The following is a 72,089-nucleotide window of genomic DNA, read 5'->3' as shown; positions in this document are numbered from 1 at the left end:
GTTGTTGCGCTGTTGAAGAAGAGGAAACATCCAAGCATTCGTTGGACGATCACCTGCGGTTGGGAGGGACCAGAAAGACACAACTGTTAGTGGAAGCCGACTGCGCCTACTGTCCTGAGCAAGACACTCACTCACTCACTCACTCACTCACTCACTCACTCACTCACTCACTCACTCACTCACTCACTCACTCACTCACTCACTCACTCACTCACTCACTCACTCACTCACTCACTCACTCACTCACTCACTCACTCACTCACTCACTCACTCACTCACTCACTCACTCACTCACTCACTCACTCACTCACTCACTCACTCACTCACTCACTCACTCACTCACTCACTCACTCACTCACTCACTCAACTCACTCACTCACTCACTCACTCACTCACTCACTCACTCACTCACTCACTCACTCACTCACTCACTCACTCACTCACTCACTCACTCACTCACTCACTCACTCACTCACTCACTCACTCACTCACTTCACTCACTCACTCACTCACTCACTCGGTAAGTCAGCTCACTCACTCACTAGCGAACTCACTCATCTCGACTCACGCACTCACTCACTCAGATATTACGAGCTTCCCCACTCATTCCTTTAATTAAATCGCCACCTTTCTCATTAATTCAATTTTCCCGCTTAATTCAGAAGCTCTTTCACTCGGGAACCAACTTACACGCAAAGAAACTTATTAATCCTCTCAGACTTCCGTTCGTTGCCTTATCACCATCATTTACCTATATTTATGTCCACTGCAGAACGAAGGCCTCTCCCTGCGATCTCCAATTACCCCTGTCTTGCGCTAGCCGATTCCAACTTGCACTTGCAAATTTCCTAACTTCATTACCCCAACTAGTTTTCTGCCGTCCTCGACTGCACTTCCCTTCTTTTAGGTATCCATTCTGTAACTGTAATGGTCCACCGATTATTTACCCTGCGCATTACATGGCCTGCCTAGCTCCATTTTTTTCTCTTAATGCCAATTAGAATATCGGCTATCCCAATTTGCTCTCTGATCCACACCGCTATCTTCCTGTCTCTTAACGTTCGGCCTAATATGTTTGGCTCCATCGCTCTTTGCTTGGTCCTTATAACTTGTTCTCGAGCTCTTTTGTTAACCTCCAAGTTTCTGCCTCAAATGTTAGCACCGGTAACATGCAATGATTGTACACAACTATAGTGCCTATCGTTATCGGGTCAGAAATATTGAGTTGACACAGCGTATGGCCCCATGGAAGCAGACTTACGTCTCTGTCCCTTCGGTGCAGTGGAATTCCCTAAGGTGAAAGAAGACAACGCATCCGCGACTCAGACTTTACTAAGGTGAATCACGTGCATGCAACGAGTAAACAGTACTCTCCCTTTGTAGCAAACTAAGTCGAGAGCATAGGTATAAATTCTTCCAAGCTATGCTGTCCCCACCTGAAGAAACGTGAACAATCTCAAAGCGCTTATGCTGCATACTGACCTAAAAAAGGGTAGTTTTTGTGAGAAATAAATTTCACGCTATGTCGCTCATGGCTTGTAAGTTCGACTTTGTCAACGTTTATTTCAGTATCACATGAACACTGTGGTGGACGCAAACAAAACGTCAAAAATCAAGCTCAATTGATACATGGCAAGCAGCACCAGAAACATATTGGGTGTAAAGTAAGCCACGTCATTGAAGTAAACACTGAAGTTTGTTATGACAATATTATAAAGGCAGAAATTTAAACAAAAATGCTAGGAAATTTTAAGAACATCTCAATAAACCGAGCTGTGTTTATGTGCTGCAGAAGAACTATTTTTGTAAGGGACCACGGAAATGCAAGAAAAAAAGCGCACGAGAAAAAAAAAAGGAATTGCGATTGTGGCTAATCAGAACCTGCTTCAGAATAAGAACATTGTTTCTTAGGCTGCAATTCTTTCGCTGTTGTGTGTAGACAACTTGACATCTTTGCTGCATTTGCTCTAACCAAAATTGTTTTCTTTTCATTTAGAACAGGCCTTGAGATTCTGTAGTGTGCGTTCTATTTTCGTGAGTGAACAAATAAATTTTTCTTCTTCTAGTTGCAGCGTTAGGTGCAACTAGAATTTGAAGACACACACACGCACTGTCTGTGTTGCATGAAGAACTATTTTTGTAAGGGACCACGTAAATGCAAGGAAAAAAGCGCACGAAAAAAGAAAAAAAAAAGCGTTGCGATTGAGCCAAATCAGAACCTGCTTCAGAATCAGAACATTGTTTCTTCTGCGGCAATTCTTTCGCTGTTGTGTGTAGACAGCTTTATTACATATTTGCTGCATTTGCTCTAACCAAATTTGTTTTCTTCTTTTTATTTAGAACAGGCCTTGAGCTTCTGTAGTATGTGTTTTATTTATAAATTCTTCTTCTAGTTGCAGCGTTAGGTAGTTTGATCCTTCTCAAATTTGGACACACGCACACTGTGTGTGTTTCATGTGCTGCAGAAGAACTATTTTTGTAAGGGACCACGGAAATGCAAGAAAAAAAGCCCACGAAAAAAAAAAAAAAGAATTGCGATTGTGGCAAATCCTGCTTCAGAATTACTTCTTCTGATGCCATGTCAGCCGAGGCAGCAAAGAAAACAAATGTTCTTAAATGTAAATGTGTTCTGAAATGAAAATTTGGCCATTATGGTCTTACTGTTTTAGTTTTCATTAGTTATTAACATTAGCTTAACTTAACATACCGATCCTTAGTGTTCCGTTAGAGTACTTCTCTGAAGACGTTGGCAGAAGCGTCGAATGAAAGGTAAAATGAATTGACGTACCTTCGTGCGAATGACGCCCGCCATTACGATGTCGCTGAGGAGATTGAGAAACGTCTCGGTACCCAAGAGGATGTCGTAGACAGTTCCCTTGGCTGTTCAGGCGCGCAAGAGACAAAGCAGCGTTTGTAGCTTATTACCACACGACTTCCTTTTCCTCGTGCGCTAAATTGTATTGCTCAACTGGAAGAGTTTATTTGGTTCATATTACGCACTTAAGCGTACAATCGTTCGAGCAATACGAGCGCTTTAAGTTAAGTAAAATGGCGCACTGCCATTCAAAAGGAATCAAAGTCGTGTCAGTTGCGGAGCGTATATAGACCGCAGTTGAACCATCGTGCGGGTATAGTTGTGAAACCTTAATTATCAGCTGTGTTCATTAAATGCGTCTCCTAATAACTGAGATATGACTGCAATGATAAAGGACAGCAGCTGTGCACACAACTAAATACGCAATTGGGCCTGTAATTGTGCATTCTATATGTAATTACGTTATTAAAAACTGCGTACATTAACAATGGTAACTGCCACGCAAGGTTGTATCTTCCCGTTATTTTGTGTTAAGGAAGCATCAGCGTTAGAAACATTTGTGTGTGTAATATACACTAAAATTTGGCACAAGCTGTCATAGTTGCAGATGTTCTAACATGATGGCTTAGGAAGCAGCGCAAAAAGAAAAAAAAAAAGAAAGAGAAACGTTAAACGCGATCAGAAAGACCAGACACGAGTGTTGACTAAAAAAAAAAAGTGTCTTCCTAGTCTCAGGCAAACTGAGTAATGGTAAAAGGACGCGGAGAGTCACCAGAAGGACAACACTCAGCTGTAACTTCTAAGCGATTATTTTGAGAGACGCATATTTGTATGGACCTCATTGCAAATGGAAAGCAGGGCACATCGTCGCTTCAAAGGTGGCACGCGTACATTACCAGGTATATTCAGAAAAGCATTTCCTTTACATACAATGATAGAAAATCAGTGCTCATGCATTTGTCTGCTAAGTTTTGCACATTTGCTGCAACAATTAACTCACGTGTTAGCTGATGTCTGGTTCAGAACGTTGCGCTGTGCTGAGTGTAACATAGATTTATGTTCTAGTCTTAATTGCTGCCACGTGGTCTCGACGCGTTCACGTCAACGCTTACCTGAAACGCGTCTGAAACGTCCCACTATGTATCGCAGCAGGCAGTAGGTGTTGATACACTGTAGTACAAAGGGAAATAAGACGTATTGTGCACGATAAAAATATTGATCAAAATCATATCACGAAGAAAAGGTTCATGAGAGACGAACGTACAATATGATCCACTGTTAAAGTGGATTTTGTCATCAATTATCACTGAGATGTGATATAACCTATAAGGATCCACATAATGATTTTTTATATATGTATATGCACATCCGAGTGATTATATGAGCCATCGTTTAAGATAAAGGTGAAGAAATGTTCCAGTTATGCTGGCTTTATCAGTGGTTAAGTGTTACTTCTTACACCGAACCGACATTCAAGCTTCGAGCTATACAGGTGCACTACAAATGAAAGTGGAATAAGAAACTCAGCTTTGATGACCTTTTTGCGCGAGCAGAGAGGGGCAAGACGGGAGCGTAGACCCCACGGTGTGCTTCGTGGTGTCTACGTATCCCATTTGTCCCTGTGTGCTTGGGCGAAAATGTTATCCAAGTTCACATGCCAACACGCCCAACACACAGCATTGCTACAAGCAAGTGAGTTCAGAACAGTGACCGATTGTTTTCAAAAGAGTTCAGTTGACTTCTGACACAGCTGAAAACTCAAAATACCGCAGAAACGCTCTACACCAACTCCTAAGTGTTGCACACTTGTTCCTAATCACGTACCAAGCAGTTTGGTGCATTTCTTACGCAGACACGTGCAATGTTATCTTACGATAGCAGCTCATACATTGACCAGTTCAACTGCATACAGTGACTTGAATTTATATTTTAAGATCTTTAAAGCAGAATTGGCGCCCACAGCTAATTTATTCATTGCTCAAATTTCGCGCCAAGATCGCATTTTTTGTTCAGAGAGAGAGAGAGAGAGGTTGATTGGCCTATCACCATATCATCCCTAAATTCAGGTTTGCCCAACCCATATCACCCCCAAATTTAGGTTGACCCACTCCCGAATTCAAGTTGGCCCAACCTAACCCGATGTATCAAGGCGAAAGCCTTATATGACCCATGAAGCAAAAAATCCGGCGTCTGTCCTGCGACTATTTGAAGGGCGAACGATGCAACGACGTAAAAGCTAGACTGGTGCTGTTGGAAACGCTCAAATGCGCACGAACGCTTCGTCCGAATGTGTGCGGAGGTAATGGGAAAGAAACCATAATTTCACGAGAATTACAGGCTATCTCTATACCTCGGTTCCGTGAACGCATTGCCATTTGTTCCCGCGTTACCCAAACAACAGCAAAGAGCACTAGCTCCTCTAACCGAACAGGCCACACAACATAGCCATGGAGGTGACGTGCTAGTGAACATACTCCGAGAAGCGAGTCAACAGAACCGAGGTATAGAGATAGCCTGTAACTCTCGTGAAATTCGACTCGCTTCTCGGAGTATGTTCACTAGCACGTCACCTCTATGGCTATGTTGTGGGGCCTGTTCGGTTCGAGGAGCTAGTGCTCTTTGCTGTTGTTTGGGTAACGCGGGAACAAATCGCAATGCGTTCACTTTTAACCCCTACAAATGCGCCATGACACATGCGGCTTTGCTTACCGCGCAAAAACCAAGGATGAGAGACAGGCGTTCCGGCTTCCATGGCATTCTTCTTCTTCATCTTCTCTACACAAGAGCCGCTCGTTCCGGGCACAGATGAATCGGCGTCATCATTGTTAATGAATGAAGTGTATACCGTGTGCTTTAGTCAATCCTAATAACAGAGTTTCTTCTCCAAGATCATTTCCTCCGCGTGTTCTTGGACCTGGCTCGCCTCGTTGCCTCACAGCTGTGCAACTGAAGCATTGTGTTGGTTGCGTCATGGTGGCCGAACGGCTGCACCGACAAGGGTGGGCACTCCGTGCATGCTGTGCTTTCTGTTGTGCATCACAAACACTTGAATTGTCCCTCCTACAGCTCGCAGTGGGCTGCCCTTTACCTACCACTTACATGGCTTACCATGTGCTATGATTGACGACATTATACCTGGCGCTGGTCACGCGTCCAAAATGATCAAGCACACAGGAGCCTACTATCCTTTTTTTTTACGGCTACACATCTTGACTACCGATTTTATGCTAACAGTTTGATATTATTTTTGTGATAATTTATGGACCCTTTGTCGGACGTTGAATGCCGTCCGATGAGTGTGTGACACATCCATGTTTTATTCTCCTGTTGTGATGCCACAGCTACCTTTTTTATTCTCATTCCTTCATCACTCACCGTGGCTCTCCCTCCGAGCGTCTCGCCTGTTGCTAGACTGACTATTATTTTTATATGTACCTTTTCTCTTCTAGAGCCGCCAGGCGTTGTGCCCCTCTTGGTGACAATGGCCAGCTGGTTGTCTTTCTCCACTCTGTAATTGTTATGTATGCAATATTACTACTACTAATAATGATACTAATCATAATACTAAAACTGCAACGAATAATAATGATAAACAAAGAAACCAATTATTTATTGCACCCAGGAACAGCCTTAAGGTCTGAGCTAGTGCTGGCCCACGCATGCAATACAAGCAAAAAACAAAGCAGAACAAAATAAAAACAAAGGTTAGAGGGGAACATAAGTAAAAGAAAAAAACACACACACAGTGAATAAAAATTGCCAATATGAAAAGAAGAGCGTACATACAAGAAAACGCAAGGCAAGTAGAAAAGAAAAAAAAAAGTTGCAGTTTTACTCGAAAGGCGAGCATTGAGTGAGATAGCAAAATATTAGACCGCTATACGAAGCAAGATTAGTCGCTTTATTAGCTACATAAACTGCTGCAAAGCTTCGCTTGATAGCTGAATTAACAAGCGCATTATCACGCATGCACAGACAAACACGCACACATCTCACTCGATGACAGCGGACGCTCGATGTCAGAACGCTGGCGTGCCGATAGGCAGCAGCGGCGAGCGAACTGCCCTTCGCGCTGCCTCTGGCTTCAACGCGAACTTGACGCGCGCGAATACAGCGCACACGAAACCATCAGCTTTCTCAGGTCGGCTAGCCTTCAAGCCCAGCGCAGATTGCCTCCATGATAGGACGCGAAAGGCCACGCTCAGTCCCGGCAGCTGGAGTAGAAGAGGAGATGCGCACTAACCTGGCCCCCTCCTACCCCCTCTTCCTAGCGCGCATGACCCATGTCGGCGTGAAAGGGGGTTCGTTGAAGAGCGACACACCTATGTACACACCCTTGCATACTCAGTGACCCAAGTTGGTCCGATGGCTGGTTTCGAAACCTATTACCTGAGCAGAGCAGCCCGATCGCGCTATCCATTCGACTATGGTCTAACCTTCTTATTTATCGGGTTTTACAACCCAGAACCAGTTCTTATTATGAGGCACGCCGTAGTTGAGGGCTCCGGAATAATTTTGACCACCTGGCGTTCTTTAACAAGCACTACAGAACGCAAGCACATGGCTGTTTTTTCTTTTTTTTTTTTGCATTTCGCCTCCATCGAAATGCGGCTGCCGCGGCCGGGATTCGATCCCGCGATCTCGTGCTCACCAGCGCAACGCCTTAGCCGACTGAGCCACCGCGGCGGGTTATGGGCTCACCAGTGACCCAGGTTGCGGTACACTGTACAGTTGTCGATTTGAAGCGGTTAGTTTTGTAGGCCACCAGTTTCGAAGTATTCGTCTTCCAAAGCCTCTCACATAAAGTACACTGCCGTACCGCCCAGTTTGGTTCGACATTTCGTAAGAAAAAAGAGAGAGGTGGGATAATAAATTTCAATAATGGCTGTAGGTCATTTTGTAGAAGTGGGTAAGGAGAGCCTGGAGCCTTTGCAGAAAACAATAAGAGGTGCGCCTATGCATTTCACTGTTAGTGTTTGCCGACGGTTGTCTTCAAATTACTGGTAGTGGTTTTGCGATTGCTGATAAAGGAATATGTATTTATTATACAAAGCGTCGTGTATTTGACAGCTGTGGCAGCGTGCCCTGTAGAAAAATAAGTAGGAAATTGATGAGCAAGCTTTAGTCATTCAATAAATTATTGATTGTCGCCATATTTCTATTTTCGCATGTAAATACAAATTATCGTACTCGGTGAAACATCTGGTAAGATCTGAATTGAAGGCGCGAAAACGACGACGGACGAAGATAGAACATACACACAGGGCGCCACTTCCAACAATGTTTAATCAGAAAAAAAAACGCCACTATTTCATGCAGGGAGCGCTATCACAGTTTCTCAGTGCACATTCGCGTTCAGGTAAAGCAGTTCTTTGCGCAATAGGGATATTTATGAAACACTAACGCACTTATCACCTGCCTGAATGATCCTTTTGGCCTCAATTATAAATCTAACCCATTTGTCACGGCTTCTGGCAATCACAGCGCATGCGTAGAAGTCTTGCTTACATTTGCAATCTCTACAATGAATTCCCAGGTGGCCCTCTCTTCCAACGTTAACTTTGTTATAATGTTGCCTCAACCTGTCATTCAGGCATTGCTCAGTTTGACGCACGTACTTTCTACCACAATCTAAAGGAGTCTCATAAACGACTCCTGCCTGACAGTCTACGTATTTGTGGCGCCCTGTGTGTGTGTTCTCTGTCCGTCCGTCGTCGTTTTCGCGCCTTTACTTCAGATCATGCTTAACCAACAAGTCCAACTATCCATTCTAACATCTGGTAAGGTCCGGGACGCCAAAGTTGCTTGAAAATTCCGGAAACTTCCGCGACGATCAATCAGTCTCACAGTAAATTACGTAGTTGGAGCAACAAGGATAAACAGTGCTGACACTGCACGCATTAAAATTTTGCGCAAGTCTCCGGCGGTGTTCGCAAATTTGCAAGAACTTTTAGTAATAAGATACGCTGATCTTTCTAGAAACTCTGGTAGAACGCCTATGACGATATCAAAAATACGCCGCCGCTGCAATTGATCCAGACCAACATGTGCAGCTTGGCGGAAGTCTTTATTATACAAACGCTAATTATGTCATCGTTCCTTCATTCAATGAACTTCGGCCTATCATCATCATCATCATCATCATCAGCCTATATTTATGTCCACTGCAGGACGAAGGCCTCTCCCTGTGATCTCCAATTACCCCTGTCTTGCGCTAGCGTATTCCAACTTGCGCCTGCAAATTTCCTAACTTCATCATCCCATCTGGTTTTCTGCCGACCTCGACTGCGCTTCCCTTCTCTTGGTATCCATTCTGTAACCCTAATGGTCCACCGGTTATCCATCCTACGCATTACATGGCCTGCCCAGCTCCATTTCTTCCGCTTAATGTCAACTAGAATATCGTCTACCCCCGTTTGTTCTCTGATCCACACCACTCTCTTCCTGTCTCTTAACGTTACTCCTAAGATTTTTCGTTCCATTGCTCTTTGTGCGGTCCTTAACTTGTTCTCGAGCTTCTTTGTTAACCTCCAAGTTTCTGCCCCGTATGTATGCTTCGGCCTATAGGCCAAGCCAAACAATAAATGTCGCTTGGAATCAAATCACGTGACAATCTGTACACTGAGGCCTTCTGAACCCTTTAAAGCAGGATGTTGGTTGAGATGTTTTCTTTTATATGTGTCTTACCTGCTCACTTATACCGGACTTTCTCCCGCAGGGGCGTCTGCGTCAGCAGGCGTTTGGTGTGTTGCGACACCACGGACCCGAGCACATGAGGGTCGGACCCTCCCGCGTGTAACCGTGCGTGGCTTAGCCGTGTCCGGGGAAAAGGGGATCCTGGGGGTTGAGCCGAAGCCGGGTGTTTGGACCTTTAAGGCCCCTCGGCAGAGGCAACACACCCCTTTGGCCTCGGCTTCACGTAGACGGCACCCCCGGACTGACCCACCCGGGGGAAATCGGTAGTTGCCTTTTCCTGTCCTCCTCTTCAATCCTTCGTCTTTTTCTCTCACTTTGAATCTTTCCTGTCTCCTTCTCACTTCTGAACTTCTGATTTTCCAGGCAGCTAGGGTTAACCTTGTGTGAGATAGCCAACCTTGGTTATATCATATTTGGTTATAGTGGTTGTGTACAGCTGGCGTTGGCAGGTCTTGTTCATAACAACCCTGTCGCGTCCCCTTGTTGGGCTCCACGGTGGGCGGCTGGCACCGCTGCCGAAATCATTTTAATCTGTATGGCATCCTCATACCCCAAACTCCCTGATCGCCCTCTTTTTAAAAGAGGGCGCACCGATGAATCCCTGAACTTCTTCGCAAAGACCACTGAAACTTTCCCACGTTACCACGTGATTCATTGTGAAAACACTGACAAAAAAGCGATAAACATCTCACCCTTCTTAGTGTCAAAATGTCTCACTGAGGTCATTGGAAGTGGCTACAAAGCCACCAAGATGGCTAGTGGTGACCTTCTGATTGAAGTAAAAAGCAAAATGCAGTACGAGAAACTCACAAACCTGGTGGCATTTGGCGATAAAACCATATCTGTCAGCGCACACCGAACAATGAACACCGTCAAGGGTGTGGTTTCAGACAACGACCTCATGGATTTGACTGACGAAGAACTCCTGAATGGATGGAAAGAAGAAAAGGTTATAAATGTACAACGCATAAAAATCAGGCGCGACAACAAAGAATTACCAACCAAACACATAGTACTTACATTTGGCTCTAGCACACTCCCGGATGCAATAGAAACAGGCTACCTCAAATTGCGTGTAAGACCTTACATTCCAAATCCACGACGCTGCTACAAATGTCAGAGGTTTGGCCATGCCTCTCAAAGCTGCCGAGGACAACTAACTTGTGCGAAATGCGCTACAAAAGATCACTCTGCTGATGAATGTACTGCTGAGGCCCATTGCGCGAACTGCGATGGCAGCCACCCTGCATATTCCAGATCTTGCGCAGCCTGGAAGAAAGAAAAAGAGATAATTACGATCAAAGTCAAAGAGAATATCACTTTCCGGGAAGCACGACAGCGTCTTTCGCCTTCATTTTTCATGAAAACTTCTTTTGCCGAAGTGGTGCAACAGGGGGCAGCATCACGACGGACCCCGACGGTCGCCCAAGGCACGCGCAGCGTACTGAGGGGACTGCCACCCGCCCCCATGGTGGGAGCAGCTAAGGCTGCCCTGCCCCTCTCGAAATCGGTCACACCCGAGGCCTCCACTAGCGCTGGCAGCAGCCATCGCAGCTCAGAGGCTAAGGAGGACCCATCGGCCTCCGGGCTGGTGAGGCCACAGCCTTCGTCCCTCGAGGCGAAGGCTACACGACGTACACATCGCTCGTTAGAGCGAGTGTCCAGCGCTTCGCAAGAGGCTATGGACACTACTCCAAGCAAAGTGGTGCAGCCAGCACCTAAAGAGCGGCCAAATTCTTTGGACCGCTCTAGAAAAGACAAAACCAAAATTACAGGGCCGCAAACGGCTCTGTAGGCTAAAACACGTTTCGTTTCGTACACACAGCACCAATTTAACTTCATTATGGACACGAAAATTATGCAGTGGAACGTAAGAGGCCTTCTTAGGAACCTCGACGATATCCAAGAACTTCTTTACCAACACAATCCGAAAGTGCTGTGTGTACAGGAAACGCACTTAAAATCAAAACATACGAAATTTCTCCGACAGTATGTTACGTTTCGTAAAGATCGCGATGATGCTCTCGCATCATCAGGAGGCGTTGCCATTGTGATTCACAAAAACATAGCATGTCAACGTTTGCAGCTACAAACGCCCCTTGAAGCAGTGGCAGTTCGACTTGTTCTTCTAAACAAACTCATAACCATTTGCTCGCTTTACATACCCCCACATTACCACTTACACAAACATGAATTTCAGTCCTTTATAGACGAATTGCCAGAACCTTATCTTGTTCTTGGCGATCTCAATGCGCACAGTAGTCTGTGGGGCGACTCTCGTATCGATGCGCGAGGTCGTCTTGTTGAACAATTTCTTTTCTCCTCTGGCGCGTGTCTCCTGAATAAGAATGAACCTACATTTTACTGTATTGCAAACGGAACCTTTTCTTCTATTGACCTTAGCATAGCTTCCCCGTCTCTATTTTCTGAACTTAAATGGGAAGTTATCAAAAATCCTTACGGGAGCGATCATTTCACAATACTACTTACAACAACCAAAGTGAATGAGTCTTCACCACAAGCCCCTCGATGGAAGGTTGGTACAGCCGATTGGGAGAAATTTCGCACTCTTACTAGTAGCATCTCCTGGGCTGACATCTCTTCGTTAGGAATTGATGCTGCTGTTGAGTATTTCACTACCTTCATAATTGATGCCGCCTCTAAATCCATATCCGAAATAAGTGGTGTGGCATGCAAACGCCGTGTCCCATGGTGGAACGACGAATGTAGGAACGCTCGTAAGAAACAGAACAAAGCGTGGGGGTTGTTACGTGATTCTCCTACTGCGGAGAATCTTATGAATTTTAAGAAGGTAAAGTCCGAAGGCAGGAGAACGCGCCGACAGGCCAGAAGAGAGAGCTGGCAGAAGTTTTTATCAGGTATAAACTCGTATACAGATGAATCCAAAGTCTGGAACAGGGTAAATAAGGTAAGAGGACGACAAACATATTCACTCCCTTTGGTAAGCACACAGGGCGACAGCTTGGAAGACCAAGCGAACCTCCTGGGCGCAAATTTTCAACTAGTGTCCAGCTCATCGCACTATTCCGAAACGTTTAAACGGTACAAAGCCAGAATAGAAAGACAGAAGCTGGAACGAAAATGCAAAAAACATGAGCCATATAACGAGCCATTAAGATTAGCTGAGCTACAGGCATCACTAAACTGCTGTAATAATTCTGCTCCAGGAGCTGACCGTGTAATATATGAAATGCTGAAGCACCTTCCCCATGAAACACAGAAAACCCTCCTTTCCCTCTACAACACTGTATGGTATTCCGGTGAGATCCCGTCTGCCTGGAAAGAGGCCATAGTGATCCCTATCCTGAAACAGAGCAAGGATCCATCGTCTGTTTCGAGTTACCGGCCTATAGCACTAACTAGCTGTCTCTGCAAAGTCTTCGAAAAAATGATAAACCGTCGCCTACTACATTTCCTAGAATCAAACAAACTACTTGACCCATACCAGTGCGGTTTTCGCGAGGGTCGATCCACCACTGACCATTTGATACGTATTGAGGCGCAGATACGCGAAGCTTTTGTTCACAAACAGTTCTTTCTGTCTGTATTCCTAGACATGGAAAAGGCCTACGACACCACATGGCGGTTTGGGATACTGAGAGACCTCTCCCACTTTGGTATACGTGGTAATATGCTAAATGTGATTGAAAGTTATCTGCTGAATCGCACATTCCGTGTTCGAGTTGGCAATGCTTTATCACGACCTTTTGTGCAGGAAACTGGAGTGCCACAGGGTGGGGTGCTCAGTTGCACTCTCTTTATTATAAAAATGAATTCCTTGCGTCTATGCATCCCACGCAACATGTTCTATTCAACGTACGTCGATGATGTACAGATTGGATTTAAATCGTACAACCTTGCCATCTGTGAGCGGCAGGTTCAGCTTGGTCTGAACAAGGTGGCTAAATGGGCAGACGAGAATGGGTTCTGCCTAAATCCACAAAAGAGCACCTGCGTCCTTTTTTCTCGAAAGAGAGGACTGTACCCCGACCCCGACATTCACCTGCAAGGACAGAGTCTACCTGTAAAAACGGAACATAAATTCTTAGGCATAATTCTTGACACAAAGCTGACATTCATACCACACCTAAAATATCTAAAAAACAAGTGCATGAAAACAATGAATATTTTAAAAGTGTTGTCACACACTACATGGGGTAGCGACAAAAATGTCTCTTAAACGTGTATAAAAGCCTCATACGAACACGCCTAGACTACGGGGCCATAATTTATCAGTCAGCCACCCCAACCGCGTTGAAGATGCTGGACCCCATCCACCATCTAGGTATTCGCTTGTCTACAGGTGCCTTTAGGACAAGCCCTGTAGAAAGCCTTTACGTGGAATCCAATGAGTGGTCCCTCCACTTGCAGAGGACCTACACAGCTTTCATATATTTCCTTAGAGTGAACGCAAACAGTGAACATCCTTCATATTCCACCGTAAATGATTTGTCCAGCTCCCACCTCTTTCATAACCGCCCTGCAGTAAGAGAGCCCTTCTCGTTGCGTGTGAGAAGTCTGGCTGAGGAAATGGATGTCCCACTTTTTGAACATCGTCTAATGACACCCACTATACAGGTCGCACCGTGGCAGTGGCAGATTGTAGAGTGTGATTTGTCCTTTTTACATGTTACGAAGCACGCCCCCGTTGCACACATTCGAATGCACTTCCTTGAACAGCAGCATAAATACTCCTGTCCGGAATTTTACACCGATGCATCAGTCTCATGCTGGCGTCTCTTATGCAGCGGTTGGCCCATCATTTTCAGATGCCGACGCCCTGCACCCACAAACGAGCATTTTTACAGCAGAGGCTTATGCAATACTGTCGGCTCTTAAACATATCAAGGACTCGAAAATACCCAAAGCAATCATCTACACAGACTCGCTGAGCGTAGTAAAAGCTTTAAAATCTCTTAAAAGGCACAAAAATCCCATAATAGTATCGCTTTATTCATTCATATGTAGTATTTATGCATCTGGGCAGCATGTTGTGGTGTGCTGGGTGCCAGGACACCGAGACATCGAGGGAAATGTACTGGCAGACCAGCTTGCGACATCCGTCGAGGCAAAAGCTGGCAACACATCTATGCCCGTCCCTGTTCATGATATGAAACCATATCTACGCAAGAGACTTCGAGTCCATTGGCAGCGTTTGTGGGATGGCCAGACTCATAACAAGCTCCATTTAATTAAGCCCCATTTAGGAAACTGGCCATCGACCACGAAATCTAGAAGAAATCATGTCCTATTCTGTAGGCTCAGAATAGGACACACTTACAGCACGCATAATTACCTGCTGTCTGGAGGCGAACCCCCAACCTGTACTAGATGCGGGGAAGCACTTACTGTACTTCACATCCTAGTACAGTGTCAATTAATAGAACCTGAAAGAAAGAACCACTTTGTTCAAGCCTATAGAGAGAACATACCCCTTCACCCAGCGATGTTTTTAGCTAATGACCCGGTATTTCAGCACGACTCAGTTTTAGCCTTTTTAAACGACATCGACATTTTGCAAGTTCTTCGCCCGAGAGATTCGTAGCAGGGTCCTCTTTCAGAGGACGCTGCTGCGACAGCATTTTGAAATGCACTCTCCTCCAGGCTCTTGCTTCTAAGGGTCTCTGTGAGGCAGTAGTGCCTTGTATCGCTCACAGATTTTTTTATACCATATTCATTGCGCCCTATCACATCATTGTCATGATCTTATTAATTTTGTATTTTACGCACCTTTAGTGCGCAGAATTTTAGGCCCCTTTACAGCCACCCTACACCTACCCACTGTCATTGATCATACCATTGCTCACTCAGTACACCACGTCTTGGCGCTCTTTGGCCATAGCTGGCCCTTGCGCCAGAAAACAACATATATCATCATATACCGGACTTTCGTATAATGATGTGAAAGAGGACACGGTTGTAGGCTGCACTGTGGTTATTGCGTGACTTGTAGTTACGGAGGAAAAGTAGTTTAAAAGAGAAGGATCACCGTTTTGCATTGTCCTGCTCCTTAAAAAAATAATAAAGCTGCGTCTGTTCTCATGCTTCCCTATGCTAAGTCGATGGACGCAACGCAAATTTTTTTTTCTGTCATAACATTTATTGCACGCAGTGTAACGCTGTGTGTGAGTACGAGCACTAGCCAACACATCACACAGTGATGCTCTGAAAAAAAAAACACATCTAAATAACGATGTTTACACCTTGAAACATCTCAAAATACAAGCATTCTTGCACCTAAAAGAGTGCCAACGACAAGAAATTGGTCAAGAGATGATACTAGTCCGGTTGAAACTCTGCATGTCGCGCATTTCCTTTAAGTGAGCTGTCATTTGAGTCAACTAAATTTAGAAGAAACAATAGGCTAAGCATTTCGGTCGAACCTGCAGCTCTTCAATAAACTATGTCGTCCAATTTGAAAAAAAAAAACATATCAAATGGTAGGTCACCATCATGCGAGTTTGTATTGCTCCTGTATGGTCCTGGCGAACGTATATAGTTTCGCTTTGTTCAACAATACACACAATCATCACCTCTACACTCTCGCATTAAACAGGAGCTCACGTACACATACGTCAGCCAAGCCGTATTCTCTCTAATTAAACCTACATACAAGTACTCACGTCCACCAACTACCTTTGTTTTCCTGCGCCATTCTTTGTCTTTGCATTGCTTTGGAAGTTGTAATAATTATTATAGCTGCTTAGCGTCTACCAAGGCGGCGCTAAGGTGTGCTCATGATGCACGCCTATAAAATGTTTGAAAACTATTCGACATGACACCACGATTTTCATTTACGAATGCAATTAATTTTGTCAGTCAGTCAACGTGCCATTTGCGGTATACGCGTATTGGCAAAACGAAGGGAAATCAATTATTGCAAGCATGCAGTCTCCATAAACGATTATCAAAGAGTTCGTAACCTGAACGCGTGCACTTGAGTTATCGAGCTGATTGCAGAGCAGTTTCACACCGTTGAAATTCCTGAAGCAGCAGCACGGGTTCCAAAACCACTGACCGGACGGTATTTGAGACTTGGGGAAGCACTTACAGTGTTTTCTGCAGCTTTTACAGAAAAAGTTTAGGTGACGGTTGGAGCATTGGGCTTTACAGCAGCCGTGAGATAGGCTTGCCGTATTACTGAATCATGGGGAATGACGCAATGGGTTAGAAGGCCCCCACTGCTTTCAAAATCGGCGCACACATTTAGTTTGCTGCATAATGTCGCGCAGCACAGTTGAAGCACACAGAACTCAGGGAAATTTGCAGCTTGCGGACAGTAAAGAAACAAGCAGAAGAACATGGATCTGCGGTCCCAGTGCGGCGCACCTAAAGCGTACCACACACTCGTGTCATCGTCAATAAACATTAAAAAGAAAAGGCACACGTGAATAATAATACAAAATACTTCACGTTACTGAACTCATTACGAAGGCGACACATCTCTCAACAATGAAAGAAGGCGTTCAATACGACCAGTTAATCACAAATAGTAAATGAAACCGAGCACATAAACAGTGGATGTTATACAAATCGCACAACGGAGTATTACAGGGTTGCCCTGTCATCGGCAGTGGCGTTGCGGATAACCCAAAAGGCTTGCGCTGTGGGTGGCTGGTCGCCTTGGAACAGAAAGAGGTCGATGGCGTTCATGGAGAGGGAGACGGCAACGGTGGCACATTTGATCAGAACGCCGTAGGCCAGCTGCGGATGAGAGCGTAAGCATTGTTAACAAACTACCAAAATATTAACTCTTCGTTAATTTTGTTCATCTTTCGTTTAAGGTGTAGATTGTGCTTGGCCTAGCGATCTCTAGGCGATACAGAGAAAAGAAGCTGTCTTCTATCCAAACACTTGCAATGAATTTTCGTTAACCTTCGAATTACAGCTCCCGTAGGTTCTGCGGTGAAGCGGTGTTCCTGTGAAATGCATCGACACTCACATGACTGCACAATTTACGCACGCGTCAAGGCACGCAGTTCTCTCTACTCTTGAATATATATGACCTTTCCTGGAGAACAAAAGCACGGTTCAGTCCAATCAAACAAATTAAGGAAAAAAATACCATCTGTGTATTATAAAGTGCAGTACATGATGCGCACGTCGGGAACGATGGCAGCAAAGTTACGGCGTAGTGTGAAATCGGTGCGCCAAAGTCGTGGCGACACCGTAAGTATGTCGGGATAGCGCCTTATGTGGTTCCCGTCGCAAAAAGCAAGAAGGCAAAATCCCGTCAGCGTCAAGCTCACCATCTGCGTACTTATGGTTGCGCATGGCTGCGCAGGTTATGGTCCGCGTATGATCAGCACCGGGAACTCTACGGGCAGCATGACGTTGATGGAGGCCAGCAGGCTCACGGGCAAAACGTAGAACGATACCGGGGTCTCCGTCACCACCGCCTGCGGCGTTGGTGCACATGCGGATGGCCTTCTTTATTGGCGGTTGTTACTAGTGACCAAGGAGGTCAGAAACATTTATTCCACCTCTTGGTATATAGGCTTGCGCAAAGAACCGCGCTAATTGAGAGCATACCGCTGAAGGCCCGCGATGAGGTTCCTATATGCAGTCTGTAGCTAAAGGCCGTGGAAGCTTCACAGGGTTCACTCAAACATGTGTAGGCTCACACGAAAACTGTTATAAAATTCACAAAGCGCCCAATGGACATGCAAGTTCTTTCTTGACAATTATCTTGGTTTCCCAGGTACGACGTGTGAAATTCTCACGAAGGCAAACTTTTCGGCAAAGACGCTGAACACATTAAGCAACATTATATGTTTTAACACCCAGGAGGGACTTTCTGCATGTGATTTTTTCTAGAATGCATTTTAGGAGCAAAGCCCTTTGCTTGTTGATGCATATCCAACGACGTGGCCACCTTTATTTGCATCAAATTGTGTTTGCCGAATACTTTCACTGTCTGCGAAGACGGCAGTGTGAACTGATCATTGATCGGCAGAATAAGCCATCGCTCACTCATACTCACTCACTAACACAATAATTTCGCAGTCTATGTGCACACCACACTCATGGCACGCTTACATTCGTCGGCACTCAGTCACGTTCGTACTAACGCCCATTCATACTCACCGACACTCATTCACATACATACGTCCACTCCCGCTCGTCGACTGTCGCCAAATTCATACTCCCGTCCTCGGGAAATCACCGCTACTGGCTTGTGATCTTTCAAAAGGCAGATACAGGGGACTTAAGGCCGCATATTTGCAGCCGACTACTTCGATGCGGCAGGAAAAAAAAGCGGCGACAGACGATGAGCGTGTTGGATTTTTGGATGAAGAAACGCGGTTGGGGAAGGCGGCGTCACCACAGGCAGCAAAAGACGCCGTAGGGTAGCCATTTCATGCTTTCATCTACTCTCGAATACGGGAGAGCGAGCAATTTTTTATTAGGCAAAGATGAACGCAATCATAATACCCTGAGAGCGAAATATTTAGGTTTTAGAAGAAAAAGAAAGGACACCTCTAAGACACGTAAATTTTTTTTAATTGAGAAGTGCTTACTATGTGCTCTGGTAGACTGGCCCAGTTTGATATAGGCCGTGCCTTATGTACGGATGTTACAGCGTAGAACATTACCGCTTTTTTTGCGATGAACATTCAAACGCAAATACTATTTAGAATACTGTCTAATAAAGGAACCAGTTAATCGTTGCACTATTCGTTTGCTTCTTCTAACACAAATACAAAAGGCGTCGGTGTGCTCGTATTACATAATCTGGTTGCGTACGTAATACCTATAAGACGATGACTGCGTACGAATTTCGTCCGTCAATTTCCATCCCATTGAGGTTACTCTTACGCCTGAATAAATGTAACGAAAACATAAAAATAATACAGTTGCTACATTAGAACGTAAAAACGCGTACTTTTCAAAAAATGTCACCGAAAAATAAAGACACACCGAAGGGTGAAGTGTAACAGCAATAGCAAGGTATTCGAATATTACATGAAGAAAGGTTCGTAGTTTGGTTTGATGGGCTGTAAACACTGGGCTGTAATACACTAAACACTCGCATACTAAATAAACACACGCGGGTGCCCAAAGACACACACGAGAGTTCACTCGATAACCACGACCATTTTCGGTTCCGGCGACGGCGAGATGAGCGCCGGCAGCAAGAGCATGCGCGCACTAGTCCGAAAGTGAACGTTCCGTGCCGCCGCTCCCTTTATCATTTGTTTGTGTCGCGCCTCTGAAACTGAGCAGATCACGTGACCTCCAGCACTGAGCGCGCGGGTTCTACAGCGCACAGCGAGGCACCAATCTTCTTGGCTCGCACCTGCAGAAGGATCACGTGAGCTCCACCACTCGGCGGGCGGGCCGCGCATGTGCCGTTGCACTCAGAATACGCGACGGCGTGAGCGCACCTGGAGTACGTGTCTGGATAACTGCAGGTGCAATAAAAGCCGGCATTGAACTCACCAGCTTCGATCGATGTAGACATGGGAAGCTGCAGCAATCGTTCACCTCGACCATCCTGCTGAGAGCCCTGACGTATCCGAGCATCGGGATGATATCCCACGGCATGCGAGAGCAGAGGTTCCGCCAGCACAGCAAGCGAAGCGACCAGCAGCGGCGGCACGCTGGTCCCGGCGCAGTGCTCAGCACCTGCCGCGTGGGACACAGGAAAGGGCTCTACCGTTACCAGCGACAGTTTTATTGAGGTAGTGAAAAGCGTGACAACAAAGTAGTAACTACGACCTTTTTTTTAAAGGATGTACGAGTAACAAGCCTGCAAACGCATTTTGTCTAAGGGCACTCTGGAGACCGTGAAACGGCGCTGTTCTCTAAAAACTGATTTATGATATAGTATTGGGCTCAGAAAAAGCTGTGGCTCCGTAGTTACTGTCAACTATGAACACGCTGCCAACAACCGCGCTCGTCGCTCGTCCGCACCGTCTCTTATCTCCACACGGCTCTGACCTTTATGCGCCGTGCATTCGCTGCTCAGTTTCCGTTGAAGCGATAGACCGCACGTACCTTCGCCCGCTGCTGCGGCGTATATATGCGCTTGCTGCCAGTGTTTTGACAGTCGTTGTCTGCAGTCATTCAGTGTGATCTATTCATGTTTGTTTGTGCGCGCTCACATCACGCTTGTTCAATCAGTTGGTAATAGTCGGGCCACATTTTCCAACGCACGCTACACATGCAATGCTGCCCGGGTCGGCAATGCAGCGCTACAGGTGTGTCCCTTCGCACGCGCTGCCCACGGGAATAGCGCCTCAAACACCACCGTTTCACAGCTTGGCGCCTCCTCGTGGTCATCGAGTCTCCTTCATGTCGCTACCCGCGCCGCGGCACTCACCGCTGGCGTTCAAAAGAGCACAGACAATGTCTTAACAATCATATGGTGCTACCAAAGCCGCTCACCTTACTGCCGCTATTATGACATTGCTGCGTTGCTGATGATATTGTGCATCAAGAAGGGCGAACTGTGACTATATTTTTATAACTTGTTTGGGCAGCAACTAGCGCATGTAATGTGGTCCTGTACAAGGGGTTGGGGACCAGAGACCGCATTTCCTTAACTTTTGACAGGTTGCCCGGATGATCTCGTTTCGTTCTCGCAACGATTCCCGGATGTTCTCGTTTCAGTGCCCGCATAACGGCTGTGGATTTTGGCTCAAGGTCACTTGAAGGTCACCCACAGCGGGAGCTAAACACATTTCATCCTTAAAATATATATCCATTCACAAATGGACGAGAACAGTGTACAAAGTAATAATAAAGACGAAGGGATCGCAGCAAAACGAAGACGAAGTCATCAACAGTGGACTAATGAGTGAAAGCTCAGTTGGGAGACAACATTTAGAGAAAGGCACTTGTTTTAATCCGGACACTGAAGACAAGACTCTGAACGCTTCTCCATGAGGAATGTCTGTCCCCGATGAGAATTCCCGACAAAGACACCGAGGAACTCAAGCCTACTTGTGATAATGATGACTCCGGCTGAGTCTTTCCTTGCGCGTGTGCTGTGGGTGATATGTTATAGTATTAACTAACATTTATGAAAGCATTTCTTCAATTCCAATATACATTAGAATTTTACGAAAACAAAGCTCAAAAGCCATTGTATGTTGACCAAAATTAGAACAACTTCCTCACCTGTATTACCGGCCATAGAAAGAACAATAAGATTTGCAAAATAGTACTTTAGTGATAAATAAATTAGTGTTGCAATTAATTATCATTATTTGGCTTTAGGGACTATTCAGAACTGAAGCTCAACTCCACTGTACCAAGACCGCTGCTGTGGGCTTTGCACTACGATTACCACGCCTAAGCAAAAATTTTGAGGTAGCAAACTGAAACTATCAAAAATGATACGTTTGGCAGAAATATACCTTAACATTTACGACGTCAGTAAAGAAACATGACTAGAACAGTAGGAAATCTTGTGGTTACGAAGAGACAAGAAAGTTAAGAAGATATCTAGCGACACATTTGTCAATACATATTACGAAAATGAATGGGAGCATAACTTCCTTGATTTCGTAATCACAACGTTTGTGATACAAGTCATTTTCAACTGTTCTATCAACCCTGCTTTATCATGATTCCTTAGGAGTGTCGTGATTCAGGCAATTGTGCTCTAACTATATAGCCAACCTCGGACATATCGAATCTGAAGGGGATCACAAAAAAAGGTAGCTCGATATATGAAAGAATAGGCCCTGAGGCAAACGGCGGCTTACCGATTGGTGCGTCCGCAGGCAGCTAAGTTACAGCACGTTACTCGGAAAAAGAAAGCAAGCACACTTAATTTACGTGCAAAAAAAAAAAAAAACAACGCTGACCCTAGTTTGCTTCTTCTATTGCGAAATGAAGATGCTCGTCTCCATCTTGTCAAGACTGTCGAGGTGCGAAAGCCCTGTGCCTTCCCTATCAACTCAACCCACAGGACGATGCCACGAAAATCGGAAAGAGGGAATGCTGATGTTTGAGGTAGCACGTTGGCTAGCCGAACAGCTTGATGGGGCTGAACTGACTGCACACACGAGGCGCGCAAGAAGGAAGAAGCGCAAAAAAAAAAAGTTACAGTGACGTTTCACTTCGTGAATGCGGGTTAAGCGCAAGCGTATTGGTACGCCTGGATGCTTCCCCTCGTTCCTCCTTCTCCACTTCACTCAACGCCAACTAGATTTCCCTCTAGGTGGTGTTGATGATGATGATGATGATAAGTGGTTCTTGAGGGAAAGGGAAAGGTTGGCGCTATCTTCTGCAGCCCTTGAGGGAGCACGGCTCAGCGCCTTTGCCGCGCGCTCAGCGCGCTCTTCCGCACTTTCCCTGGCGCGCGATTCTCTTCTCCAGCTCTAGGCGCCAGAAGACCTCAAAGTGCACAAAGAAGTGCACTTAGAGGTCTTCGGCGTGCCACCGCGTTCGATATGTCGAATGTGCTGGTGAACGGGCGTTCTATATACGCGTGCACTAGTCCTATACATTTGCATGGGATTTTCGAGGGAATTTCACAGCTGTTCGGTATACGCAATAATTCGTTTTATGTGGGTTCGATATATCCGGGTTCGACTGTAGTGCAAGTTAATCATTATAACTCATCAATGGTACTGTGCAGTCAATCGCATGAAAAGCCCCGAGAATTAAGCGATCTGCTATAGAAATCGGCGCTCACCAGCTGACGAGGTTGGTGTAGTAGATGGACGTCCATGAAATGGCGCTACAGGTGACCACCACTGATAGCGGCACGGCCAGCCACCTCAACCAGCTCACCGGGCATTGCTCGTCACGGCTGCCGAACACGTGGACGAAACACAAAGACCCGCGTTCATTAAAGTGAAAGCGTAAAATGTATCCGAGCCATCGTCTTATAGACCCATCGTAAACGCTATCCGACTCGGCAAATTTCCAACGAGTTGTCATTATGCTTCCAATATTTCCACCAGGCCCCCCTAACAGTCGGAGCAGCCACCGTTTTTATTGCGATAGCCATTATATGGACACTCAAAAGCAGATTTCTGCCGTCGCCGTCGCCGTCGCCGTCGCCGTGAGGTTCCGTATGACGTCAATGGAGATGAAATCGTCGCCGGTAAGTGGTTCTTGAGGGAAAGGGAAAGGTTGGCGCTATCTTCTGCAGCCCTTGAGGGAGCACGGCTCAGCGCCCGAACGCTGTATGTGCGAGTGAAAGAGCGCGAGGGGCGCGCGCTTTCACGGGGAGTGAACGCACGGCGGAGAACAAACGCGCGTTCTGCTCCGTGCTCGCTTAAGGGCTGCAGAAGTAGGCGTCTCTTTCCCCCTTTACAATCATCATATATGTAGAGCAAACGCGCCTTCTTCCGACGCGCGAGAGGCCGTGGGGGAGGGAAGGGAGGTGACGCTTAGCTGCGGCACCAAGTGCTTATTATTGCGATAGCAATTATATGGACACTCCAAAGCAGATTTCTGCCGTCGGCGTCGCCGTCGCCGTTGCCGTCGCCAGTCGCCGTCGCCGTCGCCGTGAGGTTCCGTATGACGTCAATGGAGATGAAATCGTCGCCGCGCGCCGCCGAACGCTGTATGTGCGAGTGAAAGGGCGCGAGGGACGCGCGCTTACACGGGGAGTGAACGCACGGCGGAGAACAAACGCGCGTTCTGTGCCGTGCTCCCGTAAGGGCTGCAGAAGTAGGCGTCGCTTTCCTCCTTTACAATCACCATATATGTAGAGCAAACGCGCCTTCTTCTGACGCACGAAAGGCCGTGAGGGGGGGGGGGGAGGTGCAGGGAAGGGAGGCGACGTTTAGCTGCGGCACCAAGTGCCTATTTATATCAGAGGCTCCGGCAACAGTCACCAACGCCGCACGCATTTTGTGCGAACGCGGGCAAAACGCCGACGGCGTCGACAACAGTGCTGTGTGTTGCCGGTGCTGCTGCATGTCCAAGTTTGTACAGCGGATAAAACTACTATCCTTACTCCGTATAGCTCTCTACTAAGTTGCTATCGCAATTGATGCTTCGCCTTTCGGGTGAAACTGCGACAACTTTTTTATATCAGAGGCTCCGGCAACAGTCACCAACGCCGCACGCATTTTGAGCGAACGCGGGCAAAACGCCGACGGCGTCGACAACAGTTCTGCGTGTTGCCGGCGCTGCTGCATGTCCAAGTTTATACAGCTGATAAAGCTAATATCATTACTCCGTATAGCTCTCTACAAATTTGCTATCGCAATTGATGCATCGCCTTTCAGGTGAAACTGCGACAACTTTTTCAGAAGCAGGCGTTCATATTGTGATTAATTCCTATTAGATGCAAGCCTTGATCGCCTTTTAGCGGAGGGAGGGGGGGCGTAAGCTTAACCAACGCATTTCCGAAGAATTTCGGGGGTAATGGTCATCCGACGTTGGGGAGGCAATTTTGACGCAACGCAATCATTCATTCTGGAGCAAGAAGTGGAGTATGCCGCAACATTGGGTGACACCATTTACACGTATGAAGCGAACGTCCTTAACAAAACCGCGACCTCGCTCGCTTCATGCATATTCGACGCTCTGCGGGGCGTGAGAAGCTCCGTAACTAATGGGCGTTTCGATCGCCTGAGAGAAACTGGCCGCGCTTCATTACGCTGTCGAAATTAGCTGTGTCGGTTTTCGTGAAATGTCTCGAAACAATGTTGCGCTCCTCGGATGACTGACTGCTTTCAAATATTACATCAAATTAGTTGTCTCACTCTGAGTTAAAACATTATTCAGTCTAATTTTCAGAAATGTTAAATTGCTACCTCGACTCATTCTAAATACTGTGGTGGAAGTAGCAATCACGAGGAGATTGCTTTATAATCACATCTTCGCTACTCTCAAAGGATTTGGAAGACATCTGAAAGACCTTGTATATAATTTAAAGCTAGTGGAGGCACTCGCAAGCCAGTAGTGACGAGGGCGGCCTTCCGCGCGGGATTCGCGATGTCCCCAGAAATGGCGGTGTAGGTGGCGCTGGCAATGAACGCATGGCGCACAGCGGTGGTGAGGCTGCACGAACGAGAAGGAAAGAAAAAAAGAAACGAGAAAACTAGTGAGTGCCAATCGTAGATCACAAGAACAAGCGGGAAATTACGCTTGTACTCGCAGATACAACGTCGGCTGCTCTGCTACCGTGATAACTGAAATCGAAAGAAAACCAACGCATAAATGATTTTCGAAAAAAATCATGCAATCACATGTTTTTGCCAGAATTTCTAGGTTTCCGGTAGTAATTACGGCCATCGACAGAAGTGACGCAAGTATAGCAGATCAAGGATATGAAACTTGCTCGAAACCGCACCAGACCAGTTGCTATTGTACGACCTTTGAACAGTCGAGAAAGTGAACTGAGTGGCTCATATCACGTTGCAAAAAAAAAAAAACTGAGGCTGTCTCAGAACATTACTCACCTGCTTACGCGGTTTTGTACACGTATATTAATGTAGTGGTACGTATTCAGCACTCACCGCTCGTTTTAGCGACCGAATTTCAGTCGGGTCGTCTGTGGAAAGAAGCGGTGTTGGAATTTTTGGAAATGCGAAGGTGCACATTTCACCACCTTCTACACAGTGTAAAACTTACCAAGAAACCAAACTACAATTTTTAAAGCTAGAGCTCTGCTGAATAATTACATAATGCGCGAGGTTTTCAAGAAATCTCTTCGTCCCACGTGAAAAGCTGCGAGTCCCTCTATATTTATGCCAGCGTTGTCCTGAGTTTATTTTTTAATAAACAAGTAACACGAAGGCAGGCGAAATTACCGTACAGTGGAAAGTTTCTTGTGGCGCAAATGGTCAATGTTATATGGAGATAACTGTAGAAGGTCAGCCGAAGATGGTGTGAAAGGTTAAAAATATCGACGCAAAGTTGATACGTTGTTGTCCTTGAAATTGGACAAGAAATAGGCAGCAGCCTAATTGCGCTAGTAGTATTTTGCGCTCTTCAACAAGCGGAGGACTTTCTTTCAGCATGTTGTTAAGGCCAGTTAACTTGTCAATGTACCCAAAAATGTTAAGGCGAGCTTGAGAAATCTCATCGCTATTCTACTTCGGCTGAGAATAAACAATTCAGGTTGGAGTCTTGTTATCTCAAGGTCCCTTAATGTGGCGCCACCCAAAGGCAGTGACATTGACGCTCATTGACTGTACATTGACGCTCATGTTTTTGTGCCATAAACAGCGGCAAATAAGCTACAGCAGATGAGAAACAAGACAGAAGGTTGCATTGTTTTTTCCATGTGGGACGCTATTTTTTGGGGGGGCGAGAAAAATGAACGTTGCTGTAATACACCAGCTAGACCAGCAAGAAGTTCTTCTAACCCACGCATAGCTTCGAGACGTTACATACCGTTAATTGCTATTGCCTGATAGCGCATTGAAACATCGTCCCAAAGCAACGCACAGGCTACGAGAAACGCCGTAGTGAGGTGCTCCGGAATAATGGTTTGTACATAGGGTTCTTTATTGTACACTCAGCGCACGGTACACGACCACCTTTGCATTTCGCCCTGAGTGGGCAGTGGCCGCAACGGCCTTGAATCGAACCTGTGAGGTCGTACTCAGGAGACGATTATTATAATGTAACGTAAAAAAAGCTGGCAGATCCCACGCCCTGTGGGAATTTATAGAGAGAGAGAGAGGCAGAAGAAAGGGGAAAGGCAGGGAGGTTAACCAGATGGTAAGATTTGGTTTGCTACCCGACGCTGGGGAGAGAGGGGAGGTGGAGGTAAAGTGACAGGAAAGTAGAGATAGAGAAAGAAAGGAGCACAGATGCACAATCACAATCGGTCACAGGTGGCACAGCACAATAGCACTTGCAGCACTACACGCATCTGTCCGGGCTACAGCCGCTTGTCCAAGTCTGTTGCCCTTAAAAACTGCAGCAGCGCCGATGGTATGCGAGGCAGTGTGCGGGAAGAATACCAAGTTAACGAAACGACCATGAGAGCAGCAAGACGTAGGTGGCTCTTTCATGACCTATATGACACGCATGTTATGACATTCATGTCATGAGTCCTCAGGAGTCCCTTTAGCTACACCTAAGAGATTTTAAGGCGAAAGCCTTAGCCATGCTCATGACTATGACTTCGACCATCAACCTTTAGCCTTTTCCTTCACTTACTACCACATCCGAACCCATTCAATTGGTTTTTGAGTGTTAAAATTTTTTCGCTGAGTTACTTATTTTTGATGACTCATGGTCATGACCATGACTTCTACCACAATCCTTTAGTATTTCCTTCACTTAGTGCCCACAAACGAACCCATTTCAGTGGTTTTTGAGTGTTATTTTGTTTTCGCTGGGTCACTCATGATCTAAACGACAAACATGTCATGACATTTATGTCATGACCTATCACTTATGTTCGTTATACACTCCTGTCATACTATGCCAATTTTGGTGACGGTGACAAGAACTTTTATTGGGCTTTAGAAACTGCACAGGGGGAGCCGAAGCCTCCCTCAGGTCAAGTCGGTGGCTCCGCCCACGATGGCACCGGGAGGCGAAATCCCGTTGGGATGTCGTGGGCCCTCTGGACAGCCTGGAGTTGGATGTGGTGGTGGTCGCTTCTTAGGAGCTCGTCCCACTGTTACTTTGTGGAAAGTATAGAGTTTTCTATGGCTGGGCACAGCCAGAGCATATGATCAAAAGAGCATGAATCGGCTCCACGTTTGGGGCACGACTGCGGGAAGTGTGGGTCTATATCCTGCTAAGGGACCGCGGAGTGGGTTACGTGCGCGTTTGTAGCATTCTGAGCGTGCTAGCTTGTGGTTTGTTTAGTCTTGGGTGAGAAGGAGAGAACCACCTCCTTTCCAAGCGGTAGTCTGAGTCGATTTCATGAAAGGTGCACAATGGGTCTTTCTGGATGCAAGCTTCGTTACGAGGATGGCCGTTGACGGCTGCGCGGGTCGTGAAATCGCGCGCCAGCCGGTGAGCCCGTTCGTTGTGGTTGCAGCCGTGCGGTTGGATCGAGTCCCCCAGGTAGGCCGGGAACCATGAAATGTGGAAATATGCTTCCGTGCCAATTTGACCGAAATTAGTGCGCTTGTTGATCGCAATTTTATTCACCCGTTTCGATACGCGCGCCGCCGAAAAGGACCTAACGGCTGTACGGGAGTCCGAGAAGACGAAGAGGGGAGAATGTGCGCTGTGTATGGCCAGGGCGATAGCCGCCTCCTCCGCCTCGTGAGCAGAATTGGTGCGCACAGAGGCCGCATTCACCAGATTGCCTTTCGCGTCCACTACCGATAGGGTGAACGCGTCTCCGCTGTCGTATCTAGGGGCGTCTGCGAATAGAGCGTGTAGTCCATGTCGAGTGATCTGTTGTTTGGTACCTACCAAGTTAACGAAACGACCATGAGAACACCAAGACGTAGGCGGCTGTTTCATGACCTACATGACACGCATGTCATGCCATTAATGCAGCAATTGTTCGCCAAGAAATGCTTTGCATTAAAAAAAAAAGAAACGGAACTCACCGGAACTCCAGCCCTTTTCCATGGGCGACTGCATCTTGCTCACGGAAGCGCGCTGCGCGTTAAGGTTGCTCCGCCTCGTGGCTAGTTGCCCAGATCCGGCCTCGAGGAGCGGAAACGGCGTCCCGAGGCCAAAGTCTTTGTTCTCGAACTGCGTGAACGGTTCCGGCCACCTGCTAGGCAAGCTGTCGCTGCGCTGAGGTTGTGGTTGTGAGAACACCGCGCACTTCCAGCTTTGTTTACGGATTGGACTGGTTTGCTCTCGCCTGCTGCGGCACAGGCTGAGGCATCGGGTCGAGTTTTGGCGCCGCAGTCTTGGGCGCCGGTGGTACCGGCTCGCTCTTCGGCTGAGACGTCCGCCGTGATTCGTGCCATGTCTCGGTCTTCGTGTCGAATGACGGCCGAACCACTTGCTCTGCCTGCTGCTTATCGTTGGCCGATGATGTGTGGTGCCGGTGTCGAGCCTGAAAGTGATCAAGAGAGTCGGATACATGCATGAGTTCGAGATGTTGCAGTGCCCGCCAGTACCTGCAGACAAGACGTCTTGGTATGTGCCACGCCATATTTTACATTAGGTGCACCGATATGCGTGATGTATAAGATGAAATTCCGAATTGTGAGTGTTCGCCTGTTTTGTTTTTACATAGGTTAGGATAAAAGCAATATGTCACGTGCAAAATGCGAGTAACGTTTCTTGCTTTTTATGTTATTGCCCCGTACATCAGAATAATCTTCATCAAAAGACTCGGAAGTCGACAGAGAAACTTTCTAGGTTGAGCGTCATAACAAGAATTTGGCATTCTGTGGCTCCAGCAGCGTCCGCAGTTTTTTCATTGTCCGTGTGAAAAGGAGAGCAGACTTGTGCGACCTTCCCGAATCGCAACCCAAATTGCAGTTAAGCTGTTTCTGTAAGCAGTTCTATTAAGAACTCAGTTGCGTTTAATTAAACCACCTACTTTAAAACGTTGCCCGCTTATGATATAGCCCGTTTGAAAGCTTGCCCCGTATGACGGTTTTGAGCACTTGTTAAGAACTATTTACAAAGACGGCAACAACCCGCTGTGGTGGTGTCGTGGCTTTGGTGTTGCGCTGCTAAACCGGACGTCGGGGGAATAAAATCCCGGCCGCGGCGGCCGCATTTCGAGGGAGGCGAAATGCAAGAACACCAATGTTCCTTGCATTGCTTGGACGTTAAAAAAACCCCACGTTGTCAAAATTAATCCGGAGTTCGCCCTACGGCGTGCCTCATAATCACATCCTGGTTTTGGCACGTCAAACCGCAGAGTTTAGGTAACACTGGTGCCACTACTATCTTGAGTCGCATTAAAACAAAAGCTCGTGCGGTAAAAAAAAAAGTCAAGAAAATGACCTAATATTGCATCTTTCTAATTTCAAAATGTTTTTAAAAGACATGACATCCACTAAAATATGTTTACTATATATGCCAGAAATGAAGCGAGCCACCATTCATTAATTAAATTAGAGTTAGCACAATATACAGGGTGTATATATTCATTCGCAATTCATTAATTAAATTAGAGAGCATATATATATATATATATATATATATATATATATATATATATATATATATATAGGGTGTCCCAGCGATGACGCAGCACGATTTAAAAGAAAAAGTGGCACGGCGTTACGCGAAGCAAACCTAAACGCCAGGGAATACACGCAAAGCGCGTACCGCTGCATTCCGCGCTTTCACAAGCGAAACAAAACAACGCACGCCGCGAATATGATACGCGCGCCAACTTCTCGCTCACGTGGAATGAGCTGATCCGAACTGAGGCGCCGCACACCGACCGCGCTTACAGGGACTTTAACCGCGCTGGCAAACAGAGAGAAAAAAAAAAAAAAGAAAATGGTGATACGTCATCGAGGCAAAGCCCCTGCACGGATTTGTTGTGAAAACAGTCGCACCCGCTGTTCTCGCGCAGTGAAAGCCCCGACGCTGCTGGCGAGCGGGAGGGCGAGCGATGCATCGCGCTACGACAAGGAGTGCCAGCTTCGCCTCTCCTCCTCCACATTTGTTTTTTTTCCCTTTTACTCTCTCCATACGAACGGAGGAGAGAAGAGGATGGCTGTCGAAGTGGAAGGTTCCGAAGGGGAGCGTTGTTAGAAAAGGAAAAGGATGAGGGGGGGGGGGAGAGCAGTGTTCGGAACATAGAAGACGAGCGTACGGTCCAGGATCCGCGGCAAACAGCGCCGAGATGGCCGACGCAGCAGCGGCAGCAACAGCATCGGCGGGAACGGAGACACGCGGGCAGCCAGCCACCGGGGATGAGCAGGAGGAGCACCTGCTCATCCGGCACATGCGTCCCGACGAGCTCAAGCAGGCCATGGACATCTGGAAAGAACGGGGGCTCAAGGCGAGCGAGAACAGCGTGAGCACCTTCTACCAGGTGGACCCCGAGGGCTTCTTCGTCACCGTCGACACGAGGACAGGTGAGCCCTCCGCCGAAGCATCATTCCTCGGGCGCTTTCGGCGTTCGACGACGCAGTTTGGAAGATGTAACGGGGGAAACTCGAGTGCTATGGAAGCGCGAAGACGGCCCGACGCGCGTCAATCCGGCGGTGACACGTGTTTGAGCATCGGCGTGGCGGAGGGTGTCGTCGATCGAGAAGGCGCGGCGTGCCGGCTCGTCCACGACGTCGGCAAGCCAGTCGCGTTCGGACACTTCAGAGTCGAGAGCGGTGCTAGCTAGTACACCGCAACGTGCAAGTCACTCGCGTGGCGTGCAAACTGAAAAGATGCAGACGTCATCACCATATACGGCAAATGAATCGTTCTTTGTTGGCGTGATATCAGGTTACTTTTTAAGTCCTCTGGTGTGTTAATTCAATGGGGGTTGCGATTTTTTAAATCGTGCACGAGAAGTGGGCAGCTCTTTTTTTATTTAATTTTCTTTTTATTTATGACACAATATTAGTCGCTGAAGCAGCAATAAACGTTCGACGCGATCATGATCAATGCCAAGGAATCCCCCTAAAGGCAGTGTAATTGTCCACCAATACTCGCGTTTTTGCAATGTGCACTCAACTCGTGGGTTGTTGCTTTTTTTTTAGGTTTGAAGGGAAATTGTGAATGCCACTAAAAGTGCATGCGATTTCGTGGAAATTAAAAGGAGTTCAAGATAAACGCGATGCCCGCGGCATTACTGAGGTCTGGCGATGGTGGGTGGAATTGTTCCGCACACGTGTATTAAAGAGCGCACCTTACCAATAGGTTGCATGTGTTCATGCTATTACTTGTAGAGTTAGTTAAATTGAGCAAATCAATCATGTAGCTATGTAATCCTGTTTACTCAGAGTGAAGACGCTTACCTTACGATATTGTAAATCGGCAGTATTTCTATAAGCGCTTCAACTCGAAGCTCTTCATCAACCTCGCCATTTCGAAGGCACTGCCGTCTCTGGAATGAAGCAGTCGCTGCGCTTCAGCAATTCTACCTGGCAATTCCAGGGCTAGAGGTGCATAATCAGGCTCTTCTTGTCTCTTCTCGAAGGCACTGACACGAAGTTTTGTTTCTCAAGTTACTCCCCATCGTAAGATTTCCAAGGAAGCATTAGTGAAGCACGCCGGCTCTATATACTTCGGTCGATATGGCGGTGGCTGCCCCCTGGAATCAGTCGTGATGATAAAATGTGTAGTGGAGGCCTGTTTGTAAAGATGGGAGCAAATACCCCCTTAGTTAAGCGTGATGGTGAGAAATAATGAAGCCTAAGTCGTGTCATTGCAGGCAAAGTGCCTCGGCCTATTGGTGTCCTGGTCCCTGGCAGATTGCAGAAAACGTGTAGAAATTATTATTTTCCAGGGATTGCCTGGTTGTTGAGAAATTTTCGGCGACCATCCTGCTGATGAAGCTGCCCGGTTCACCCAGGATAACGCATGCACAGCCCATCAAGAACGAACGGCTCTGTGGCATTTTGGAATACTCCGAAGAAATCCAATAGTCCTTTGTTAATGCTCGATCCGTCACTGCGGCTGCGATTATCTTTGGCGGCGCTACATGTGCTGCTGTACCACATACGACTGGAGCTAGCCTTCACAAATTCATTCTCCTCCCTCCCTGTAACAGCCGACTGCCCCCTATGTCACCACTGTAACTGTGAGGAGACCATCCAGCACCTAATCCCCCACTGCACCCGCGCTTCGACGTCCAACGTCAGTTTCTTCAGAGTGCGCTCAGCCAACTGGACGTTCGACCCTTTATACAGAGACAAAAATCCTGGGTGCACGGCCTCATCCATCATCAATACCAAAGGCTACCCACTCTCTAATGATTTGCCTGAAATCAATGGACCTGACAAGACGCTTAAAAAAATCTTGTGTCCGCTATTTTGGACGTGAACTCTCTCTCTCTTGTTGCATTTGCATTTTCCTCCTTTAATTCGATCGCCCATCTATTTTCTCCCGTCCATAGTAACGAACCGGACGTCCGTCTGGTTAACGTCGCTTCTTGTTCGTGTTTTTTTCCTCTCTCTCTCTTGTGCAAACCTTTTCGTGCACAAGAATCTCACCGGTGCGATGGCTTGACGCATTCGTACTCCAATCTCTCTAGCCTTTGGTAACACAAACGCACTTAATAGATAAGTCTCTCGACGGTCTTGTGCCACAATATGTGATAGAACTTACGCCATCTCCCGAATCCACTTGAACCTTTTATGAATGCTTAAGCGCATTTATCAAGTGCCCTTATTCAATGAAGCGCAATTTCCTCCGAGACTATCGTGGTGCAGCTGTGCGAATGTTTGCAAATTGTTGCCTCATTGCATCTTTTCCTCCTCTACTTCTTCTCGCTTGTTAACAGCGCCCTTTAACTTCTTTGGCTTAACGGTACCTTCATGTTTGGTCGCGTCCCGGACCCTTTTCTTAGTGTGGAAGCCTTTCATGGCCAAGTCTTGCAGCAGCTTCCTGCCAAAGCATCGGCAACATAACTGATGTCACTCTGAGTAGGCATATAGATCGTCATGCTCTTTGTCCTTCTTGCATTTTAATTTCTTTGTAGTGTCGAAAAATTCTTATCAAATCAAGTTCCGCCGTTCGACTAATAGGCTTCTAAAACCAAACAGCAATGCAGCGTCTGTGTTTTTGTGTTTTTCGTTTTAGATGCGAAAATCCGGCGTCCGTAGTCTGTAGCAGTGAAATGGCCTTAAAATCCCATTTTTAAAACTTCACAACTGAAAACTTATGTCAAAAATATGTGCTTAAGCATTGACGGGAACTAGCTGGTACATGTCGGAGCCTTATTGCCTAGTACCATGCTTTTGCGCTGTTTCGACTCCGATAAGTGCTAGTTTTCGGCCGTGGACACATAACTTCCAGGACAGACGACAAAGAACCACTCCGCTCTATAGTCTCATTATTGCTGTAGCTAACAAACATATGACAGAATTAAGGCACCTACGCATCACTGACAGCATCAGCCATGCGTAGGTGCCTTAATTCTGTCATATGTTTGTTAGCTACAGCGATAATGAGACTATATGTGGATTATCACTAGTTCCTCTAGCAATGAGTGATGCGCGTTGTTTATTGAACAAACTATGCGGTAAGTTGTCCAAGGAAACTTGGTTCATAAATGATGCACAGAACTCTCGATTATATAATATTGATCCTAGAATATAATTCAATATTCCGTTTAAAATTAACCGATCGGTTGAAACAACAGTACATAGGCTTCGGCTAGGCACTGCCTATACCAAAAGCTTCCTGTATAGGATAAGAAAAACTAATAGTGCTACATGCTCATGTGGAGAGGCTGAAGAAGACATAGAACACCTTCTACTACGCTGTAAAAAACATGATGCTCCCCGTAAGAAGCTTTCAGAAAAACTACGTGGCTTGGATAGACGACCACTATCCATAAGAAAAATTTTGGGTCCATGGCCGACAGAAAAACTACAAAACATCGCTGCGCGCGCCTTGGTACAATTTTTGGAGGAATCAAAAATATCACAAGAATACTAAGTCAGATATTAGTTATTGCTGGCATTGTTATTAACAGGCACTCTTGATTACATGTTTACTGTGTCTTCGTGTTCATGTGGAATTTGTGTCTGCGCACAAGACTGTTGTATTTAGAGCACGGCATTCAAGAGGGACCTAATTCGCAAGTGCCGAACATCATCTTTGTGAACTTGGTTTTGAGAACATTTATGCTTTGTGAACTAATGTGTTGTGTGTGAACACTTCAGTTTTGTGAGTATTTATGTTACGTGAACTCTTCTGTAGCGCGAACATTTATTTATATTTCTGTTAGGATTTTGTACGTCAATGTTCGTACATGTGGTTATTAGTCCAGTTTTGTGAATTTTGACAACGTTCCGAGGACAACTATCATGCAAGAGAAGAGGAGTAGCCGGCGCCAAATATAGGCACCAACCTCTCCTTAAATACATTTAATTAAAAAAAGGCACCTACGCAAGCCGGGAAGGGAGAGTTACAACTAAAACGAATATCAAGTCCGTTAACTGATCGCCTGAGATTTATGGGGCGTTGTTACTAGAACAACAGACCATCGAACGTGGGAGACCTGTATAAAGGCTCCCACGTTCGATGGTCTATTGTTCTAGTAACAACGCCCTATAAATTGTTTGGTCCATGTCTTCGATTAAATGCTTTTTAAGCGAATTCTTGTTTTCCAGCACTATGACGAGATCAGCCTCATCCTGCAATCCATCTCATAATTTCTTTTTTTTTCATCTTTGTATTTCAACGTATCTACAGGGTACAGTGAATGGGCACAGTGCTTGTGCGTTCGCCATAATTTTCGGCTACTTTCTATCTGCTCAAAATCAATTTTCTTAGATGTGCTACAGCAGATCGATACACACACAATTCAAGTGCGGTTGTTGAAAATAGAAATAGCTGCCACAGTATCTAACGCGAGACATGTTTGCAGAGATCCCTTATCCTTCTCATTATTTTTTTTTGTCATTAAGGATTTAGCACTCTATTTGAGTTTATTTGTTGTGAGGATGCCTCGCGTCATATTTAAGCCGACACCAGGCGTCCATGGTCAGCACGTACGACTTGAGAAACCCGATCTATGTACGTGCAGGGAACGCAAACGACGCGCCGTCAGCGGGAAACGTTTTGTCGTGACCATGAACAGGGGCGGAACTCCTGCGCCAATTGCGCCATTTTGATAAAAAATGTGGTTGATCCCTCTTATATAGGAATCGGTATAGAACACGAAAGTGAAACGTGTCTTCACAGAAGTAGTGTAATGTTTATTGCACATTGATATATAATGTCTATTGGTGTTTTGTGGCTAAAGCGCCCTTAGGCGTTGATGCACCCACGCTGACGCCTGGTGGCACGTCTCCTCCATCACGACTACCAACGTCGATGACCATGAGCAACCGTCGTGCATATGGAAGCTGCACTACGCTGCACACGCTAGCACAACGCGAAAGACGAAGCACGTAACTGACACACTAATACAACGCGCAAGACAAAGCACGTAACTGAATCGTCACCGAGTCAAATCAGCGCGTACAGCGCGTCGTAATTGCAGCCTCCGCGATCAACTTCAGAAACATTTTCAGAGCTAATTGCGGAGGCCACGCTCCGCTGTGCTGAGTACGGTGAACGCCACCTAGGTGGCGTTGGTAGTGCTTCTTGATGCCAGCGTCCCTTCGAATGCTGGCATCGAGGCGTCGTAGTGCTGAGACCACCGAAGCGTTCACTGTCGGTGTGCGTTAGTGTCATAATGCAGTACTTCTCTTTTCTGCTCGTAGGCGGCGGCACCGCCCCGAGCAAGAGCGCGGGTACACGGAGGAGTGTTAGATATATAAGGCGCGTCTGTGTAGCTCTCTGCAAATGCGTTTGTGGCGCAATGGGTTAAACGCTCGGCGATCTATCGTCGCGGACCGAGAGGTCGTGGGTTCGATTTCGAAATTTTGCATGTTTGTGGAACTTTTTCTTATGGTTTCTTTCTTTGTATTATGTTCTATGACGTATTTCCGTGACGGAAATACGTCAGTGAAGTCTTGGTGGACCCCGGCATAAAACACTTTCGTGTTAAAAAGGCAGACTCCTGAGCCAAACTGCGCAAAACACAGAAAATTGACCGAAATTGCGCCACGCTGCGCCAGAACCGGCTTCGGCATGTGTGCTGCGGCAGTGGCCGCGAATAGCGAGCGAATTCGTTCTCTGAAAAATAGTGCAGCTGTTCACATTCTGCACACCTCCCGACGGCGCTTCCTGCACAGTTTCTCGTGATTTTTGTGCTTTTAACACTGGACTTTTCAGCGCTTTTCCGGCAAGTGGCCGGCGCGCGCGCAGCCACTCTCGGCTGTTGTCACAGCTGTCGGAACGGCCAGGGCGGCTTTATTTAGAATTTAGTAGAGTATGGTTGAGTGGGCCGAGCGGCGCGGCGCTCCCTAGCTGAGGCGCAAAATAACGAAAAACAGGCTTAGGGCACTGCGAGCGAACTAGATATTAGGGAGGCGCACGCTGCCGCGGTTTCAGCGCGTGGCCGTCTCTGCCCCCAGGGCCAGTATACCGTAAAAATATTCCAATCTGTCTTTGTGCCCACATCGGCGAGCACTGAGACATTTTGACATATCGCGGAGGGCTAATTGCGGACCTGGAATAAAAGGTCGCAGTTTCGCCCGAAAGGCGAAGCAACGATTAGTAGACAGCTATACGAAGGATAGTAGTTCTATCGGCCGTATATACTTGTAAACATTCGCTTACTAACTAAATTAATAAGCATGGTGTCACGCGAACACAAGCGAACATGAACACGTTTCACTCGATGACCGCGGAAACTGGCTGTCTAAACGCTGGAGTGAGGAAGCGCGGCGGCAGCAACAGCGATCGAATTGACATTCGTGCTGCCTCTTGCTTCAACTCGAGCTAAGCGGCGAAAACACAGCGCGCGCAAAGCTATGAGCACTCGCACTCTGTCCCCATTGCAGATCGCTTCCAAAATACGGCCCGTGCTGCCGCGCCATACGCAGCAGCCACCAGAGAACGCCCTCCTCCCTCCCCTCTCCCCGCGGGGCCTTGCGCGTGACCGAAGACGGCGCGCGAGACTGAGCTACCATCGTCGGCTCACTCTCGCACGCTTTCACTCGAACATACAGCATACGGCGCGCGGCGACGATGTTATCGCCCCTGAACTTTATACGGAACATCACGGCGACGACGACGGCTGGGATGCGCCTGAAGTGTCTATATAATTGATATCGCAATAAAGACAGATTGGAATAGTTTTATTGCGATAGCAATTATATGGACACTTCAACCGGATTGCTGCCGTCGGCGTCGCCGTCGCCGTGAGGTTCCATATAAAGTCAAAGGGCGATAAAATTGTCTTGCGCGCCGTATGCGCGAGCGAAAGCGCGCGGGGGCATGCGTTATCACGGAGAGCGACCGCACGGCGGAAAGCAATTAAACGCGACCGTCGTACGAAAGGCCTTGGGGGTATGGGAGGGAGGAAGGGAGGCGGGGCGACGCTGCGCCACCAAAGGCGTATCTTGAAACCGGGCGCAAGGGAAACTGGCCACTCAATCTCTCACGCGAAAGCAAGAAAGCGGGAAGGCAGCGCGGGAGGGAGGGGGGGTGCGCAGTTTCTACTCTGCCAACAACTGCGCTCGTACTTTGCCGGGCTGTGGCAGTCGCCCGCACCGTCTCTTATCTCCACACGGCTCTGACCTTTGTATGCGTTGTGCATTCGCCGCTCAGTTTCCGTTAAAGCGATAGACCGCACGAACCTTCCCCCGCTGCGGCGGCTGCGCTTGCTGCCAGCGTTTTGATAGTCGTTGTCTGCGGTCGTTCAGTGTGATCTATTCATGTTTGCTTGTGCGCGCTGACACCGCGCTTGTTAATTCAGTTAGTAAGCGAATGTGTCCAAGTTTATGCAGCCGATAAAACTACTATCCCTACTTCGAATACCTCTCTACTAATTTGCTATCGCAATTGCAGCTTCGCCTTTCGGGTGAAACTGCGACATTTTTTTTACGTTATACCAACCCAGGCTTGACTGCGGCTCTCTGGGTCTACGGGGACACATGGTAACCGGGAAAATATAGTTACGCCCACGAAAGGCGTTTATTGAACAGCCAGCCAGGCAGAGTTAGTCGCGATGTACTTGATCAGCTGAGTGCCTGTCGAGATTCAGCTCGCCAGCCGCACGTCGTCTTTCTCTTCACCCGTCTTGGATGCCCCGCATTCTGTTAGGACGTAAACCTCGAATGCACGTAAAAGTGTCATTTCCCTCCACGCAAACGAAGCCCACCGGGTAAGTCAAACAGGCTGTCGAGAGACGAAAGGCTTTAAACGGGCGACATGCGTAATTTCAGTCTTTGCTGACCGTCGGCCATTTGATGTGAGGCGTGCTTATACGGTAGGTCACTTCGCTTATACGATCCGTGATAACATAGGGCCCCACATAGTGGGCCAGTAGCTTTTCACATAACCCACGTTTTCTTGCTTGTTTTCACAGCCACACGAAGTCACCAGTGTCATATATCACGTGTCGGCGTCGGCGGTCGTAGCGTGCCTTCGAGTGGTCTTGTGAAACTAGCGTGCGCAAAGAAGCAAGTCGTCGGGCCGGTTCAGCAAGAGAGACGGTCTCGGATAGACAAAGATTATCGTGGCTTGAAAACGGGAAGATAGTGTCTAATGTATAACGCGGCGGACGAGAGAGAGAGAGAGAAAAACATTTATTTAGACCATTCAGATCGTTGATCTTGAGGACGAGTGGGTGGTGTCCTCATTCCAGGACTCCACTGGCCATGGCTGCTCGACGTACTTGCCTGACGAGAGCTTGTTGGACTGTGGCCCGTAGTTTCGTGCTGTGAGGTATTGAATGCGTACGTAATGAAAGGTGGCACGCTGTCCCAGTTCTTATGATCGGACGCGACATACATGGACAGCATGTTAGTGAGGGTTCTGTTGGTGCGTTCCGTAAGGCCGTTTGTTTGTGGATGATACGGTGTGGAATGTCGAAAACTTGAAGCACATAGACGGAGCATCTCTTCGACCACGTCTGCAGTGAACTGGCGCGCACGATAGCTGATGATGACTCTGGGAGGTCCATGTCGGAGAATGACAAAACGCACCAGAAAAATACACACTTCGGTGGCTGTAGCCGATGGTACAGCCGCTGTCTCACAGTAGTGTGTCAAGTGATCGGCACACACGACAATCCAGCGATTCCCATCAGATGACCGCGGCAATGGACCGAGAAGGTCGATACTGACTTGCTCGAAAGGAGTGCTTGGGGGTGGCACTGGATGTAGTCGACCAGGCGGAGTGCTCGTCAGATGCTTGTGACGTTGGCACTCGTTGCAGCTGGACACGTACTGGTTGATCGTCTGGCGCATTTTAGGCCAGTAGAACCTTTCTTGTGTGTGGTAGAGCGTTCGCGCCGATCCCAAATGACCAGAAGTTGGATCGTCATGCATAGCGCGCAAGATGGAAACACGGAGACTCTCCGGGACCACCAGGAGATATCGTGGGCGTGTAGAAGAATAGTTATTTTTGTACAGTACTCCGTTACGAACGCAGAAACGAGTGGATGGTGCTGATTTACTGGCAGTAGTGAGCAGTGGCTCTAAAGTTCTGTCCTTTTGCTGCTCGATCTTGGAGGTATTAATATCTGAAATCCTGGCTCCAATGATGCAATATAGCGATCGAACTTGTCCGCGTCGCAGTCCGTCGTCGGAAGCGGAAGGCGCGAGAGGCAGTAAGCGTCGGCGTGCCGTCGGCCGCTTTTATAAGAAACGGTAAAATGATACTCTTGTAAACGAAGTCTCCAAAGCGCAAGCCGACCTGACGGATCACGGAGATTAACCAGCCAGCAAAGAGAATGATGGTCTGTCACCACAGTGAAGGGGCATCCGTACAGGTATGACCGGAAGCGCTGTACTGAGAAAATCACTGCGAGACATTCTTGCTCTGTGACTGTGTAGTTGCGCTCGGACTTGCTTAAGGAGTGACTCGCATAGGCAACGACGTGTTCTTTGGCGTCGACGCGTTGAATAAGGACTGCGCCGACTCCAATACCGCTAGCGTCCGTATGAACTTCTGTGGGAGCAGCCGGGTCGAAGTGTCGGAGAATGGGATGGGACATCAGAAGCAACTTCAGCTCCCGAAAACTGGCCTCGCAGTCAGGGAACCATTCAAAAGGAACGCCCTTCTGAAGGAGGCATGTCAGCGGATACGCAATGTTGGCAAATCCACGAATAAACCGGCGGAAATACGAGCAAGGGCCCAGGAAACTGCGTAGCTCTTTTACTGAGCGAGGTTGTTTGAAGGCTTCGACAGCAGCAGTCTTCGCTGGATCGGGTCGTATGCCGTCCTTGTCCACTAGATGGCACAAAATCAGTATTTGGCGCTCTCCAAAATGGCATTTCTTCGAGTTGAGCACCAAACCTGCTTTTCCCAAGCAGTCTAGCACAAGATCGAGGCGTGCGTTGTGCTCACTGAACGTGCGCCCGAAAATCACTACATCGTCTACGTAGCACATGCACACTTCCCACTTCAAACCACGCAGGATGTTGTCCATGAAGCTCTCGAAAGTTGCAGGTGCATTACACAGCCCTAACGGCATCACATTAAATTCAAAAAGTCCATCTGTTGTTACAAATGCCGTTTTCTCCTTGTCTGTCTTGTGCATAGGAATCTGCCAGTACCCCGACCTCAAGTCGACAGAGGAAAAGTAAGATGCTGATGAAAGGCAGTCGATAGCATCATCGATACGTGGAAGAGGATACACGTATTTTTTTAGTGATGGTGTTGAGACGCCGGTAGTCTACACAAAATCGCCATGTCCCATCTTTCTTTTTAACCAGAATCACTGGCGCTGCCCATGGACTGCATGATTCTTGTATTACATTCTTGCTAAGCATTTCGCGGACTTGGTCGTTGATCACCTTGCGTTCCGATGGTGAAACTCTATACGGCTTATGTCGCAAAGGCGGGGCCGATCCCTTATCTATGCGATGGTGTATACAAGAAGGAGGAAACGATGGTGGCCCCGCTTGCTGCGAAAAGTCAAACAGTGCGGCATGCTTTAGCAGAATATTCGCCACTTCATGACGCTGTTTAGTGCTGAGCGACTTGTTCACCATAGCTAGAATGCAGGAGTCCACAGCAGGGCATGTATTAACGAAATGGCGTTCATCCGCAGAATCAGGGGCCTCTGTAAGAATGGCGAGTGACAGCACTTGATCTTCATGGTAGGCGGCAAGTTTCAGGCCCTGTGGTAGTGTTGCAGGTTCACTGGAACAGTTTACAGTCCATAAGCTAGTGCATCCGTGAACAACTGACAGCGTGCAATGCGGTATCAGCACATTCCTCTTGATGCAGCTCAGCCGAACGGGCTCGACGGTAGAGTCAAACGTTTTGTCGGTGGTATGGGAAACAGGAGACTGAAACACAGCTTGCAGATAACGGAGGCACAACTGTATCCCTGGATACACAAAGCACACTTTAGTGATACGGCGGGCTCTCCATAAACGCAGCTGAAAAGCTCATACCTACACTAATTTCTCCCGTCCCACAGTCGACCGTGGCACCACACAGTTTCAAAAAACCAAGGCCCAGGATTACGTCATGCGTAGACTGAGGTAGAACAGTGAACTCTGCATTAAATATCGGACCACCCAAAATAACGTCCAAATTGCACACCCCGACGGGATGCAATATTAAGTCCCCACTCACTCCGCGAAACGTACCGGTACGGTCCCAGGGAAACATCACTTTTCGTCCTAGGAGGCTTTTAAACAAGCAAGACTCATCACTGAAACGGTTGCTCCCGTGTCCACTAAGGCCATTGTCGAAACTCCGTCAATCAGTACAGACACGTACCTTATTTTTAAACATACAATGGGTGGAGGTATCTCAGGCGACATCGAAGATTGTCCAGCGACCTCACCTCCAACGGCCGCGCTGATTAGTTTTCCGTAGGTGGCGACGGGTAGCGACGCCGCGGAGACGGCGACCGGCTTACGCGAGGAGCGGGTGGTGGTGTCAAGCTGCGGTCAGATGCTGGAGAACGGTTCCGCAGCACCTCCGGGCGCTGGTGAGGGATGCGTCCTGGATATGTGTGCGAGGGTGAGTACGTTTCATGTGGAGTGCGGTACCACCTAGACATCGTCGATCGATCGAACCTCGGTGGTTGGCGGCGATTGCAGTACCTGGCAATGTGACCTAAGTCGCCGTAGCTATATAGCACACAGGTAAACAACGATCGATGAACTGCGCCTCGACGCGCTCAGCCATGGGGGGTCGTGTAGCGGAGTGAAGTGGCTGTGCCTGCTGCACAGGAGGGACGGTCGGCCAGTGTGCAAACCTGCTGGGGCGAGGGTGTTCTTCATGTCGTTGATCCGGGGTAAATGCGCCCTGACGTGGCCCTGGAGCTCCTGTGTGGTGGATGTCCATGACGCAGACCGACGGCTGCCACGAAGCGCGCGGTGCTGCAGGCGACATGTGTTGCGGGGAATAGGTAGCCGGTTGTTGCATAACGTTGCACGCAAGCACCTCGTGTCGCAGCAGTTCTTCACGGACGATCTGCCGTATAGTAGCGGAAAGATCGGCGGACGGGCTCTCATCGACGCTGGCAACGGTTGTCACATTTGCCGGTCGTCCAAATTTTGGCGCAATGCGACGTGTCTTCAACGTATCAAATGTACGACATTGACGTGCGACATCCGAGACGGAATCAACGTGTTCCCTGCCTATCAGGAAATTATAGACATCTTCTGCAAGTCCTTTGAGGAGATGTCTAACTCGGTCTTCCTCAGACATCTGGGAATTCACTATTTTGCGCAGCTTTAGGATCTCTTCTATGTATGTCGTGCAAGTTTCTCCGGGAGCTTGAGCTCTTTGAGCTAGTGTTCGCTCCGCGCGCTTCTGTTTGGTGTAGGAGTCGCCAAAACACTTCCTAATTTCTTCAACGAAGTGCTCCCACGTTGTTAGCGAGTCTTCGTGGTTTTCGTGCCATATCAGCGCTGTCTCACTCAGAAACAGTACGACGTATTCAAGCTGAGTGACAGAGTCCCAACGGTTGTATCGGCTCACCCTTGCGTAGTGCGTCAGCCACTCGTCGACATCTTCGCCCGCCTTTTCCCGCGAACGAGCGCGGTTCCATGTAGTGCTGCAAAGGTCCAACCGGCGTCGACCTTGGAGCAGGAACAACTAGAGCTGGCGTTTGTCCACTTCCGTCCTGAGCCATGGGGACAGTCGCTGGCAAGAGACCGGCAAGACGGCGGCTCCGGCGAAGTTTTAGGCGTTGCGACTCCGTGGTACGTTGTGTCGTACCCAGCACGCTCCACCACTTTGTTACGCCCACGAAAGGCGTTTATTGAACAGCCAGCCAGGCAGAGTTGCTTGCTTGCTTGCTTCCTATGCCATGGCGCATATCCACCACGGGGGATTGGCCAAGAAGCTGGCGGTTAAACAGGTGGGTTGAAATTATGCAATGAAACTAACTGATGTTAGAGCCGTATTTTATTTTATCTTATAGGTAATTAGTGTGCTTTGTGGAAGGAGATCAAGGTAGAAGGTAATAAATTTCAATCAGTTTAATCGGAATTTTCGAAATAATTAAATAATCAATCAGTAAATTAACGTAAATTGGAATTTTGGGAAAAAACAATATATCAGTAAATTAACTTGGTGTTCCCCTTGTGTCACCGAGGAACTCGCATACGGCCCTGCATACGTTCCCGTCGCTAAAACTGAGTGTATATGCCCCGAAAGATAGAATATTTTCAGTGTTTATAGCGATGCCTAATTTTCAGAACGGAATTTCGAAGTATTTCTTTCTCTGGATTGCGAATCGGCGGCAGTTTAATAAATAATGATCAATGGTTTCAGGTTCATTGCAGAAATGACATAGAGGGGACATCGCGAGACCAGACCTGTGTAGATAAAAATTTAGGGGTGGAATACGGCATCGCAATTTTGTAATTGAGATTTCGAATTTACGTGTTGGACACCATTGATTATCCCAACGGTAAAGCAAATGCTACAAGTGTGTGATTTGGAATGTCTGTTTTGCAGAGTAATTTAAGAGACAGTTTTCTAAACCTGCCGCGGTGATATAAGCAGAAGTCGGCAGAACATGCATGACTGGTCCCTGTAGGGATGTACGTGCGAGTGCGTCGGCCATTTCATTTAAAAACAAACCATGGTGACCTGGTACCCATATTAAACGCACCAGACGTAAGGTCGAAGGGATTAATCTTTCTAGTTCGTTCAAAACTGTATTGTCTGAGGGTGAGGTGAGTGCTGTGCAAACTGACAACGAATCAGTTACTATTACAGCTGCCGAAGAATTTCCAGGAAGTTTACGAAGAGCTAATATAATTGCTAATAATTCTGCCTGAAATATAGGTGTAAAATAAGGCAGTCGCATTGAATAAGACCAGGATAGCGCCTCAGAAAAAACACCCATACCCGCTTTGCGTCACACACTGATGCATCCGTCGCTATTACAGTATTGATTTTCATTTGCGCTAAATGATCTTGCAGTAATCCGCTTAGATATTTAGTTGGCAGGAGTTTAGCATTGGAAGAAAATATGTCATCAAGTTCAATTCTAATAGCTTTTACGGGGTTCTTGAGGGGAATGATCTCGCGTATCTGAACCTTTAGTGGTTCTAGTTGAGTTTGCACAAAAAGAACCTGCGGATTGTATAGACGGGACCAAGTTTCTTCAAAGAAGGCAGATCTTTCAGTAATAAATACATACGGCGATCGTCTCAATGAAGATGCGTAAATGTTTAAGTAGGTTTTTATTGTAAGGATGCGGAATCTGATAACGAGTGTGGGTAATCGGGCTTCTTGATATAATACATTATTAGCAACAAATTTGGCAATCCAAGACAAATCCGGAGGGCCTCTCGCTCTAGAAGAACGAGGGGGTTGATCTTGTATGCTGGACCACCAGAGAATAAACACACCCAAATTCCAATATGGGTTGAACATAAATACAATAAATCATAATGAGAGTGTCTCTGCGTAGGCCAGAGCGGCGGTGACCGAGTTTTCAAATCATGCCAACAGCGCGCGCTGCCTTAGACGTAACATGTTCGATGTGGTTGCGCCAACTAAGTTTTTGATCGTATATAACGCCTAGATACTTAGTAACGTCGTGCTGAGGGATTATTTCTTGACGGTATTGAAGGGAGACATTAACCGGAATATTTAACGGAAATACAAGCAAGGCTCTCTTGCTAACATTTAATGTCATACGAATATCATCACGCCAATCTTCAAGTATCGCTAGATATGATTGTAATATTCTTTGCAGAGAGTGAATGTCACTCGCTGACGCAAAGAATGCAATGTCATCTGCGTAAACATACACTTGTACATCATCACACAGTGGAATGGAGCTCATTAGAATATTAAACAAAATGGGAGAAAGAACGGAACCCTGTGGAACTCCCCTGGACTGATTATATTTTGACGTCGAAACACCGCCTTGTGAGCAATAGAATTTTCTACATCTCAGGAATTCATAAATCCAATTTGTTATATATGGAGGAAAATTCATGTTCTTTAGGATATCGAGGAGAATGATATGCTCTACACTGTCGTATGCCTTAGCTATGTCAAGAGCCACTAGCGCTTAAAACTGTCGCCTGTGACAAGCAAGCTTAATACGTCCCTCCAAATCAACGTGCGCACACCAAATCGAGCATCCCGATCTAAATCTGATCTGACATGAGCTCAGTAATGTGTTGGTAGTTAAAAACGTCATTATAGAGTTAGTCGCGACGCCCTTGATCAGCTGAGTGCCTGTCGATGATGATGATGATGATGACCTTATCATCTTTGGCGCATACCCACTCACGGGGATCGGCCAAGAGTCAGGCAGATTTTATATACGTTATATATATAGCCTGTCGAGATTCAGCTAGCCAGCCGCACGTCGTCTTTCTCTTCACCCGTCTTGGATGACCCACATTCTGTTTAGTCGTAAACCTCGAACGCACGAAAAAGTGTCACAATATGTTAGCGCGTCGATTGGACCGGATAATTTGAGAACATTTTCCGCTATCATAATGAGCGTCGGCGCTGGAATATATAGTTCGATTCTAGTTCCACCGATGTTTTTGGTTTTACAGAAAAACAAACGCCGTGCCACCGCTCGATCCACTCTTCCATATTCTAGTACGCTATAGCTACAAAGCGTGCTTCTACAGCGTGCTTTGTGTTGGTTTATTCTTTGTTTCATCGTGGTTTCGAAGTATACTTCCATATTCCCTTATTCTACCAAAATTCAGATTGGCCTGCTCCAAACTGCTCCAAAATGAAATTTACTCTGCTCCAAGCTGATCCAAAATGCAATTTTGTCTGCTCCCAACTGCTCCAAAACGCAATTTTACTTGCTCCAAAAGTTGCGCCGGAATGACTTTGGGCAGTCCCACCCCTGCATGAAGAAATTCTACTTCCAAGCAAAAGAACAGTAACTTGCTATCTCAACAAGATGCAGCACTTTCCTACGACCACAGGCCGTCACCGGCAGAGTAGACGGAGGTGTGTTTTTGGACCTGTTATCCATTTAGTATACGTGGAGGACTCTTGCACCAATGGATGAAGACTCCAAAGTGTATATACATATATAATTCGGTTTGTGGCGCGAACACACGTCAAATGTACTCTCCATTGCGACGTTATCTTTTTTAGTGTATTTTTTATTTATTTATTTACTTACCCATTTATTTATTTTATTATTATAATTTATTATCTTATTTCTCACTGTGAAAATGAAGTAGTAGAGGTACTGGTTACCTGAATCTCTCCACAGTAACCCACGTTCAGCAGAGGAGAACGGACCATGGCTTTCACCATCTTACCAAATCACCATCTGTCATTATCTTACCTGCAGTACAGTAAAGTTATGATACGAAGTATGCCCGTTGTGGGCTCTTCGCTGCTCGACTGCATCGTCATTCCCGGGAACATGACAGCAAGAATAAACAGCCATCTGCGGAGCAGACACTATGAAGGTACCGAGCAAGAGCGTATACGCATGTCGATAAACAACTTCACTGTGAAGTACCGCATAGACGCGAAATGTGAGCTCAAGGAAGCACACAAACGTCGCTAAAAAGGGGCGCTGAAAACGAATTTCGCTAACGAGAACGAAAAACAAGCACGCAAACTTAATTAATGCAGCCACTGAATGCCTGAAAAAAAAGCTACATTTTCGCCCGGAAGGCGGAGCATTGATTGTGATTGTGTGATTGGGATAATCGAAACTGTAAATAGACAACCAGGGGTCATCAGAAAGAAAGTGAGAGAAATAGAGACCATGAATTGGATGCAAAGAATGGAAACGAAAAGGACAATGGAGATTTACAAGAATGAGAAGAAAGAAATTAGAAGGGAAAATCTGTACGATAACACAAAGGGCAGTGCCTTGCTATTTGAGGCTCGAGCCGGTTGCCTAAGGACGAAAACATATCGGAACAAATATTCGGAACTAGATGAGACATGTGTATGCTGCAGTAAAGATCCAGAGACCACTCAGCACATCCTAATGGAATGCGACGGGATCCACCCAGCGAGAACCGTAGGTAACGTGCAACTCCCAGAAGCGCTTGGGTTTAAAGTGGAAGGAAACATAAACAGATCAGCCGTAGAGATCAGCAAGAGACGATTAGAGTACTGGTGGAAAAAAAAGCAGGGAAAAGATGGATACGACCTGATCTCTTAAAATCATAGGCAGTGGTACAAGCTAAATTTTTGAAAAAGAAAGATAATGAGAGGGGGTATACAAAATGCTAGATAAAGAACATGTGTAGTATACCTGATTAAATCAAGCAGGCTAGGTGACTATTTGTCGCCACCCCGTTTCAAAGGGGATGCCAATAAATCATCATCATCATCATCATCAAATTATAAGACACCTGTACGAAGTAAGATTAGTAGTTTTATCGGCGTGTAAATTGCAGTAAACATTCACTTATTAACTAAATTAACGAGCTTGGTGTCACGTGCGTACAGGCAAACGTGAACAGATCTGACTCGATGACCAACGGACACTCACTATCAGAACGCTTGCGTGAGCAAGAGCGGCAGCAGCGGCGAACGAACGTTTCGTGCTGCTTCTAGGTTCAACGCGCATCTCTGAAACTTGAGATTACGCGGCCTCCAAGACGAAACGCGCGAGAACAGAGCGCACACGAAACAACAAGCCATCTCGGCTTGTTGTACCCGCCGCAGAAAGATCCAAGATTAGGCGCGCGCGCCCGCTCTCAGCCACACCACACGCAGCGACGGCCGGGCTAGAATGTGAGACGCGCGCTCACATGCCTCTACCTGAACGCCCCCCCCCCCCTTACTGCTCTTCGCACGCAACACTCTGCGTGCTGTAAGATGGTGCGCATGAAGCCGCCATCCTTCCGGTTCACCATCTCGCGCATTTCCTCGCACCTATAGCTTACGGCGCCGCGGGCAGAGATAAGATCTTAGTGCACTTGAAATTTATACGTAATATTGTGACGACGGTGGCGACGGTGGCGGAAATTCACCTGCACGACAGATTCCAGCAATATGCACTTGACAGAGTCAAGTGACCGTCAAAGCTTGTTTTTCGCTTATTTAACATTTTTTTTTATTTTACTTGCGCCCATTTAATCTCAGTGTCATTGACTAGCCCCTTAATATATGAATCCAAGGGCCTTATAAGTGAATTAATAAGCGGAGCAAACTATACAACGCAAGAAGAACAGAACTAACAAACGCTAGTTTGCTCTCTTCTGAAAGGTAAAATCTGGTCAATTCGGTTAGGTACCATCAACCTTCTTTCTTTCTGGGGTTTTACGTGCCAAAACCCGTTCTGATTATGAGGCACGCCGTAGTGGAGGGCTCCGGATTAATTTTGACCACCTGGGGTTCTTTAACGTGCACTACAACGCAAGCACACGGGCGTTTTTGCATTTCGCCTCCATCGAAATGCGGCCGCCGCGGCCGGGATTCGATCCCGCGATCTCGAGCTCAGCAGCGCAACGCCTTAGCTGACTGAGCTACCGCGGCGGGTAGGTACCATCAACCAATTCAGCCAGTAGTCAACCTTCTTTACTGGACCGCATAAAAATTGGAGCCCGTCATTCTTTTTTCCCCTCTTGCAGCTTCTTCCTTTGTATACTAACTACATATTGGTGCTGGTCCCTGTGCTAGTGACGTGATTCCATCTTATTTCTAACTTTACGTGTGACAAGATATCCGGGTATTCCACTGAACAAAAAATGATGTTACCAGATTAAGCCCCATTGCGCTCAGCTCAATATCGCCACAACTTAGCGATTGATGCAGAATTGGTTCTGACACTTCAATTCGCCTTTGCTTTCGTTTTTGTTTTTTAGTCTCCTTAATGTCATCTTCAGTTTGTTTTGTTTTGTTCTTTTATCTTCAGCATTCAAAACGATGAAAAAATCTCGCACTAAATTGGAAATCATATCTGCGAAAGAACACGGGGTAACAAACTGCACTTGCGCGGCTAGCTGAAAAAGCCCCACAGACAGCGCAATGCAAGCCGGGTGCAAACGCTGAATGATTGGTGCCACTGTGGTATTGACATAGTGTATTCATTTTTGCTGTCGCTTCCGTTTTCGTTTTCTCTCACTGCTTCGCTTTGTTTCTTTCTCCACACGGACAATCGATGGTGGGAAAATGTGACAGGAGAAAAAAAAGCAACTGTTACCTTCCCGAATGACTTCCTGCCCCGATTTTCTTCCGCTCCCCGAGTTACATCTGGAATTTATATACGTATATGTATGTGTTTGCTTGGCTGACTTCGTCGAGCGTCTACTCGAGCGGCAAGACAGTGACGTTGAATGTCCGACGGGGTAGGTGGGAGGGTGGACGGAAACCGATGGACGGCACTGGCGTTGAGTTTTCCTGCACAAACGGCAAGGGAGCTTTTCTTCCTTTCCTTTTTCTTGGTTACCACGTACCACTCTCTCGCGCTGACAGACGAAGTAAACAGAGGAGAAGCAGTGCAGAGGGGTTGCTTACTTCGTAGCTATGTTGCGTACCGTGCTTCTATCGAGCCGTTTTCTCGGCGACGGCACGGTTCGGACAGCTCTGTCTCCTCTAGTGTCCCTGCCTATCGGTCGGCGCGTGTAGGAAGTGCAATTTGCCTCGTCGACGTCAGTCCGCCTTCATAGCGAAGCGCGAGAGAAACCTGTAGATGGGCTCTGTCTATTATCACAGTGCGGGCGCCGCGGTGAGCGAGTTAGACACGGTCTTCTAAAGGAACTTCGCGACCACTGATGGACAGATTTTTTTTTTCATTTTTTAAGCATAGTTGTATCGTTATTACTACTGGCCAGATAATAATCGGTGCTCGTCCGTAGTTAAAGTAGGAAACATCCACTCGTGTGTTTTAAAAGCTGTGCGTGGCATCTGTAACTAACACGAAGTAAGTTTCAGCGCCTGAAATTCCGTGGACGATGTTGTATGTGGAGACTAAATGTCTTGCTTCTGTGTACCTCTATCGGAGAGAACCGAAAGCGTTATAGGCGAGGAATGCGTGTACTAGAAGTAAAGATAAGCAACCTAAGTAAATTTTGCACAAACTCAATTTTTTTCGAGCGTTGCTTTTTCTAGGGCATTGGTATTAAATTCAATGCCTTTGAGGGCGAACCTCGATCGCTGTTTTGAGCTCTGCTGCTATGCTAGACAGTCAACTTGGCGTTTTCCTTTTTGTTCGTCTTTTTCGCCCTAATGTTTTTCAGCTAAACAAACATTCAAACACATATGCTTCCTGCTATGACCTTGTGCGCCTCGCTTTTCAGCAATTCATCAGGTGCACGAGTTTACACGAGAAAGCATGCGTTAGGAGAAAAAAAGTGTCTGATGAAATAGGCACGAAGGAGATGGCACTGACGGGCATGTCACACTGTTTTATTAACAGCTCCGGTTACTGAATTTCAGGCCATTTCCACGATAAATCAAAATGGCTGTAGTTATTTGTTTATTTGCAGCTGAAATGCAAATTTCAGAAAGCGAGCACATGTGCGTAATTACCTAAAGGAGCTTATTTAAGCCTTTTCGATGTGCGATATACGCGGCATCAGTGGCGGCACAGAGAGCGTTCGTATTTCTCGCTTTCCTGCAAAACGAACCTTTATCGGGAGAAGCCAACTTTTCACCGCTTTTGCAGCTTATTGCATTGATGCGAAAGCGTCGAATGGCCCATCGAGCGAAAAAGCCGGCGTATGTGTTCCGTAGCTGCGAAACAACAGGTAAATTCCCATGGGCTGCGACGCCACGTCACTCTCGGAAGCTTGGGTTATCCGCGCGTTTCTTGTCCGCTCAAGCTCTCGCGTGCGTTTTAGATGCACCTCGGTAAGGCCAAATCAAAACGCGCTGAGCGTCTCAACACGCTCGCTTGCACACAAGGAGCTCATAACTCGAAGGACCGCTCAGCGGTGTTCGAATGGACATGAATTCTTTTGCATTCACAACTCATAAGATGTGCTGAGGTGTCCTCGGCTTTTTTTTTTTGGTATTTACGTGTAGAGGCGCTTACACAAACATTACCATGGCAGCCGTTAACACTCATTTAAATAATGTTTCCGTTGTAATAATTGCCTCATCAGGACATCAGATAGAAAAGACCTGATGCTTCGCGATGAAGCTTGCAATGTACCCGCCGCATGCTGAACGCGGATGCTGACCGCGGTAGAGGTCATACATTCGTTCACGCCGACAAGCGGATCATGCCCGAAAAGTCGGCTTATACAAGTAGCACAGCCTGTCCGAAAAATCCCGCGTAATAATGTGTGGAACTTTTCAACCATTCCGAGACAATACAAGCCCTATTTTTAAATGATTATTTTCATTTCCTATTGTTTTCATTCCGATTTCCCATTCTCGACCAATTGAGAAATTGGTCATGAATATTATTTATTTATCACAACGAGCGATGACAACAGTATTGACTGTCTCGTTTTTGACAAGATTTACGGCGTCAAAGTTATAGCTGAAATTTAGGTTGCCTGAAAATGAAATTGCACGAAATAGCTAACCAACGCAAGACTGTAAATCAGAGTACCAGTTTTCAGACATATCATACACGAAAACACAGTGCTGAAGTTCATTGAAAATTAAGACAAGATATGTATCAGTGTAACAAATGATAATTTGTAATGACTGACAGAAAAGCTGTAGGTAAAATGGTGCTTGGTGACATCTTTATAACATGATATCTGGCACCGCTGTTAACAGTTAATTATTCCTGTAGTAATTAGTAAGACCTTATTTTTAGAAATGTGGGGAAAAATTGACAGCCTCTAGTGTTTTTTTTTATTTCCTTTAACTCAAGTTTTGTGATCAGAAGTTATGTTCTGTTCTCTGGTGAGTTATTCTTCTTTTCTTTTTTTTCTTTCGGAAAAAAAAGGGGGGGGGGGGAGTGGATCCTGGTACTTGAGCTGCTACACCATGTTGTACCTGGAATTTTTGAAGTGCACACTTCCGCGGCTGTGGTGGCGTCTTTTCGGATTTATGACTTTTCTGCTGCGGCCAGTTGATACGAAGGTCCCGGCTGCCCCTCTCATATCCTCGGATTCAATAGGTGGTGTTCAAGTCCACGCTCCAGCGACGGCTTTCTCCGTATAACAGAGCCAGATCTCGAAGGCTGTGCTTTTGCTGGTTGCATTCGCCGGAAGCGATTCGGGATCCGGAACACGTAACAGCATCACCTCACCTTTTGGTTAACGTGTCTTTTCCCCTTGGTGGCGCCCTGCACTGGTAGCGAGAGCAGGTGCGCAGCTGTTCTTATACTCATTTCCAGCCTCACACCCACCGTGCCGAAGCCGCTTCCTTTTCTTATACTGCGTGTATCGTTTTGCGAAGCTCGGGAAAGCACAGCAGCAGGGGACGCACAAGTTCAGCTTATTTCCTAGTTTATGGCAATTGATCGCAGTAGAAGGCGTACGTAGAGTTAAAGCGCTCGAGCCGCGTAAGCACCGGTTCGTATACTGACTACAAAACCACTCGACGTATACCGCACTTATCTGTTAAGCTGTTATCATACGAAACAGTGGTGCGTCCGAAATTTCAGTATACAAGTGCGGTATATAACCCTTACTAACTAAATCTACTTAAAAGACTCTAATTAGTCCAGAACTGTGCTACAAGGTTCATCCTAGGCTGTTTTTCTTACAACTTTAGTATTACGGCACTAAAATCGCAACTTAATCTACCCACCCTGGCGGATCATCGCAGAATGTCTCGACTAAATATTTGTTATATTCTAGACTAAATTAGATGTATCAATTAAAGTTTTTTTTTCGTTCGCTATCGTCTCACAACAATTTCTCATTACCCGTACATCGTGTGTCCGGCACCACCCAACCGAATGTCCTCGTTCCTACACGTGCCCGTACCACAACGTTCCGACAGCCCCAGCCATACTGCTACAATCACTGACTCTACTGGCTTGCAATGCTGCCTGCTGGCTTTCATGCCAAGCAATGACGAAGACCTACTCAAAGAAATGGAAATGAAATAATCATTAAAAAAAGAAGACTTCCTTTGTCTCGGAAACAGCGAAGCGCATATTGCTTTACGTAATTTGCATGTATCGATTAATACTATAAGAGTCGTTGTCCTCGATCGCACAACACATTCAGAAGCCTAATGGCGCTGTTTCTTTATTTCGAAAGCACAGCGGAGAGTGCTGTCACACGTCAAGCACATTTGGATATCTGGACACCAAAAATTGATGATATCAGTTTTTTGTAGTGTTTCTGTACACGATGCGACTGTTTGAGGCTTAATATGTCTCGGAAATGAAGACGCCTGATATGTCTAATATGTCTGAGAAGTGAACAACTTGGTCCTATTCACGAAAAGCTTCTTACGGCAGAATTGTTCGTCAAAGAAAATTGTAGCCGATTCTGATGCTAAACATATAAGCGAACGTGGACGACCAATGGCAAAAAACACTTACGAAATAAAACCTCTGGCAATACGGGCCCTGTTGTTTCTACGACGATGGGTATGTTTGTTCAGAATTTACGCTTCATATGCCATATGCTACAGTAAATTGAAGCTGGCAATGTTTTACACGCGAACCCTCTCGAGTGAGACTAGCTTAACAAGGCTTCTTGAGGAATCATTGCCTGGGATATTATTAGCCATAGTGAGATTAGAAGAACAGGTGAGGCTTGTAGAGAGCTGACTAACGGCCACGTCCTCTACTACATAAGTCTCACAGATAAGAGTGAATACGCGACAGGATTTCTAATTCATAAGGACTTAGCGGGCAATATTGATGAATTCTGCTACAATAATGAGATTGCAGCAGTCGTCGTAATATAGCTAAAAAGGAAATGTCGTTTAATGATTGTACAAGCCTACGTTTCAACCTGTAGTAATGATGAAGAAATAGAACAGTTTTATGAAGATGTTGAATTAGCAATAAGAAAGGTGCAAGCTCAGTATACTGTAGTCATGAGCGAGTTCGACAGAAAAATGGGGAAAAAAGGAGGCTGTGGAACTAGCAATTGAGAACTACGGCATCGATTATAGGGATAGTAGAGGAGAGATGTTGGTAGAATTCGCTGAAAGCAACAGACTCCGAATAATGAATACGTTCTTCAGGATGCACGTTGATAGGAAGTGGACCTGGAAAATCCCTAATGGAGAAACAAGAAATGAAATAGATTTCAGAATCTCTGCTGATCCCAGCATATTTCAGGATGTAGAAGTGTTAGGTACGGCAAAGTGCAGTTATCATTGGTTAGTGAGGTCTAGAATCGCCCTCAATTCGAAGAAAGAGCAAAATTAGTGAAGACGGTGCAGGCCAACCTAGACGCAGTAAGGGTATAAGCAGACCAATTCAGGCTGGTGCTCGTAAACAAAAATGCAGCTTTACAACAGGAAGATGAAGACAACAAAGAGGTAATGAATGAAACCGTAACTAAGCTGATCTCAGAATCAGCAATTGAAGTGGAAGGTAAGGCACCATGGCAACCAGCAGGTAAGCTCTACCAAGTTACAAAGGATCTAATAAAGAAACAACAAAACATGAAAGTGGCAAACTCGAGTGATCAGATAGAATTCGCTGAACTGTCAAAACTGATCAACGGCGTGCCTCATAATCATATCGTGGTTTTGGCACCTAAAAATCCCGAATTTAAATAATGTCATTTTATATCACGCGTGTCTGAATTTTAGCCCCACTGAAGACGCCGTGAGACCCAAGCTGCTGTGCAGGTCCATTAGCCAGACATACGCAAGGTGAGGTGCAAAATAACCTGCGCTTGCTGAAAGAGATTCACGACCGGTGTTAAACGTGCCTATGCTTTACATTTTCACAGAAATGTTGCCGTCTACCGTACCCAACGCCGCGGCATCTTCGTTAAATACGCTCGGGAAAATATTTTGCAGGAGCGTTTGGATCTTGTGGTCCCGTACTACGTGCTTATGTAGTCCTGTGCTGCAAAACAACAACAAATGTGTGTGATAACGATTGTATGCTGGTATAAGACAGAAGCCGCAAACAAGTGCGAGCACAAACAATTTGTCTTCTTGATTATCAAGGTGATATGACATATGTCATAATATATATCCCAGTTTGTGATGTGTCGAAGTATATATTACGCTTTGGTAATTTTTTATTACAGCGTGAACTTAAAACTTGAACGCCAGTAAATCTAGTCCAAATAGCCCAGAGAATTTATCCCGCATCTAGCCCAAACCTGCACCCTGGTCATTTCACTATCCGAGCCAAGTTTTCGAAGACGAAACGATGTTTCTACACGTGATTCTAGAATTGCTTCTTTGGCCACGAGTTGACCACACTTTATAGTTCACAAGGCACTGGGATACTCGCCAACTCGCACGCCTACAAAAACACAAATGCTCGCCGCCACACAAATAACGTCGCCACGCTTCTGCCATTCCAGTTGTAGGCGTGAAGACAGCACCGATTTCCAGCATAGTCTTCTTTATGGCATATGTTAAGTGCTGTGAACAGCCGAAGTGCTAATGAAACGTAATGAACACTCTTTAAACAAAAATCACCGTGCATTTTAAAACGTATGAGTTATGTACACTGATGTGTCATCACGTGGGCCTGCTTCAATGCCATTACCAAGGTTTGACGGTATAGAGTGTCGGTTCATGAAGCGCTTTTCCCGGCTTTCATGCGCCTATGAAGAATGGCAAATTTTCCTCGAACATTGAAATTGTTTTCGATCCTATTAATATTTTCACGAGACTACGAGCAATGTCACAAAGACGGTTGTCTTTATCACCACACAGTGACAGTGACCACACAATGACCACACAGTGAGCACATGGTGTGGTCAGTGTGTGGAAGAGAACGATGATTGTAAAGGTTGTCGTTCCGCCATCTTGTCTGTGTTGCAGCCGTGACAATATCACGAACAATGTTTTTTTTTTCATTTTCCCACCATATCCGCATACCACATATTGCTAAGTTGTCGGTTTGTACACTGGAGAACGTGGAAAGCGGTGAGCTGTGAAGTACGCTCGTGCTGCATACCGAAGCCAACTGGTCTGGCGCTTCTGACACCTGAGAACGCGCTGCCTCGTGGGCAGAACATCGCCAACACTCCTCGTCGTTGTCCAGTTGCTTGAAGAGACCTCTGTTTTCAATGAACCCACACTGCATGCGTAATTGAAGCCCTGAAGGCGCCATGAAACACTGCCCGACTGTATACTTGGGGTTGGGTCAACTTGAAATTTGGAGGTGGGCCAATTTGAAATTTGCGGCTGGGCCAACTTGAAATTTACAAGTGGGCCAACTTAAATTTTGGGGTCAGCAAACTTAAAATTTAGGGGTGGGTCAACTTGAATTTTGGGGGTGACCCAACCTAATTTTGAGTGGGCCAACTGAAATTTGAAGGTGGGCCAACTTCAAATTTCAACGTGGTCCGACTTACATTTTGGCATAGGCCAACTTAAATTTGGGGGTGGGCCAAGTAAAGTTTGGGGTTGGACAACTTAAGTTTGGGGATGTGCCAACCGAAAATTTGGGGGTATGCTTACGCATACTTAGACAATTCAAGTGGAGTTCCTGCATTTCTGGTCCACTTTGATTTTATATTTTCTTATACATTTCATTCCCAAGGACGTTAAGTTTCCCCTACAATTTCCTTGGCTTCGTTGCCCACTGGCTTCATAAGGTTTGGCATATGCGAGCTGAATCAGCAACTGACACTCGCGAGACTTAATTCTCGGCATGGACTTCCTGAACTAACACGGCGTAGTCATGAACTTCGCCGCACTACCAGCCGCTGACACATATAACAAAATGTGATGTCGAGTTCAAGTGGGAAACGCCACAGGCCGACGCACTTCAAGAACTCAAATGACGCATGCAGTCGCCACCGGTACTGTGTCACACTACCACGTGACAATATCAAGACTAGAACCCATCCAGGGGTCTTTTTTTTCGTATTAGTTCTGAGTCCAACTGAGAGCCCAATTTGTCCATTTGAAAATCCCAATTGTTTACTGTTTTCTTTTTTTTTACTGGGTTGTACGAGGCTCAGAGCCAGTGAACGCATTCGCCGTGGATATCCACCTCGTTGGAAGCGACTTTATTGATGAGTAATGACTTTATTGAATGCTATAGTGTATTAAATAATGATATCGAGAATGTGACAAAATCTTGTCTGGTCGGGAACTATCACGGCCAAATGCAAAACATACGCCAACCAAAATGAAAATTTATTTTATAAGCTTGACGTTTCGTCCACCAACACCTGCCTTTGTTCACAATTAATCTTATCTTGTGCATCTTGCTTAGGTCAGACGAAGCAGGTGGATATAAGCGCACTTGCCGAATTTTGCTCATACCCAATTCTCGTGAGTCAGCTCTCTCATGGTACTCAGAATGCGTTGAGTACTATCTCCACCCACCCTACCACCTCCCCACCCCCCATCTAACAAGCAACTGTCCCACTTGTAAGCCGCACTAAGGGCCCACGGCCCCAGCGCGGTCGACCAGCCGCATAAAACAACCTTGTGTCTCATTTCGATACATCTTCCTTCCATACGCAGGTCGGGTGGTGGCCACGTGTGCCTGTGTGCGCCAGCATGAGTCGCTCTTCTTCGTGGGCCTGTACGCGGTGCGCAAGCACCTAGAGGGGCGAGGTATTGGCACCCGCCTGTGGCGCACCATGGCCAGGCGCCTTGGAGACTGCAACGCGGGCCTCAACACCATGCCCAAGCACCTCAGCACGTACCAGAACCGCGCGGGTTTCGGCCACCTCGACACGTGGAACACACTCGTCTATACCGGCACTGCCGTCAGCACCGACAAGCTGGCACGGCCTACAGATGAGTTGGGCGCCGTGCCTGTGAGCGCCAAGCTTTTGCCCCAGGTACATATCCTAAGTATAACTATAGCACATCGTGGCTGCTGAATCTCTCGATGTTTCTATCTGTTCCTCCAGTACGAAAACATTATTGTATTATGCGGAAGCTGCCTTTCATTTATTGTAGAGGCCAATAAAGAGAGACGCTCATCCATCAGCGTTTCGTCCTTCAGTATACGAGTATTTTGCTACGATGTTGCTGCCCATCTAATCATCGTACGAGTGCGTGTTGAAAGCGCAACGAAATAGAACGCATACGTTTTTTTTAACACGAAGCTCTCTTTGTCTCATCTATGGCACTTTGCGGTAGGTAGGTAGGTTCCCGTTTCGCCTCGCTTTAATAAAAATACAATGAAGTGTGACCGATGTGAGAATCAAACCTGTGCCGTCGAGCATAGCAGCCAGGTGCTCTAACCATTCGGCCACGAACACTTTTTTTCTTTAGTGCTAAATGTTACAAAACAAACATTTACAAATATAACGTGGACACATGAAGGCTAGCTGCATTTACTTATGAAATTTCAACTGTGTAAGGACATCCAATATATTGTACTGTAAAATAAGGAGCAGTGGGGCTGTGGCTATAAGAGGGAGAACGACGACGAGGAAGATAAACCTTGATTCGGTGCTCGATCGGCTGTGTTACCTGTCGCTGCTCTATCGTGCTAGTCGCGAACGCTTACTTCCAAAGTGCTTCGCGCCATTTGGTGGAGGTGCGTGTTCTTATAAGTGGAACTTTATACCGTGTTGAGTTCGTTATTCTGCCTCGCTGCTCCCATGCCATGATTTTAGGATGGGACTTTCTGTCATCTCATCATGCCGTTATTGATTGTGCCCGTGCGGAACTCGCTCTGTCGCCATTCGGCAACCACGCTTTTGAAGATACTGACGACGCTTCCGGTCGTGTGTTCGTCACCGCCGACACCGAGATTCCTCCATACTCTGCCGCACTTGTACCCGTTTACTGCGTCGGGTTTCCCGACTCCACAGTTCTTTTCACGCCGTCTAAGCTTGTTGCTCGCCGTCATCCCTTCTTGCTTCCTTTTGCCCTTCTTGCTATTCGACAAGGTTCCAGCGCACTTTATGTCTCAAACCTGTTTCCTTGCCCTGCTAGCCTGCTCCACGATGAGTGTCTTGGTTATGCTGACGAAATCGAACCAAGCTTCCTTTATGATGTGCCTGACGACCCGGCTTCGCCTCAGGTTGACGCTATGCCCCTTTAAGTTTCTCCTTCGGTGCCGCCGTGTGACCCTACATTTTCCAGGTGTATTGATCCCAACCTCACTCCCGGTCAGCACGCCCAGATCGTCAATCTCCTTGACCGCTTTCGCACTTCATTCGACCTACAACAATCTCGCTTAGGCCGTACTTCCACTGTTGTCCATCACATCGACACCGGCTACCATGCGCCCTTACGCCACAGGCCGTATCGTGTATCCGCCACTGAGCGTAGCGTCATCGCTGAGCATATTGGAGACATGCTCCAGCGCGGTGTCATACAACCTTCGCACGGTCCCTGGGCTTCTCCCGTAGTGCTGGTCAAAAAGAAAGATGGTACAATTCGTTTTGCGTGGACTACCGGCGCCTCAATAAGATCACCCGCAAGGACGTTTATCCACTAGCCCGTATTGACGACGCACTAGATTGCCTACAAGGCGCCGAATTCTTCTCATCTTTAGACTTACGATCCGAGTACTGGCAAGTACCAGTGGCCGAGTCAGACCGTCCAAAGACGGCCTTCATCACACCTGATGGTTTATTTGAATTCACCGTGATGCCATTTGGCCTGTGTAACGCGCCTGCCACATTTGAAAGAATGATGGACAACATATTGCGCGGCCTCAAATGGCAGATATGCCTGTGTTATCTGAACGACATCGTTATCTTTTCACCGGACTTTCCTTCCCACTTTCTTCGACTTGAACGCGTCCTCAAATGCATCGCCGATGCTGGCCTCCAGCTTAACCTGAAGAAGTGTCGCTTCGCCGCCCGGCAGCTGGTAATCCTCGGCCATGTCGTGTCGAAAGAAGGTGTACTCCCTGATCCGGCCAAACTACAAGCTGTTGCCCAGTTTCCACGACCACAGACCTTGAAAGAACTGCGCAGATTCATTGGGTTAGCGTCATACTTCCGCCGTTTCATCCGCAATTTCGCCAGCATCATAGCACCTTTAACGCAGCTTCTTCCGGGTGGCCACAACCTTTCGGCCTGGTCTCCGGATTGCGATGCCGCATTCACAAAGCTGCGTCGTCTCTTGACGTCTCCTCCAATCCTGCGCCATTTCGACCCAAGCGCTCCTACAGAAATCCACACGGATGCCAGTGGCGTCGGCCTTGGTGTCGTTCTCGCTCAGAGAAAGGCTGGCTTCGATGAGTACGTCGTCGCCTTCGCCAGTCGTGCACTCACTAAAGCAGAATCGAACTATTCTGTAACAGAAAAAAATCACAGCATATCCACGGGGTGAATGATGATGAGTGGGCGAAGCTCCGGAGGGAATCATCGGATCTCCCGCTTAAGGGGACGCTAGCACAAACGCGTTAGAAACGTGCAGTACTCTCTAGTAAGGGGGAGCGGCCACAGCGTCTTACGCAGCCATTTACACATGCCGGAACGTGCACCGCGTTTGCCGACGCCATCACATGACTGCGGAGAGAGTATACCCCCCGTATTCATAAACGCTCCTCGACTTGAGCTTGACTTGCCACCGCCTTGGGCAGCGCGTTCGAAACGAGTTGAAGGTAAGGCGGAGAGGCCACAGCGTCTTACACCAGCTTCTTACACGAGCTGTAACGCGCTAGCACAAACGCGTTAGAAACGCGCTAGAAACGCGGCCTTTCGTTAATGTTGGGTATTTATTGCCATCGTGGTGCGTGTATCTATGTGCGCTTCGTGGCGTAGTGGGCTAACGCCGCGCGCTCGGAAGCGAGGGGTTCCTGGTTCGATTCCGCGCTACGGACACAACTTCGGAATTTTTTTCTCATTTTTCTCTGACTGGTTACACACTACTACTACGACGACGGGGACGGAACGGGTGCCGCTATAAGAAGCTTCGCTCCTAAAAGAATGCCTCGCTATAATTTGGACCATACACAAATTCCGTCCGTATCTCTATGGCCGCCCATTTGACGTGATAACTAATCACAATTCGCTGTGCTGGCTGTCGTCCTTAAAAGAACCATCCGGTCGTCTGGCTCGATGGGCGCTTCGACTGCAGGAGTATGACATTCGAGTGCTGTACCGTTCTGGCCGAAAACACTCGGATGCGGATGCCTTGTCTCGTTCGCCACTAACAGATCACGTTAGCTCCCCGAAGGCCTCATTGTACGAGTCTTCCCTTGCTGCCACGGACATTCTTCTGGAGCCGCAGAAAGACCCATGGATTGTGTCCATGCTGAGTTTCTTATCCACCCCATCGCCACCCACTACCACTTGCGCAATACGTCGCCAAGCACACCACTTCTCCATTCGCGACGGGCTCTTGTACCGTCGCAACTACCTCCAGGACGGCCGCAAATGGTTGCTTGTCATCCCTCGGCATCTACGTTCGGTTATTTGTGCAGCGTTCCACGACGACCCCCAGTGCGCGCATGCAGGTGTACTTAAGACGTACGCGCGTCTGCGCGTTCGTTACTACTGGCGGGGGATGTATCGATTCATCCGTCATTATGTCCGCTCCTGTATCGTTTGACAACGCCGCAAAGATCCTCCTCGTCGTTCAACCGCTCCATTGCAGCCTTTGCCTTGCCCAGCACGTGCTTTTGATCGAGTCGGCATCGACATTTATGGACCTCTGCCACTCACATCCGACGGCAACCACTGGGTGATCGTGACCACCGACCATCTTACGCGCTATGTGGAAACTTCCCCTTTGCCCAGCGCTTCCGCACGCGACGTCGCCTGGTTTCTCCTGCGCCGCATCATCCTTCGCCACGGAGCTCCCAGGGAATTACTCAGTGACAGAGGCCGCGTCTTCCTCTCCGAAGTCATCGAGGCTCTCCTCAAAGAATGCCGCATCATTCATCGCACCACTACTGCATACCATCCGTAGACCAATGGCATGACCGAGCGCTTTAATCGCACTCTGGGTGACATGCTGGTCATGTACGTTGCATCCGAACAAAGCAAATGGGACCATGTTCTACCATTTCTGACCTACGCTTACAATACCGCCACGCAGACTACCACGCGATTTTCGCCCTTCTTTCTACTGTACGGACGCGAACCTTTCTTCACAATGGATACTATCCTTCCGTACCGCCCTGACACCACGGAAACCACTACCTTGTCTGAAGCTGCTGCACACGCAGAAGAGTGTCGCAAGCTATCCCGTATCTTTACGTCCGAAGACCAGCAACGCCAGAAGCACCTTCGAGAAACTTCCCCTGCCCCTGCATCCTATGCTCCTGGCTCGCTAGTGTGGCTTTGGGTTGCAGCCCCTACCCCTGGACTGTCACCGAAACTCGCGTCGAAGTACCAAGGCCCATACGACGTTATCAACCAATCGTCTCCAGTCAACTATATCGGGGAACCCTTCGAGCTACCTTTGGATCATCGCCGTCGAGGACGCGAAATTGTGCATGTCCAGCGTCTCAAGCCGTACTATGATCCGCCTGTGTTGTCGTAGCCATAGGTCGCTGGGACGGCTCCCTTTTCCGCGGGGGAGATAACTGTACTGTAAAATAAGGAGCAGTGGGGCTGTGGCTATAAGAGGGAGAACGACGACGAGGAAGATAAACCTTGATTCGGTGCTCGATCGGCTGTGTTACCTCTCGCTGCTCTATCGTGCTAGTCGCGAACGCTTACTCCCAAAGTGCTTCGCGTCAATATAAGCACTTCCTCTTCAGCGCCTTGGTGTTTCAGGACATCTGTGGGTTTCGTGACATTCTCAACACTATGAGCGTTAACCGATCGTGCTTGGGGATCAGCGTTTTGGATATCCATAAGTGACCTCCATATGCTATAATAGCAGAGAAGCATATATACATCCCAGACAACGCAAAGGCATCCCCTATAAGTCTCTGGGATGTCAGCATCAGGACATTCATACATCCTAAGGATAACCTGCACTAATCCTAAAAGGCTCCTTATGAAGTCCATTTGTCCGACCGAAGTAGATACTGAGAACATACAAGGCACATAATTGCAGGACAATTTTAAGGATGATGTCAGTGCGTGTTCCAAGGCACTACCGTTTGAAATATGGGAACCCATAATTGTAGGGCCACGTTTTCATATTTGTGTGCTTTAATGTGCTCTGAAGTCTCAGAACTTTTGCGTCTTTGTTTCTTGCCACCATTTAAAGGCAGTTCGGTATCAAACGAACTACCTCAAGTGCAGCACCACCTATGCACTTACAATGGCACAGTCTTCGAGATGGGCTTTTGTTACTGCAAGAGAACTGCCGGTGGAAGGTGTGCTTTGGCCACCACGACCAATAATAGTAACTTAATAATAACAGTAATAGTTTGAAACAAAATGTCTCTCTCTCTCTATAATATATATATATATATATATATATATTGAAATGAGGTTTATTGATGCAGGCGTAGATGTGGGTCCTTCGGGTAGACTGGCACAGAACGGGCGGCTAAACAGTTACGTCGGGCAGCGCTCTTAGCGGTAACTTCGGCGTCGTCTTTTGCGGAGCGATCACGATGCTGCTACTGCTGGTGGTGTGCATCATCTGCAGAACATATTGCACGTCTTCTTCATCACAATATATATATATATATATATATATATATATATATATATATATTGCAACAAGAGTATTTTGCAGGTAGACTAGATGAAGCGGTTAAACAAGCTGGCTCGTTGAAAACCGACCTAGCGCGAACCACACGATCGTCAACGTCTTCTTCCACACACTCGCTGGCACAGAGCTGGTGCCGATGTGCTCCGGTACAATCACTCCCCGCGCAGAAAGGAGCCAACCTGGCGACTTAGGGGAATGACAGCACAGGAGGGTCGTAGAACGGTTTCAGCCGAGTGACGTGAACTGTTTCACGCCCTCGGCAGCGGTGGTGGGAAGATGGCTCGAGCGGCTCGATGATGTAGTTGACGGGAGATGTTTGCTCTACTACTCGGTAGGGACCGTGGTAATTCGAGAGAAGCTTGGTCGAAAGGCCGGGAGTAGTGGATGGGACCCAGAGCCAAACTAGCATTCCCGGGGAATAGTGGGCGCTAGATGCAGATTCGTCATGGCGAGATTTTTGGCGACATTGGTCTTGCGCGGTAAACGAGCGAGCCAGTTGACGACACTCTTCAGCATAAGCAGCCGCTTCGGAAACGGGCGTGGCTTCAGAGACATCGGGTCGGTAGGGGAGAATGGTGTCCATTGAACATGATGGTTCACGTCCATATAGAAGAAAGAAAGGGGAGAAGCCGGTGGTAGCTTGTGGCGCAGAGTTATAGGCGTACGTGACGAAGGGGAGCACCTGGTCCCAATTGGTCCCAATATATATATATATATATATATATATATAATGCCATTCGAGCTCGGGGGTAGCCGCGGCGAGAGTGCACAACGAAATTGAGTGCAGCAGTATAACCAAGAACAAAAGAGGTAGCACACTGAAAAAAATATATATATATATATATATATATATATATATTCTTACGAAGAGTTGTGAAGGAATGGTTTTATTTTACGGGAGGTGGGCGATGATCGGAGCGTGATCGTAGCGCAGTCTGGCCTCTCGAGCTCTTCGTTCTCTTCGTCTTCTCTTCTCTCTTTTTGTGCCTGCATTTCGTATCCGTTACATTTCCCCGCAAGCAGACGAAGCCCGTGGGGCGAGTCAGGATGGACAAGCAGGGTAGAAAGGCTTCAGGCGAGCAATATGAGTCAGCTGAGTTCTGCTTGATCGCCGACCATTGCACAGGAGGCGAGCTATTACGTAAGTGAGTTCGCTCTTTCATTTCAGAAACAAATCTGCCCCATGTCGTTAACGTTTCCTCGTGATTGTCAAACCACGTCAACGCAGTGTTCGTTAGGAAGAACACGACGTTCTATAGCTGAGAAGCGCTGTTCCACTTGTTGGCTGCACTCACCCGGTGATAATGCATGAGCCATTCCTCGACGTCTTCGTCCGGTCTTCCGGCGAAGGGACGCGCATCTCTCAGTTGCTGAACGGAACTGGTCGGCGCAGCAGTTGGAATGGGCCGTTGTTCGTCTGCGTCGTAGGACATGTTCAACTCCGGTGTATTCGGTGGGAGTCCAGCAAGGCGACGGCTCCGTCGAAGAACTTGTGGTTCAGCCTCCGTTTTCGGGTGTCGATTACCCAGCACCTTCCACCACAACTGTTAGGAAGAGTTGTGAAGGAATGGTTTTATTTTACGGGAGATGGGCGATGATCGGAGCGTGATCGTAGCGCAGTCTGGCCTCTCGAGCTCTTCGTCTTCTCTCTTTTTGTGCCTGCCTTTCGTATCCGTTACAATATATATATATATATATATTTCAGTGTGCTACCTCTTTTGTTTTGTTATACTGCTGCACTCAATTTCGTTTGGGCGAACGTGCGGCTCCCACGATAAACACATCTGGAAGCAGCGTCCTCAGAATATCTTTCTAAGGATGTTGCTTGGATATATGTCAAGTTAGGTTCACGATAAGTCCAGCAGTAGATGTTGTGTTTAAAATTAATTGTGGGCATGGTGCTGTGGACGTCCTCAGTGCGTCCCATAAAAAGCTAGGAGGTTCGGATCTTTCCGGGACATCCACGGGATGTTTTGTGTTGTCTTGGATCATTGAGGGACACTATTTTCTTGAACAGGTAGAAATCGTATGCCATCCACATCTATTGGAAGGTTCTTCTGCAGTATCTTTTGAAGGACATCCCAATAGAAGACAGCGTCTCAACAATCAATGAAAACATGTTCTACTGTCGCTTGTTTCCTGCATAACATGCAATTTACTCCCCACGCCACAAACATACCTCGTCGTTCGAACCATGTTTTTACTGGCAGTGTGTCCGTGTGAACTTTAAAGAAAAACGTTTTGACCCCTGCGGGCACTAACATGTTTTTGACACGTTACAGAACATCGTTTCCTAATTTGTCTGATGGAACCGGGAAGACTGTGTCTGCCAGGTCCCTTAAGAGGTGCTTCATGGGCACATTAATTAAGTAATCAATAGAAAACTTGCTGATGAGAGACTGATAGTAGGATAGAACCTCGCACAAGTAACGGGATACCATATACGGACCGTTTTCTATGGTGGAGACTACAAATTCTGGTACGGCTCCTATCAGCATTGCTTGAATGTATGTGTAGACAAAAAATCTTGCTGATCTCTTAAGAACAAGAACCTGCTGGTCGCCAGCTTTAAGAACAAGCGACTTAATCCCAAACCTCCTTCCCCGACCTTACGGGAAATAATAATCCGCGATATATTTGTATAGAATTCCAAGGCCACAGTCACTTGTCTTTATTAGATTAGGCCACGACGAGACGCATTCTTCTCTCGTTCTAAAACCAGCCAGCTCTCTGAAAGATGTAGCATGAAACATTGTGCTTTGAAACACTCGGCGCGTGCACCTTGTGTCACGTTGTCGCCTTCATTCCTTGTGACAGCTCGCACTTTAAGGCGTCGTGTTAGACTGCACTATCTCCGGGAACAGTCCACTTTGCCCAGTACTTTCCTCGTAGCAGTTTACGCTACGTAGAAACTGCGGGACGTTGTACAGACTTCAGGATCACATAAGTTAACAAAGTTTTAACATTTTTTTTTCACATACGTACAAATGTCATCGTCGTTTTTAACATATGCCACAAAAAATTGCCCTAAATACGTACGATTGTATAACACGTAGTCGTTGATGGCGTCGCAATCCTTGTTTCTCTCGTTTACGCTTGTCCACTATACCGACGTAGAACCCAATAATCGCCATGTCGTAGGCGCGCGTGGAATGGCCGGCGTGGAAATCATGCCTTCAAACGATCGTCTACAACTTGGTTGCCGTCGTGCTGCTTTCGTCACACACAAAAACAACTACTAAAATTACAGGAACACGTTGGTACACATGGTATCGCTTTGCGGAACCCCTAAGAATGCTTGGATTGCCAGGTACCTGAAAAACGCTTCGCATATCATATATTCCCACTGTGCATGAGATCTGCGCAATTACTTTCTTTCCCGCGTTTTGTTCGCTGCGATATCTGCCACCTCGTACGTATGCTTGTCGGAAGCAAATCATTTGGCAGGCATGTGAATAAATACTTCGGCTTTAGCAGATGCTAAAAGGTAGGATTCGGACAAAGTGCTTCCGTTCGGCTTGATAAAATAGACTTCCGATAATGCAACTTTTGTTGAACCTCATTTTGGGCTCACATTATCCGAAAATTCCAATTCAAGAAAACATTCATGTGGGTGTCAGTCCAAAAACCCTAAATGGTAAAAAAATGATTTTGGAGCCCTGCACTACGCGGCGTCCTTCACAGCCTACGTCAACGGAGGCGTACAAAAACAAAGTTTCCAGTAGCGATTCAGAAAATTTGATGCTCGGAATTCTTTGCGTGCGTGTGTCTTTTTTTTTCAGGAACGCAGGAAGGACATTAGGTAAAATAAGAACAAGAACTTGGTGGCGCAACCCACCACCTCGTTTCAAAGGGAACGCTCATAGCATTAATTCATCCGTCCATCCATCCATCCGTGTTGCCTTAATGCGTTTAAGCGCACCAGTTATTCAAATCAAAGACAAAATGCCGAAGAAAGAAGAACCATGTAAACTTTGTTTATTTGCTCATTAAGCATAAAAATAGGCCTTGACCCCAGAATATATTTATCCCCTCTGTGCAGTGGACATACATGACATCATCGAGCTCATTCTCTAAATCAATATTTTGCTAAAACTAACAGTTTTCAGTTTTCGTTTCTTCCTACGCACAATATCTAAGTGGAACCGTCTAGCTGAGCTTTGTAGATTAGACCCCTCTTGATTGTGTCATGTACATTGCATTAGCGTCGTGTTTGCAATTGCATTTTGTATTTATTATCTTTGGATTTTGTACACGTGCCTGCCCATCTTGGACGACGCTGCGGTCCGTACTATGCATTAAATAAATAAACGAAATAAAATAAAATAATCAATGTGACGAAATGTTTATCACGCCTCAACGCCTTGCGAGTCTTCTAAATACGTTCGAATTGAAGGTCGGATTGAATGTTCTGAAGTCTAATTAACGTAAGTCGTCCCTACCTGTTTAATTCGGCGTGCATTGGCATCCTGTATGTTCAGGTGTCTTTTCCCGCTGTTGCTGTCGCAGGTGATCGCTTACGACGCCCTAGTGCACTGCTACAACCGCGAGAAGGCGGTCACCTACACAGTGTACGACACGGACGGGTTCGCTCGCGCCGTAGTCCGGCGGCGGCCCGACGGCAGCGAAGTCGTGTGCGGCTTCGGCAAGATCGGCACCAACATCCTGGGCGGCGCCATGATGGGACCCGTGTACGCCGAGGATCGCCAGGCGGCCGACGTGCTGCTTCGCGCACTGGTGGACGGGAACCCGCTGACGCGCGTCGGCCTCGTCATGATGGTGGTCGACTGCAACCCGGACGGCATCGCCTTGGCCGAGGACCTCGGCCTCGAGTCGAAGAGGCGCGTGCCCCGGTGCTACCGCCGGGCCATCGTGCCGGCCCGCTTCGATCACATATTCGCGCAGCACGACGTCAACTTCTCGGCCTTCTAAGACGAAGTCGCATGTCCCGTGTACGTCGTTTGGCGGGGGGTGGCAAGTGACGCACTGTCGTTGAACTCGGTGTATACCGTCGCCGGGAGCAGGTTTCGATCCTCTCGCCGTCCTCGCCCTCAGTCAGAGCGCGGAAGGTCTGAACATGACTTGGGCTCTATAAAACATATCTGTTGCACCCTCGCGGAGCTGGCGGAAATTGGGCGAGTTATCACGCCTTCGACTCATACCCAGATATATAAAAGGTGATCGAGAGCTCGTTCATGTCGGCCCCTGTTTTAAAACTTCGGTGACTGCACGGAAAGTCAGTGCATATCCCGGGTGTCGGGCAAACGGCAGTCCACAGCAGTTTTGTGTTGAACTAGTGCATGCAGATAAAAATGTGCAGATAAATCTGGCCACTTCTCTCGAAGGCATAACTGCCACAGCCACATAAATTATAACGGATAATGGTGTTATATCATCCGCGTTTCCATTTGCCTTGCCGACGTTTTTCTTAAATGCCCGCTACAGGAGTTGTCTGTCGCCTGGGTATAGAATAGAGCGATGCATTAAGGCAGGGGAGTGCGGAAGTATTACATTATTATATTTCACGCAGTCGACATTGCCAGGAGCCTTTAAGGTGGCGGTCCGACTCCGGCGGCACGAGTCCACCGTTTTAAGTACTTTTGGAGCAACCGTGGCGGCTCTTCTACTTGGGACATGAAGTTGTCGAATATATCATAAAAAAGCTTAATTCTTGTATATTCCAACTATATATAATAAAAAGAAATTGATTAATGTGATTTAGCAATAAATGTTCAAGAACAAGCATGAGATACATGGTTTTTGCAAAGTGTGTCTCAGTTGTGACCTTATTTAGAAGAAACTACCGCATTTACTGCACTGCGGCTTGCTCTGTAGCTTTAGGACATATTTATCTATTCCCTAGACGCAGCAAAATAATGTTGAATTTTTACTTTTTGGATAATTTGCTTTTCGAGATTGCCAAAATATCGCAACTTCTGTTGTAAACAGCCCAGCAACTACACGCCCACGGAAGCTAAATTTTAGATAAATATATAGTTCAAGGAATTTCTTTTTAGGACGCAAAATTTCATTCATGTACCTTTAATGGTTTTCCTAATAATGCGACCGAAATTAAGCAATATTTAAAATTCCGGTTCTACTTATGCCCATTTTTGCGGGAACGTACTAAAGCTACGAAGCTGCGGTTTAAAAAAACGATTGGTGAACATGTTTTCGGGTCACACCCAGCTTACCTTTCTGCCACGCGACGTCACAAAACCGCGGAAGCTCACCGCGTCAAAGTGACCTGTACGCCTTAAAGATGCAATGGTATGCCGAACAAAACCGAATTTTTTTCCCGGAATATCTTGAGACTGCCTCGTTCAGAAAAGAATAGAAGATGGCTACCCGGTGACCGTTCTGGCACTGGCTGCTTGGAGCTGCCGGCGAGAATGAATTTCTTTACGTACAATAAATACTTTTTGCGTGGCTGTATAACGTCTGTCGAGCCCTTTCGGCACGTACGCGACATCGTTCCGCCAACTCTTGCTGGCTGGGGACCCATTTTAGCGTTATTTTGACCTCCCTGTTGCACGATGCCGCGATGTTCGACCAGCCACCGCAAGCTAAGCAAGGGGAAGCGGACCAATCGGAGACGCCGACACAACTCTTCTGTCCCGGTTACTTACTTTCACTGCGCTAGCTCGGCCCCGCCGAAACACTATCCTCTTCTGTGCCCTCTTCGCCTCTCGTGAGCCAATTAGATAAGGAAAAACTGTAGCCGTAGGCAATACAATTCGCTTTGAAAACAAACCAAGCTCACCTCGTCCAAACGAGGAAAGCACTTGATTGGGCTGCTGAACCATCCTTGTGGGACACCGTCTGCGCTTGCGTCGGCGGCTATGTAACTTTGACGTCGTGAGGTTGGAATAAAGTCAGAGTGGAAATATGTTTACGTTATAGCGGTAATAAATTGTGTTGATGTAAAGAATGTTGCCAAGCTGATGTTTGAGCAGCTACATATCATCGCCCAAATAGGATGCTCAATCTGCAGGAATTTAGT

At 47.0% G+C, this 72,089-nt stretch overlaps 1 protein-coding gene across 2 annotated transcripts; it reads left to right on the top strand.

Annotated features, from left to right (window-relative positions):
* Window positions 1–29,149: 29,149 nt before the first annotated feature.
* On the top strand, window positions 29,150–70,347 carry LOC119444022 (uncharacterized). 2 transcript variants are annotated; one of them, XM_049663642.1, is made up of 3 exons: window positions 29,150–29,524; window positions 59,015–59,337; window positions 69,596–70,347. In XM_049663642.1, exons 1-3 carry the CDS (start codon window positions 29,473–29,475, stop codon window positions 70,016–70,018), a joined length of 798 nt encoding a protein of 265 aa, XP_049519599.1. In that variant the 5' UTR covers window positions 29,150–29,472; the 3' UTR covers window positions 70,019–70,347. The 2 variants fall into 2 exon arrangements, with proteins under 2 accessions (XP_049519599.1, XP_037564476.1); XM_037708548.2 differs by lacking the exon at window positions 29,150–29,524 and adding an exon at window positions 31,199–31,434.
* The last annotated feature ends 1,742 nt before the right edge of the window (window positions 70,348–72,089 follow it).

This window comes from Dermacentor silvarum, chromosome 3 (assembly GCF_013339745.2).
Source record: "Dermacentor silvarum isolate Dsil-2018 chromosome 3, BIME_Dsil_1.4, whole genome shotgun sequence".
Taxonomy (NCBI): domain Eukaryota; kingdom Metazoa; phylum Arthropoda; class Arachnida; order Ixodida; family Ixodidae; genus Dermacentor; species Dermacentor silvarum.
The sequence above is the reverse complement of the archived record's forward strand: the minus strand, read 5'-3'. Positions and strand labels throughout refer to the sequence as shown.

Coding starts and splice junctions, on each gene's coding strand:
- LOC119444022 (XM_037708548.2), top strand. CDS start 31,200: ATGGCCGACGCAGCAGCGGCAGCAACAGCATCGGCGGGAACGGAGACA. Junction 31,435..59,014: donor CACCGTCGACACGAGGACAG/GTGAGCCCTCCG, acceptor TTCCATACGCAG/GTCGGGTGGTGGCCACGTGT. Junction 59,338..69,595: donor GCGCCAAGCTTTTGCCCCAG/GTACATATCCTA, acceptor TTGCTGTCGCAG/GTGATCGCTTACGACGCCCT.